The 59,592-nt window shown below is 34.4% G+C and overlaps 4 protein-coding genes across 6 annotated transcripts; 1 reads left to right on the top strand and 3 right to left on the bottom strand.

Moving 5' to 3' along the window:
- The first annotated feature begins 15,987 nt into the window (after nt 1–15,987).
- Nucleotides 15,988–24,247, top strand: LOC145579292 (uncharacterized). Of its 3 annotated transcripts, XR_014099107.1 has the most exons (9): nt 15,989–16,608; nt 16,872–16,938; nt 17,543–17,781; nt 18,656–18,857; nt 19,972–20,100; nt 20,522–20,616; nt 20,704–20,819; nt 23,581–23,885; nt 23,981–24,247. XR_014099107.1 is itself a non-coding variant. In XM_081636544.1 (8 exons), exons 1-8 carry the CDS (start codon nt 16,213–16,215, stop codon nt 22,800–22,802), a joined length of 1,257 nt encoding a protein of 418 aa, XP_081492670.1. In that variant the 5' UTR covers nt 15,988–16,212; the 3' UTR covers nt 22,803–23,561. The 3 variants fall into 3 exon arrangements, 2 of the variants coding, with proteins under 2 accessions (XP_081492670.1, XP_081492669.1); XM_081636544.1 differs by lacking the exons at nt 23,581–23,885; nt 23,981–24,247 and adding an exon at nt 22,790–23,561 and having other exon boundaries at nt 15,988–16,608; XM_081636543.1 differs by having other exon boundaries at nt 23,581–24,247.
- Nucleotides 24,248–30,559: 6,312 nt separating this feature from the next.
- On the bottom strand, nt 30,560–37,019 carry LOC145579293 (calmodulin-binding receptor kinase CaMRLK-like). The gene is made up of 2 exons (XM_081636545.1): nt 35,368–37,019; nt 30,560–31,688 (listed from the first exon to the last, which is right to left on the bottom strand). Exons 1-2 carry the CDS (start codon nt 36,839–36,841, stop codon nt 31,063–31,065), a joined length of 2,100 nt encoding a protein of 699 aa, XP_081492671.1. The 5' UTR covers nt 36,842–37,019; the 3' UTR covers nt 30,560–31,062.
- Nucleotides 37,020–45,562: 8,543 nt separating this feature from the next.
- Nucleotides 45,563–47,041, bottom strand: LOC145578115 (CBL-interacting serine/threonine-protein kinase 20-like). The gene is made up of 2 exons (XM_081635505.1): nt 46,179–47,041; nt 45,563–46,100 (listed from the first exon to the last, which is right to left on the bottom strand). The coding sequence occupies exons 1-2, from the start codon at nt 46,991–46,993 to the stop codon at nt 45,563–45,565; spliced, it is 1,353 nt and encodes a 450-aa protein (XP_081491631.1). The 5' UTR covers nt 46,994–47,041.
- Nucleotides 47,042–52,134: 5,093 nt separating this feature from the next.
- On the bottom strand, nt 52,135–53,005 carry LOC145578116 (protein DOG1-like 4). The gene has a single exon (XM_081635506.1). The coding sequence runs from the start codon at nt 52,975–52,977 to the stop codon at nt 52,135–52,137; it is 843 nt and encodes a 280-aa protein (XP_081491632.1). The 5' UTR covers nt 52,978–53,005.
- Between the last annotated feature and the right edge of the window lie 6,587 nt (nt 53,006–59,592).

A 59,592-nucleotide genomic window follows, 5' to 3' on the forward strand; every position in this document is an offset into this window, starting at 1 on the left:
AAGTCCAACTGTATTGAAGGCTCTGAGTGAAAGTTCAAAATTGGCTAGCAGGATGTCGGACGCCTCTACGGCGTCGAAGAGTGGCGTGCCACTCGATGCTGCAACCGGCATTGCAACGACTGCGATTGAGGGACCTCCCAGCCAAAAAACCAAGGTATGGATGACTGTCTTGAACTCCCATGGCCGCTTGACTATTTGCGAGTCAAAACTCAAGCCACCCTATAGGGAGATTCATCTGGCAGCTGGCACAATATTGGTGCCACTAATGCTTCTTTCTCACCACATACTTCTTATGGTGCAAATGCCTCTCCGAGCCGACCTGACCTCCAACAGTACTCCAAACGGATGCTAAGGACTCTCACGAGGTCAAAAAAGGACCATGTGCCTGGACTGCAGTCGGTCAACTTTGACCACATCCAAGCCCTGCTGGCAGAGGTAACTTAGAGTTTATTCTCAAGTATTTGATTTTTAAAGTACATCATCTAACCTTTCTTTTACCATCTGCATTTTACAGGCGATGCTGAGGGTAGACGGGCTCAAGACCTCGTTTAGGAAGAATCAGGAGGAGGTAAATAACTCTAATAAGAGGGCCTTGAATGCTCTCAACTCTGCTCAATATCAAAATACAATGAGTGAAATTGAAATTAAAGCTCAGGAGTTGAAACAGGAGGAGTTGGTCAAGAAGCTGACGATTGTAGTGGAGGCGACTAACAACAAAGCCAGTAACCTTGAGTTGGAGCTAAAGAATGCCAACTCCGACTTGAAGGCTCTAGAGGAGGCGAACAAGGTGAACACCCAGCTAAGGGCAGATAACAGCTGGCTAAAAAATGAGATCGTGCAGCTGTAGAGCGATCACAAAGATGAGCTTTCTAAAGAACAAGACTAGTTGGTCGCTGAGAATAAGAAGGACCGTAAGGCCTGGATGAAGATGGCTTGGGATCTTGTCTATTTGGGTGGCGACTTTAAATACTTCCTTCTGAGGTATGACTATGCCACTGCGGTATATGATGCCCAGGTTCTAAGCTTGGAGGCACCGCCTCCTTTTAAAGTGGGCCAATATTACCTTAGATGAAGAGGAAGAGGAGGTGGAGGAAGAGGAGCAAAACAATCAGGCGGCCCCAGTTGACTTTAACCAAGTTCACCTGAGCAAACTGAAGCCCATCTCCCGCCCGGCCAAGACCAGACGGAGCCTCCAACTCAGTAGTTTTAGCTTTTTAGCTTGTTTTATGCCACTTGTATTTTCGGCCTGTGAGCCGAGTATTTTCTGTAGTTTTACCAACAATCTTCTTTCTTTTCGGATGTAAATCTGGTTCACAATCACGCTCCCGACCTTTTAGTCGGGTTTATTTTATGAATGACATCGATTAGGTCGGTTTTGCTTTAATTTGTCTCAATTTTTGTAATTTTAAACCTATCTTGATTTCTGCATATTTGTTTGAGTTTTTGCTTAACTTTGTTAATTGCATGCGGCAACTAACAAACCGGTTGATCTTTTGCCCGTGGGCGGCTTTGTGGTTGATTTCAGACCTTGATTGATTGACTTGGGAACTTTTGATACTTTAAAGATTATGACATGTTCCTAAGTCAATCAATCACAGTAGTGAATGCCCCAAACCAAGTACGCAACCAACCAAGTTACAGGCGGTAGGCCGTTGGTCCAGGCGGTTTGAATAGTTTTAGTGAACTATTTTTCCTACCGTCTGGGGTTTTTGTAATCTAATTATATACTCAATTGTTGGACTTAATAATTTTGATGATGACACAACCTCACTTACTTACAGACTAATAAGTGCTTGATTGTTTAAGTGTGTGATCAGTTGCAAAGACCCGGAGAACTAAGAGTCTTGTAAAGATACCATGAGGAACAAGAAGGCCAGAAGCAAAGCTATCCAAAAAGAAGAGTTCCTTTGCAGGAATTGGTGCTTCAGAAATGAAGACTTGAGAAGAGAAGGTTCCCCTCAAGGAACAGAAGCTTCAGAGCAGAAGCTTAACCAGAGAAGAGAAATTCCCCTTGAGGAACAGAAGCCTCGAAGTAGAAGCTTCATCAGAGAAAATGAAGACTAAATATATTTTTATATTTTAGGATTTATGTAAGTATAAGGATAGAATTATACTCGAAAATTGCTGTGTGGAATTGGTCTAAATAGTGCTAGCATGTTTTTAGGAAAACAGTTTTTCAACGTTTATCTTTTCTAACAAAAAGGATTTTATTTTATTCTGATTTTCAAAAATATCTTTGTAACAAATAAAATCTGATTTTATGTTTTCCAAAACTTGCGGCCTACTCCCATGATCTTCTTCATGTCATGGCCAAGCACATTGAGGAGTTTATGTTTCCTTGAATTTAGTTTATGATCTTCTTAGTGGGTTGGAGTAATGGCGTTATGGATTTGCTGCACAAAGAGGTTTTTCCTAAATGAATTTTGGTCTATAAATAGTTGTTGATTTCAGTTGGAAAAACTTACCCTTGCTCAAATAAGATTTCAACCTTTGTTTTCTTTAATTGAGTCAAGAGTCAATTCCACACTTGTGAAAAAGAGTGTTCTAATGTCCTTATACTAGAGTTAATCTTTTCGAGTTGTATTTTGGGGAATCGGGAAGTTTGAGTGAACTTCTATTTGTGAGAAAGAGAAGGGGAAGAGAAGAGAAAGAGAAAAGAATAAGAAGAGAAAGAGAAGTGAGAAGAGAGAAAGAGAAGAGAAAGAGAAGAGAAGAGTAACAAGTTGAGTGACTTATTCCTCGGGGCTTTGAGTTTGTTGAGGAACTTGAAGTTAGAGTCTTTAGTTTGTAATAGGACCATTTGCCCTATTCTAGTGAAGATTATTTTCCTAAAATCCCAAGTGGTCGTGGTTTTTCTCTTTGTTAGGGCCAAGGAGTTTTCCACATAAAAATCTCTCTTGCACTTTTTAGTTCCTTTAGCTTATCTTTCTGTTCCTCTAGCTTACTTAGTTTAAATTTCGCAAAAAGTTTGACTATTCGGTCATACTACAATTCAACCCCCCCCCCTTCTTGTGGTATTCATTGACACAACATCAATGTCCTTCTGCCCCATTGGCAAGACTTTTTGGGGTTACATAATTTCAGGTTATAATCTAAGTTAGAACGTAGCTTGAACACCGGATGTTGTGTCTAGGCACACGATTCATATAACCCCGGTTGTGTTATTTTTAGATTACTTAGCTCAGACGGCAATGAGTTGGCCAATTAGGTCAATCAATTTTGGCCGTCTGTATATGTTTATAGAGCAATGTACCACCCAAATGGGAGATGCTCTCTACGACTAATTCACCCGCATGGGCGTCGTCGGATATCGTACTCGTGTTGGAGCAGACGTTTTGCAATTGATATCATCTGGCCATTAGCCTCATTAGGTCTTTTTAAGACGAACGTTTAGCTACTAAGTTTTTTTACTTAGCTTATATTTGTTACATGAGATTGGGCCGTCTGTACATTGCATAGACAGTGTTTTCAACATAAGACACATGTATTGAAAGCAATAAATAACAAAATTGAAAATAAAAAGCAACTCTTCATTGATAGGCTTTCCATTTACAAAAATTTATAAGTCTTAGAAGTAGTACTTTTTTAAGTTGTCTACATTCCATGTTCTGGCTAGGTGCCTGCCGTCTGGGGTTTCCAGCCGGTAGGTATCACCTCTTACTTCATCACGGATCCGGTAGGGGCCTTCTCAATTGGGTGTCAGCTTGCCTTGTTCATTGGCCCTACTGGTTGCCTCCATTTTCCATAACACAAAGTCCCCCACTTTCAAGGGCCGTTTGTGTACTCTTTTGTTGTAGGCTCTTGTCATTCTCAGACGGTAAATCTCATGACCCAAGACGGTATTGCCCCTGCGCTCTGGAAGTGAGTCCAACGTTAACCGCATGGCCTTCCAGTTTGCCTCTTCATCATATAGCATTACTCTAAGGGTTGGTTCATAGTGCTCAATAGGCAAGACGACCTCTGCACCATACACCATGAGAAATGGGGTTTCTCCAGTTGCTCCCCTTTCAGTTGTTCTGATGGCCCACAAGACATGAGTTAACTCTTCTGCCCATAGACCGCCAACTCGTTCAATTTTTTTCTTGATGCCGTCTGAGATTAGCTTGTTGAAGGCTTCAACTTGGCCATTTGCTTGGGGTTAGCCGACTGATGCAAAGCAATGTGAGATCCCTTGATCTCCCAACCAATTTTTGAGCTGAGGCGTCTTAAACTGTGGGCCGTTGTCAAAAACCATAGACATAGGTACCCCAAACCGGGTGATGACATTCTTCCAAATGAAGGAGATGACATCCTTTGTCTTGATATTTTTGACTGCCTCTACCTCCATCCATTTGGTGTAATCAATAGCAACGAGGATATATCGCCTCTCGCTTGGAGCAGGCGTATATGGACCCAATATGTCTATGCCCCATTTTGCAAACGGAACCATGCTATGGATAACCGTCAGGTCAATGGCTAGACGATGGATTAACTTGTCAAACCTTTGGCACTTGTCACATTTTTTCACCATCTCCATAGCGTCTGACTCAAGAGTAGGCCGAAATATCCTTGCCGCCTATCCCTGACTGCTAGCGACCTATCGCCTATATGGGAGGCGCAATATCCCGCGTGCAATTCTTCGAGAACTTCTTGCCACTTTTCTAGGATAATACACTTCAATAGAGGCTTTAAGAAACCCGTCTTGAAGAGCTCTCTATTTCGAATCTCGAAGTTTGCAGCACGTTTCTTCATAACGGCTGCTTCTTGAGCTGAATCAGGCAGCGTGCCGTCTAGCAAGTATGTCGGATACCATCCATCCAGGTCGAGCTTCGGTATAAGATTCTAATAGGGTCTTCTTCAATACTTTGTTTTTCCATGACTTCCCAAAAGACCGACCGAGGCGTATCACAGGAGGCGAATGACGCTAACTTTGATAGGGCATCCGCCTGATTGTTCTTAGACCTGGGCACTTGACTTAAGTGAAATTCTTCAAGTGTCCCAGCTTCAGTTTTGAACGCCTGATGGTATTTGATCATTACCATATGGGTGGCCTCATAGTCACCATGGTATTGGCTAACGACCAACTGTGAGTCATGATGAATCACTTTATATAGGATTTATAGGCACGTTTATGCTAGTTTTATAGTTGCATTTAGGGTCTTTTGTTGTTTTTTAGGTCGCAAATGCATAAGTTATTTGTTTTGTACTATGTTACACTCCTTTTGTGTTTTTCTTAATGTTTCAAGTGATTTCATAGTCATTTGGACGCTTTCGAAGTGTTTGGAGTTAATTCGGATGATATTTGGATGGAAGCCGATGGATCGAGTTTATTAAGCAAAGATCCAATGTTCATGGATGTTGATTTTGATTATTGTGAGCATGAAAATCTACATAGCATTCACAAGGGTCGTTATGCCCTTTTCGGAAATGAATTTGAGTTGGAAACAAAGAAAAATGATATTTTACAAAGTGGCAAAACTGACCTTTGTCCACTCTTTTGATCATAACTTGAGTTCTACATATCATATTGAACCGATTCAAATTATGTTGGAAAAATAGACTTGAAGATCTTTCCATTGATAGGTCATACGCCTCAAGACCCTTCCTAGAACAGAAGTTATAGGCATTTGAATCCAAGAAATGCAGTCAGCCACCCGCGGGATGTTGCTGCGCCCCTGTCCCGCGACCACTCGACACTAGCCGCAGCTACTGCCAGCTTGTAGGTTGTGCTTGCGCCCGCAGGTTCTTACAAGCAGCCAAAGCAGCCCACAAAGCATCATCGCTGCACATATAGCTCGTGTCCTTCGACCTCGCTTACGGGTTTTATGCCATGTCATCATCTATCGCCCAATAGTAATACAACTTATCTAATTTATTTCTTATTTATTTTCTTTAATTATTTTTGGATTAGAATTTAGGTTTTATAAATACTCATGGGATATTATTTTTCCCTTATGCTTTTATATCTCTTATTATTTTACGTTCTTTTTAGTTTTCTCTCTAGCCCTACTTTCTCATGGACAATTCCATGGATTCCTCCATGGTTTTGTTCTTGAGTTTGTTACTTTAATTTATAGAGGCAATTTTATTTCTTTATATTAATTATGTTTTCTTTATTAGATTTAGTTTTAGGGCCTGTTTTGATGGACTAAACTGAGCTGAATTGAACTGAACTTATTGGAGCTGAACTGAACTGAATATTTTATGAGAGAAGGAAATTAAGAACTGAACTGAACTGAACTGAGCTAAACTTATTGGAGTTGAACTGAACTGAACTGAACTGAAAATAATCTAAAGAGAACAGGCCCTTAATTATTTATTTCATGCTTGAGTAGTTTATTTCTAGGGTTTGGGAATCCATGTTTATATAATGAATCTTGATTGAAATTTTTGATATTTTAATTGTTGATTTCTCTAATTGATAGTGTTTTGTTGTTAATCTTGCAACCTGATCAATTATATGATTAATTCATGTTAATAAGAGTTTGAATTGAAAGATCTTACTCTTAGAGGCTTCCCCACAATTAGCAATTCTGAATATGTTAGCGACCGTACTGCATATGTTGAATTGAGAGCGTTAAGACCCGACCGTAGGCTTTGCAATTTCTCTAGATAATTAATTGATTGAATTGTTATTGATATTTGATAGATTTAGAACTATAAACATGGTGAACCATAACCCTAGATCTTTTTATTAATTGTTTTATTCTTATTTTTAATTTAGACTATCTTTTTATCCGAATTCCGTGATATAGTTTAGTTTCACCAAATTCTTAGAAGTTAGATTAAATAGTCATCTCTCTACGGATTCGACCCTACTTACCCTACTATATTGTTACTTGGTTATGTTAGGAATTTATTTTTGACAGGTGTACGACAACCTATCAAGTCAGAGCATGCATCAATTTTTGTTGCCCCTGCCGCCTTACACATGCGGATGCCGGCTAGCAGGGCTTCATACTCCACCTCATTATTCGAGGCTTGAAATTTAAACCGTAGTGCATATTCAAACTTGTCCCCTTCAAGAGACTGATATATAATTCTTGCACCATAGCCGTTCATGGTAGAGCTCCCGTCTACATACACCTTCCAAACCTGATCAGTATTTTCCGGCGCAACCGGCCTTGTCATTTCGACAATGAAGTCGGCGAACGCCTGAACCTTCACTGCCTTTCTTAGTTCAAAAGTGATTTCAAGACTTTGCATTTCAATAGCCCATTTGAGCATTCTACCGGATGAATCTAAGGTTGTCATTGGTCACTTGAGAGGCTGGTGTGTGTAGACCACAACCGGATGTGCCAGGAAGTAAGGTTTCAACTTCTTGACAGCCATGAAAAGAGAAAGGCCAAATTTTTCAACCATTGGGTACTGTAGGGAATATTTCAAGCCATTAACCCCAAGCTTGAACCCCACTGTGATCATACACTTAAGCATGGTGGCGTCCAAAGGGAAGGAAGCTAGAGCAAAAGAGTCGCCAAAAAGTTTTAGGAACTTGTAAACCGTTCACAAGGTGAAGATTACACCCCTTAACGATCCAGGAGACCGTCAACTCCAAAAGGTCTTAAACCAAATAGGGTTCGGGGATGAAGGTACAAATCCAACCTAAAAGAGATTGAACCTGCCCTAAATAGGCCTCTACTTCATTCTTCTCGTATTCATGTGCGCTTTCTGACTAACATGCAATCAATAGGTTAACCCTAAACCTGTTTATCTATGTTGGTTGAATTAAATGCACAAATAAATCTATTATTGGCGATCACTTGAATTATAATCATATTAGCCTAAAAAAGATTATTAATTATCTTATTAAGCGTGATTACAAGTACAAATTCCCTTTAAACATGCATAAAAGGCGTGATCAAGCAAAAACAATAAATAAGCATCAAGCAACATAATAATCATCATAATTATTATAATCATGTTAAAGCATAATAATAGCAAGATCCTAGGCATGATACTAACAAGATTAATAACAAACCCTAGCATGTCACTAAACAATAAAAATCAAAGCTTTAGCCCTAACATGATACTAACATGCTATTAGGAAAGAAAATAGGAAGCATCCTAGAAATCATAATTGATATAAGCAAATCACCCTAAATATCATACTAAGGAAAGCATCCTAACATGATACTAGGAACCAAAATAACAATCTTAACATGATTTCTATATCATAAGACCAATTAAACAATTAAAGTACTTACTTCGATGCCTCGTATCTCTTTCTAATACAAAATACACACGTTAGTAACTTCAAGGAAAAGTATAAAACAAACAATTAAATTAATTAATTGAAAGAGAGATTTGGGACCAAACCCTCAGAAATTATAACCTTTCACGTCTAGGGCGAAGGCAACTTCGAACTTGGCTAGGTGTTTCTAGATCTCGTGTATGCGGAATTTTGTTTGTGAAAAGCTAGAGAGATGAGAGCATAGAGAGAATTTAGATGATTGTAGAGAATTGATGATGGTGAATTGTAGATGAATAAAAACGGAGGTTCAGGACCCTATTTATAAGAAAACAATCCGGAAATAGGTAGAATTTGATAAGGAATAAAACTCCAAGCTGTTGCCGCAAAACCAAACTTGTCGCTTGGCGACAAGGCTTGTCGCGTGGCGACAGGCCTATTGTTTGGCGACAGCCTGGATTCCTACGCGCTTTCAAACACGGAGTCCACTTATCAATTAAAACTGACTTGTAAAGTCCGTATGAAAACTGAAATCGTATTTTTCATAAAATAATATTTTATTCCAAATAAAACTTATCAAAATATCTAATTATTAATTCTAATTCTATTAGGACTTAAGAGAACCTTCTAGAGAATTCTAGAAGACTATAATTAATTCTAATAACTTTAGGAATAATAATTAACATTGGGCCCTCCCCTAGATCATTGGGCCGCATGTAAAGATCAAACCGCGCCCAGTTTAGTATTTTGGCCATAACTTCCTCATTATTCATCGGAATTGGGCTTATAATATATCGTTGGAAAGCTCTTTGCAAGCCCCATCCAACTACACTATTATTGGACCCTTGTCGTGGACCAAACTAAACTGGATTGGCTGTTTTAATAAAATAGAGTTATTTTCGAAAACAGAAAGAAAGAATTTTAATAAAAACTAACCGCAACACTTGACCTTTCACACTTTCACCTCGTTCGATTATCATTCGACGCAAAAGGTATTCGTCACTGGGTTTGGTTTTGGGGAGACACAAATGGGTGTCTACAGGTACCAAAGTTCAGCATTCCGAAGAACATGGCTAATGAAATAGATCGGGAGCTGATTGACGTCTCTCTCAGCAAGGAGAACAGTACTGAGGGTATGATCTGAAACGCCTAGGTACATGTAAAGCTTCTCTTTTGGTAAAGGGCTAACATGCCTTGGCAAAGAGTGTAGATGTTCTTTCAGTTTCTAAAAGGCCGCCTCAGCATCATCCCTTCATTCAAACCTTGTCTTCTTTCTGATCGCTTGGAAGAAATAAAGGCACTTGTCACCTGACCGACTAAAGAATCTCCCTAATGCCGCCAAACAACCTGTTAGCTTTTGTACTTCTTTGATAGTGCGAGGTGACTTCATAGCAATAACTGCTTGTGTCTTCTTAGGATTGTCCTTTATCCCCCTTTGATCAATCAGGAATCCGAGAAACTTCCTAGACTCAACACCAAATACACACTTCTTGGGATTGAGCATAACCTTATGCCGCCTGAGCGTGGTGAAGGTTTCTCGGAGATCAGCAAGGTGTTCCCTCTGTTGCTTGGATTTGACTATCATGTCATCAATGTATGCTTCTACATTCCTCCTAATCTGATTAATGAAGACTGTATTAATCATGCGTTGGAAAGTAGCAGGCGCATTCTTCAAGCCAAACGGCATCACAATATAACAGAATAGCCCTTGATCAGTGATGAAAGCCATCTTCCCTTGATCTTTTTTCCACAGGGGAATCTGATGAATGCCTAAGTAGGCATCCATAAAGCTCATCAAGGCATGCCCAGCTGTAGAGTCGACCAGACTGTCGATCTTTGGAAGTGAGTAACTGTCCTTTGGACATGCCTTGTTCAAGTCAGTGTAATCAACACACATGCACCAGGTACCATTTTGTCTTCTTTATGAGCACAACGTTCGCAACCCAATCAGGGAAGTTACATGGCCGAATGAACCCAATGTCTAAAAACTTTTTTACCTCAGCGGCTGTCGCCTGACTTCTCTCCTCGCCGTGATTTCTTTTCTTTTGCCTAATAGGCTTCTTTTTTGGATCCACGGCGAGTTTGTGGACAACGAGATCCTGGATGATGCTTGGCATCTCTTCCACTTCAAAGGCAAAAATGTCTTTGAATTCCTTCAGGTGGTGCAAGTCGGCACCAAGCTTTGCAAAAGCAACTGTCCCTACCTTAGCAATTCGCTATGGACGACTATCATCCAGAACAATATCAATGTGCTCACCAGCCGGCTAGGGACGGGGTTTGTTTGACCATTCCTCGGTCAATGGTTGCTATTGCTTCTCCTTCTTCACCGCCACCAGCTGATCAGCTTTCCTCTTTTTTCTGGCTGTTGGTGGGGCAGGCTCGAGATCCTTAACGATGTCAAGGTCTATTGGCTCCTTTCCCTGGCCAGCTACTGCAGCCGTGGGCTTGACATCTGAGAGGTAGCATTCTCTAGCCGTCTTTTGATCCCCATTCAGGGAGACAACAGAACCATCATCCCTTTCAAACTTCATCAGCATAAGGGAAGAGATTATGACGGCCTTGGACTCGTTTAGAGTTGGACGGCCCAAGATGAGGTTGTAGGCGGTCAGCTCCTCCACAACCATGAACCATACGACCATGTGGCGTCCTTTTCCCTTCTCTCTTAGTCGAATTGGCAAGTCAATCCGTTCAACTGGGTGTACGACTCCTTCCCCAAAGCCAACCAGGGGGTGGGAAACGTTACGCATGCTGTGTGGCTTGTACTTCAGCCTGGACAAGCACTTGTAGCTGATGATGTCAAACGAGCTAACAGTGTCTATAAGGATCCGGCCAACCAGCTGATTAGCCACCTTGCATTCAATAACCACAGGGTCATCATGCGACCGGTTGTCTTTGCCCCAGTCCTTCTCTGTGATGATGACCTCAGGGAAGGTGCTGGTAGACGCCTGACCTTCGTCAACAGTGTTGACATCCATCTTCCTCAGATGGTCCTTAGTACCCCGAATGGTAGGGCCCCTCCAGCAAAGCTGCCTACTATTATGTAGATCGGCTCTTTGTCAGTGTCCGAACTACTAGCAGGCTGGGCAGTCTTTTTGGAAGACTGCCCTAGATTTATCTTCAGGGTGACCTTAGACTTTAGGATGTAAAACTTCAACACTCCCTGATCAGCCAGATAGTCCAACGGCCACTTGAGGCAATAGCAGTCGTTGGTGTCATGACCAATGTCCTCATGGAAATGGCAGTACTTGTTTTTGTTCCGATTTTTGGCGGAACATTTCATTATAGCCGGCTTCTCAATGGTCAGCCGGTCCTTGATCTCCATGAGGATGGAGTAGCAGTCCTTATTAAACTCGTACTTGGGGACGTACAGTTTAAATTCTTTCTTTTTCTTCTAGGACGACTGATCAGAATCGTCAATCGCCTAGATCCCTTTTCTTTTCTGGGAGCAGGTCAACTCTCCTTTTGTTTGCCAGACTTCTTTGAGTCTGACTGATTGCTAGGCGAACAAAGGTCGGTTTCCTGTATATAGGCTTCCGCCTCCATCAGGGCCTTTTGGAGAGTAAAGATTCTCTTTCTAACGAGGTCAAACTTAAAAGTTGACTCGTCCTTCAGACCCTTGAAGAAGTCTGTGTATGCAACATCGTCAGACAGTCCTTGAATCTAGATTCTCACCAGATTGAACCGCCTAACGTAAGAGCGAAGTCCTTCTCTCTCACCCTGTCGGATGGTGCTCAAGTCGAGACTTGTTTTCTTGGCAGGGATGTTCATTGAGAAGTTGGAAGCAAACAAGAAGGCAAGCCTCTTGAAGCTGTCAATACATCCGGCTGGCAGGTTGCCAAACCATTGTTGGGCGATGCCCTTTAATGTAGCCGGGAAGCATCTGCACCAAGTGGCATCATCCAACCCCTGTAGGTACATGAGGTTGGTGTTAGCCATGAGGTGATCTTAAAGATTGGTGGTACCACCATAGGTACCCACCAAGACATTCTTAACCTTGGCCGGTTGTGCCACCTTAGTTATCTCCTGGGTAAACGCCGAGGGTTGTTCACCAAGTTTTAGCATACGAAGCTTCCAATCCAAAGGTTGGACGTTGTATGCCGCTTGACCTCCAAAGAGGGCCTGCTGCATATAAGGTTGGGCATATTGTCCGTATGGCATCTGAGGCACATATGGGACTGATCTAATCATATGAGGGCATGTATGGACAGACTTGTCGCCTGACCGACTCTCACGTAATGACTAGGAAAACCTTGTCGAGGTGTTCTTGAAGCTGTCAGGTAAGCTCGACGTAGAAGCCGACTTAGATAGCTGCTGGTTTCTCTTCTGCTCGATGATATGTCGAGCATTAGAGAATGATTTCTTGCTGCCGTCCAGCTGAACTTGCCGGATGACTTTCCTCGTACCCGTTTGGGGTAGGAGAACCTTGGACCAGTCAATCAAGGTCCCGACCTTCTCCTTTGGGTGTGGAGTAGGCTACCGGTCCCTGACTGACTTTCTCCTCTCAGTATGAGGAGATTTTTTGGTCGACTGACCCTTGCTAGAGCCACCCGTCCTCTTGTTGATGAGGTCTTTGATCTCTCCCTTGAAACTAGTCATGAATTTCATGAGTTCATCTCTAGTGACAGGAGCTTGCCTTCTTACCGCCTGAGTTTCCCAGCCGGTTGTCCCGAGCCTTTGCTCGGACTTGTCTAGCTATTGCCTCGTTCCATGTTGTCTCTAGGACGAATGCGCCTGGTTCTGAGTAACCCATTAGAGCCCATATATGTTTCGACTTCAACGTTGTTATTAGTGTCATGGTCTGAATAGACCTCTACCTCAACCCGAGGTTGATTCTCGTTAGGAGGCGGTACAGACTCTTGAACCATCTTAGAGGTACTTTCCCCACAGACAGCGCCAAATGTTTCGGGGCTTTTCTGGTCCCTCGGGAGAGTTACGTCCTTAAGTCTAGCATCTTCTGTCTGTACTTGCAAAACAACGGAGATTCCGGGTGGTTGGAGTTCCGCCTCCGACGATCAAGTAAGTACGTGTACGGAGAATGTAAAAAGGTGCGAAAAAGGTAAAAGTGAGATCTTCTCGGATTCCGAGATCAGGTGTTTTTCTCTGATGTGAGAGAATTCAGGTGTTTGTAATAAATGAGCGTGTCCCAGAAAATGGGGTAAATCTCCCTATTTATAGGGTTATTGAATATGTGCCCCTTAGGTCATTCTGCCCTAATGGGCTACGTCGTGTTGCGGCTTTCTCGGGAATTGGGCCCCGAAAGTCTCCATTCCCTTTGCTGATTAAGGTGCCACGTGTCAAGATATGAGTGGCCCATGTTGGACTTGTCCTGAGTTGACACATGTCTCTTTCTGATTAGGCCACGTAGCAAAGGTATTTTTACCCAAAACAATCACTATATGCCGAAATTTACAAATCTATACCAAATTTTATCATAGTGAGTAACCAGGTTTCCCTAGTCCCAATAGGTTAAGCACGACTATCTCCAATGGTAGGACTCATTGGAGTTTTTTTAGGAGAAAGTATTTTTTGTAAAGGATATCAATAAGTTGGTATCTAAACTACTCAAAAAGAAAGGTGCAAATTTAGATACTCAACTTTGAGTCTCAATGGACAAAAATGTGACTCCTTATCAATTTTATAATAATTTTTTTTGAAGATTTTTTTATAATAATTTTGTTATTTATTTAATTTTTCATCACAAAAATCTTTCACAAAAAAAATAAAATAAATATAATGACCATTATGGAAAGTAATGTTAATATACTTAGTGGAGTCTTTGTGAAAAACAACTCATTTTTTTTTATTTCATTTATGGTCTCTAGCCATAATGGAGTATGGAGTAGTAAGGAGTCGAGGAGTAAGGACTAAGGACTTGTTCTCTTCAACTTGTTTAGATATTTATTACTCATTTCTTAATAAATTCAGATAGATCAGACTAAACCAGAAACATTCAGATAAGATCATATCAAAACTTTTAATTATAATTTACTTATTGCTAAACATCGTTAATTGTGTATTAATTTTTTTTATGAAAACAACCCGCCTTGTGTGTAGCTGGCCACATTGCGTGACCACTTATTAAAGAACCATGTAACCTTTATAACACTGACCAAGTAACCTCTGTAATATTAACCGAGTAATTCCTGTAACACTAACCGAGTAACCCTTTAACACTGATTAAGTAACCCCCATAACACTACCAAAGTAACCCCTATGATGTCTGACTACATCGTGCGGCACGCCACATATAAGAATTTGTGTTATGCAAATTACATACTAGTATTTAAAAAAGTTCATAATGAGACGAATCTAATACAATCCATTTTGATAATATTTTTCTTTAGAGATTAATAATAAAATGCAATTAAAATTTAGTCAAATTATTAAATCAAATAGACCTGACCAAATAATAAAAATTCAGATCGGACCCTAAAAAATCAATCAGACTAGATCTCCTTATTTTAGGCGAAGAGATATAAGGAGTGTGTGGAAATTATTACTATTGTTAAAAAAAAAAAAATATTACTCTGTATCATATAACTAATATAAAAAGCTAAACTTTTAGTCAGGCCACGAGAAATCGACACTTAGCGTTTCAACTATTCGTCAAGTGTCGTGCCACGTAGACAATAATTAAATATTAGTATGACACTTTGGATTTATCTAGATATATTTTTTATGAATAAAAAAAGTTGTTTTTTTTAATATGATAAAAAAGTTAGGTTAAGAGTTTTATTTTCAATAAAGTTTTGATAGATTTATAGGATAAAATTATTGGTCTAGAGTTTATTTCCAATAAATTACCTATATTTCATAGGTACAAAATATATTATAAGTTTAGCTAAGACAGTGACACTTGACATTTTAACTTTTCACCAAATGTCGCGCCACGTTAACGACAATTAAATAATTTATCATATAAATTTATTTTTATATCATAATTTTTTTTTTTTGGAGCGAAGGAAGTAATTCAATTCAAAACGTACAACATTCATTTATAATATATCTTAATCGATTGAAATAAAATACTTTACAATCTAAAATGATTTTATTACTTTATGTAAAAATGTCAACCGGATTGGGTCACGGGTTGAGTCACTTTAGGTCACAGGTCAAGAAATGTTCACACAAGCCCAAAGTTTCAGGTTCGGATCAACCAACGTGCTTATTACAATTTTTTTTGTGTACTTTATTTTTTTTGCTAATTTTTAGAAATTTCTACTATTTCAAGCTTACTTGCAATTTTTTGTTAATAGTTTTTTAAATCAAACATTTTCACCAATATTATTATTAGTCATTACATGTCTACTATATAATTTAAATCGTCACAAAATAACATCAGAGGGTGTTTGTTTGTAGGGATTGTAGGAGGGATATAAGCCCTTGTTTGTTTAATGAGAATTGTTCTATCCCATATGAAAGAGATAAGGATAAAAAATAGAGTTATCCCTCTATTTTTGTAACAAGGGGGGCAGACATAAGGTGTAGGGATTAATTTTAAAATGTAAAAGACAGTTTTACCCTTAATGAAAGGGAAGGAAGAGGGGAGAGGAGAAATGTTAGTAAGGATAGTTATGTAATTTTACTACTTATCCCAATTTAATTCCCAAATCTTACCAAACAATGGATAACATAATTTTTATCCTTATTCCACCTATTAATTCCTATCCTTATCCTACATTTTTATCCTTATTATCCCTATCTCTGTTGCCAAATACCTCGTCAATTTCTAACTAGTTTTGTAATATATTGTAAAACTTGATAGGATAAAGATTTATTTTAAAATTCAATAATCAATCCGGACAATCGCATGGGCACCGGCGCCAAACTAGTAACTGTATTAGGTCTGCGAATATCAGGCAGTCCTCTAATTCAATCGTCTCCGAACTTGTCTTGATTTCAGATTTTTAGTAGAATCATTCAAATTCAACATCTTTCTCTTTCAATTCATCTACCTAAATTTCCCATTCACTCTCCTTAAACCCTAATTTCTCCCCTAATTCACAACTCCAAATTCGATTCTCTGAAACCCTAGAATTTCTCAAATGGCATCGAAGAAGAAAGAACCTGAGGTTTTCAATTTGCTGAATTTATACCAAGATGACGACGACGAAGATGAAGATGAAGACATGGAGGATGTTGAAAAGGAGACAGAATCTGAATCTCAACGAAGCGAAGAATTACGAGGTTCGAACAACAATGAAGACGAAGGTATGAAGCTGAATGATGAAGTTGGCGCGTCTAATGCAGTTTCTACTACTACTACGACCTCTACCACTACACGATTCACCTCTAATTCGACTATGAAATGGAGCAGTTCAAAGCCGCCAACGCCGGTGCAGGCTCAGAGCTCTGTGCCGGATTCGGATGTGTCGCGGCAGAGGAGAGAGAAGCCGACAATTGTTGATTATGCTCATGATGATGTTGCTATGTCTCCCGAGGTATGATATAGTTCTATATTTTTGTTTTGAATTTAGTTGTGAATTTTGTTTATGATGTTAATTTGGTGGGAGTTAGGATTATTCAATCGACTGCAATTCGAATAGCGAGGCCGGTGATGAGGAAAGTGTTAGTTAGTTTATTAGTATTATAGTTGAAGTAAGAAGTGAGGATGATTTGGTGCATAAGATTCTAATTATTATGAATGTTTGATTCTTATGTTGTTATGGTTAATGAATGAGTTGCAGTGGTTTTTTTATTTCAGGATGGAGAGATATTGGGCACGAGTGCTGGTCGAGTCATGTACGGTGAAGAGCTCACGATTACTCATGGTATGGAGTGTGTATTTGGCAAGTTTAGTAACCTAACTTAGCCTTATAGTTGTTTCCTGCTTAAAATTTGTTAGGTTGAAACTAAAATGCTAAAATAGTCTTTTTAATGAACAAGAAATATTACAGATTTTCATTCTAAATCATGTATGGTTGGAGTGTTTTTTGATTGGTAATAGATTCAAATAAACCATTACCGTTACCAAGTGTTTGGTTGGAAGGTTTGGGTAACAATTACCATTACTCAAGGTAATAGTTCCACCCATTTGTTACCTCTCTAAACCTAAGGTAGCAATTACCCTTACTCTCCTCAAACAAAAATAAAGGAAGATAGGTTTATGCAATTCCTTTCCATGATCAAACCAAACAAATGGAATGGTAAGAGTTAAATGATTCCTTTCTTCCAACTTATTTGTTTCCTTTCCACTCCATTTCCATTAGTCATACCAAACGCCCCCTTAATTTGTTTATTTTTCTTTACAAATAATAACATGATGATAATTGTAATTGAAATGTGAAGGGATGGAGTGTGTATGGTTTGTTTATTATAAAATCATGTACGATGTATCCAAATAATTAACTCCATATGTTTTGTGCTTTGGTGCAGATATTCAACAGAGGACAACTGTAACTAATGTACAGATCACGACATCAAATAATCCGGTTGACTCTCCTCAGTTGTCTGCTCAAGTAGATGTTTTGCAACTTGATCATAGTGTGACAAAAGAATCAGAAGCTATGGTTGGGGAAGCTGTCAATCTCACTGGGGAAGACGGAATTGGTTCTGACCCACTACAAAAATTTCTGCGACCACCACCAGAAGATATGTGTTCAGATGAGTTACAGGTCAGTATCTGCTTCTACTAGGCCCCATAACATGGTTAATCACTCACGTGTAAGTTGTATTTTTTGCTTTTTAAAAAACTATTCATCATATATGAGTCTTGACAAAATAACTGGGTTGCAAACACTATTGTTGGGTCCAATTTGGCAGCTTGAAATTGTACTTCCAAGCATTAAAAGATTCCTGATTAACTTAAATAGATTGTCTCCAATGTAACTTTTCTTAGAGAGGTAAGGTGAGGCCTGAAGGGAGTACGAGTACGTGGTAATGGCCCTAATGGGTAGGGAGGATACTCCATTGATCAGGGTGAGAATTGAGCAGCATTCTTGCTTGTGATGGATTTGAGAAGCATTGGCTGTGCTCTTTGATTCTCATTTCTCTAAATCAATTATAAAATTTGTTGAGATGGGCCTTTTGGAAATTATAATTGATAAATTAATTTGACATGGGTTTATGGATCATATCTGATCCTTAAACAAAAGCACTAATCCGGCTTGTCTGCTTACATGGTCCAAGAAGCTCAAAGCTTCAAACAAAAGAACAGTAAATTCTAATTGCATTTGGCTATACTTTGGAAAAATGTTTTCCTGTGGGTCTTTTGAAAACAGTGCGAGTCTGATGCTTGTTTATTTTCATTCATCCATAGTTGGGTCTAACTTTTCGTAATTTAATTTAGATACGCTCTATGTCTCTACAACGTCAACCCAGTCACTAAGAAGTTGAAAATTCCTATCATAATCTGCTATTTTTGGGTTAGGTTCGGGTCGGGTTAACTTTTCCCAAGTCTAATTGTAAATATCTCTAATGTGCTCAAGTGTTAGCCAAGGATCCTGTTCTGCTTTTCAAAGGTTTATATTAAGTCATTTGTTTTTGCAGGAGAAGATCAATAGGTTTCTTGCACTGAAGAGGCAAGGAAAAAGCTTCAACGTAGAGGTTCGCAATAGAAAAGACTACCGAAACCCTGATTTCTTACGCCATGCTGTGAGGTATCAAGATATCGATGAGATAGGGTCATGCTTTAGTAGAGATGTATTTGACCCACATGGCTATGACGAGAGAGACTACTTCGATGCAATAGGTCGTTAACAATCTCTTAAGAGCATATCTTTTTGCATCTATCTTTTTTTTTTTTTTTTTTTTTTTTTTTTTTTTTGTGGCATTTTCTTGATGATATATGTGCTGAAATTTCAGATGCAAGCCAGGCAACTTCTCTGTTTTGGCAATATTGAACATATACTTCTAATGTAACTTTTCAAGGATTCAAGTTTCAGATGATGTGTATCTGGGTTCAGTGATCCATCTGTGTTATATACATATGTATAAAATTGTACATGATATCTTGGGTGCTGTATTTTTTTGGTGATATGCCTTATAGCCCTCCTTTTGGGCATTAATGATACTTTGTTTTGGAATTATTAATTGCACTTGCTTGTCACTTATCAAAAGGGAATTCAAAGGCTTAAACCAAATTCTGATACTGTAAGAAATGCTAATATCGAAGTTTAGGGATATTTCTAGGTCTCTTTTTTTGTCATATCAGCTGGATAAGATTAGCTCCTTTTAGATTCTGATATACTATGTGTTAGCGTCAATGTTTTTAATCTCTTCCAACTCTAGAAAAACTCATTTTTGAAATTGTTTTTTTTGCTATTAATTTTGGATGATATCTATGCTTGAAATGCTGTAAAACTGGGTTTTATCATTTTGGAATATGTTTTTGTGAAATGTTTCTTAACTGAAATTGTTTTGTTAAGATTGCTGTGCAGTTAGAGTCAAGTCCTTTGTTTTTGGCAGTACTTGTTTCCGCTATTGGTAGATAAGCTATACAGTACATGATATCTTGAGAGCTTTATTTTATTTTATTTTTTTTAAGGTAGGGTGCTCTGGCCTTCCTGTTGAGTGGTACTTCCCTGGTTTTTATTTAAAAAATCCTCATATCATCGAAAAAGCCCAAACATTGATTAAAATGTTGTTCCTGTTTGTAATTCTCATTTCAAAGTAAGGAAAATTTGCAAGTTTCCTTTGTTATTTAGTTTTTAGTCAGCTAAATACATTGTAGCTTCTTTGTAGAATGATGTGATATGCGATGGTTATAAATCTTCCCTTTCTCCCAACTTTACAAGCCTGCATTTACTACCTATGCTGCCATGTCCATAATGCCTGTGTGCTTATTCCCTATTTTCTGACAACAGAAGCTGATATGAAGCGTGAGATGGAAAGAAAGGAGCAAGAGAGGAAGAAAAATCAGAAAATGGACTTTGTTTCTGGGGGAACACAAGCTGGAATGGTTTCTACCTCACAAAAAGTTATGCCTAGTCCAGGTGCTCATTTAGTGCGTTATAACAAATCTGTTAGCTTATACTTTATTTCTGAATACATGCATCATTCTCTTTTTACCCTATACATATGCTAAACTAGACCACATTTCAGTATTAATATATGAATAACTGTTGTTATTTTAATTGTTGTGGGTTTATCTTAATTTACATTTTCAAATTATCAGTCTATTTATAGATTTTTATTTATTTTTTTTATTTTTTTCTCTTCCCCGAATATTTTATTGAATTATTGATGGTCAACGTTGTGTGTTGGCATGCATGAAAATCAAAGTTATGTAAGTATTGAGAAATAGATGAAGTCTAATACTTGATCTGTTCGCCAATATGTTTAATGAAATATATAATTGTTTCTTGTATTTTTAAGCTGGATTGACTTTGTGTCCTTGCTAATGGTGGTCTCCAGGAGTTACCAATCTGCCTTCTTCAGGATCGCAGTCAGGTTCAGCTGACACGTTGATACGGGAGGGTCGACAAAACAAGAAATCAAAATGGGATAAGGTTTCATGCGATCTATAGTCTATAATTTAGTAGATACTTCTGTCTGGAAGTTTACTGAGTTGTTCTTAAATGGTTGTTTGGTTTTAGGTGGATGGCGATAGAAGGAATGTGACGGGCAGTGGGCAGGAGTCTTTATCTGCGGTTGGAGCACATGCAGCACTCCTTTCTGCTGCTAACGCTGGAGCTGGATATGCTGCTTTTGCGTGAGTTTGCCTGCACTGCTTGTCATTCATTCACTGGTCTGCATGGTTCAGCGTTTCTAGATTTTTTAGGCCTCATAGTGCATCATAGATTTGTGCTTCAACTGATTTCAAAAATCGAATCTCTTAGAACCTGATATCAATATAGTAGTTTGGCTGTTTAGAGACTTTAAACATCTTTGTCATGATAGAGGTACTCACAAAGTAGGATCTTGAATATATCTTCAAGGCTTTGAGTTCCAAGGAGGTGAGTGAGACGCTAGGTTAGGCCAATGAAGGTGAGGAAATCTAAATGTGTTTACATGTCCAATATGACTATGACATGGATATAAAGTACCTCTTATTTGTAAGAAAGAGGCATAATATGCCTGACACGATAGGTTATATCAAGTTATGACAAGGTTTTTTGCAAATTTCCAACAAAGTGTTTTGCTATACAGAGTTACAGACTATCAAACTATGTAGGGTTGAAAATATTTTGGTTGCTGGAACAGGGAAACAATTATAGAAGTAGCAATTAAACATTAATTATTCTTCCTGCAATTTTTAGTGATTATATCATTTGCATGTGATGCTTAACAATGCACAGACAGTTTGATTTTTTAGTTTTCTTTTAGCAAAACTATAAAAGATTTCACAAATTATGGTTAAGGGAGAGTTGGCGGCTAATTTAGAAGTTAAATTGAGGCAACTGATAAAGATTGAAGAAGGAAACTTTAATTCTTTCAACAAAAATTATGATTTATTATTGTCAATGAATCTTGAATCTTGTTTTTGGAAGAAATATCACTAATACTACCCGGGTCTTACTGATTTTTTCCATTTTTTATTTTGGTTTTTTTAAAACTTGTTCATATATCGCTGGGTTAGTTGGTGATATTCATACAATCCCTTTTACTTGTACTTTCTTACCACCCAAAAAAAAAAGGGTTTAAATTTGACTCTTGTAAGCACACTTTTTAATATTTGTGAAAAGTCAATGTGGACAAATAGTGGGATTGAGGAACTATGAGTATATGAAGAAAAAGTATACTCTACCTGTTTCTGGGCTGTTAGTTTCTGAAACGTTTTGAAAAAAATAAAATAAAAATCAGGCTTTAAAGTGTTTCTAAGCTTCATAGAGTGTCAATACTATCTAAGAGGTGTTTGAACTTTGACGTTCAAGAATTATTTTGCTATTTCAGGTGAGTTATAATGTTATATTCCATTGACTGGAAAATGATGCAGTGTCATTGTGGAGGGACTCAGACACCTATGAACCTATTATGGTTTATTGGTGGTCCATACCCTCCTGGGAATACAGATCCCTATATTTTCTATATCTTAACATCACAACGTAGTTTCTACTATTTATCATGGATAATGAAAATTCTATATTTCTATCAATAATGGCATATCAAACAAGGTATTATTAGTGTGCTTAGTATTATGCTTGTGTTGAGAAATCAAGTTTTTTTGAAAGCTGTTGAGAAATCAAGTTTTTTTTAATAGCTGTTGAGAAATCAAGTATATGCAGAACAATTTCTAATTTAGTGGCACATGTCTGGGTCCATGATCAACAGAACAATCCCTAATTTAGTGGCACTGGCACATGTCTGGGTCCATGATCATCTCTCTCTCACATCAAATGATTGAAGTGATAATTTTGTTAATGATTGAAGTGATAATTTTGTTAAGGTATTACTGCAATCTGCTGGTAGTGGCACATTTCTTTAACTTAGGAGATTGAACAAGAATGAGAATGTATCCTGTGATGTGCTGTATAGGCTTTTGAGACTGATTGATAAAGGCTTCCCAAATCCCATTTAAGTGAGTGTGGTAGGTATCAATATGGATGCGGATTGGGTATTAAAATGGCTGTGTTAGTCTCTGGCTGTCTGTTTGACGCTTATGAGATTAAGTTATAATAAGGTATACTTTTAGGTCTCTGAAGTGTGATAGTTACCTAAATTTGTGTTAAAATTTTTATGTAGGTATGGCTCTTGATAGTCCTTGTGGCTCTTGCTGTGATGATTGTATCATAGAGTATAGCTGTGTAAAGCGATAGAATATTGATCCTTTGTCACAGCCTCACAGGTTCTGAATTCTGGCTCTTTTTGGAATTCCAACTTCCATCTGATCCATGGTAGGAAAACACATGTGATATTTAGTATTTACCTATTAAGGGTTTTTGTTGAAGCCTGGTAAATGAAATCTCCAAGAGGTTTTGTCATTAATCATCTATAGCATGCTGATCATCTTTTTCTTCGGGGTCATTTCTGGCAGTCCCAGAAAAGTAGGATAAAGTGCTGGGCTTAATTCACAATGCATGACTGCACTTATAAACTCTTCTGGATGGAATATCTCTGCTCTAGTGCTTTGTGGACCCTCTTTAGTCTACTCCCCTAAAAGGATCAAAGTTAAAAATAGGTCTTAAGAGTATAATTTGATATTGCACTGTTCAAATGTTCATGTGACTTAATCAATATTTTTCTTAAAGCTATGCATTTGTTATAGCAGTATAGCACTGTGTTTTACACTTTTACCATTAGTCAAATAATTATTATATCAAGGCTTCTTGTCGAATAACAGTAGAATATTGAAGTACTTGTGTTCACCTGATATGAAGAGACTGAATTTTATGCCAGCTGTACCTTTGAAGATGGTTTTCGTCTAGTATGTTAACAGTGATTTGCTTGGCTGACCATGGTTTAACTGTATTCTTTGTTTACTGACATTGACTTCTGGTACCTTGGGCTAATATCTCACCCTCGTAAAATTTCAGGCAGCAAAAACGGCGGGAAGCAGAGGAGAGAAGATCAAGTGATGGGAAGGCAGAGAGGAGAACATGAATCCTTTGTTTTGCTGGCTATAATTTTAGCGACTAACAAGACCAATCACAAAGGAGCAAGGAGATTGTTTGCAATCCATTGTTATGAATCTGTCAACTGTTGTGCATCGGTGAAAACTCAGCATGATGGTAATGTCGATAAGCTTCTAGCTGTCTAGCACTCTAGCATTGTTGCTTATCATGGTACCGAGGAGGCTTACAAGAATATCTCGCTAAGGTTGAACTACCTGAAACTATTGGTAATTTTACTTCCAGAATCTGAAATTCATTGGTTTGTGTGAATCATGGAAAGCGAATTACTTAGAAAATGGCCAAATTATAAATTGTTTTGTAGGTTATCCTTGATATGATTTATTTGGCAAGAAGAAATGAGGTATATTAAGCCAATGTGCTTTTTTTCTTTTTCTTCCCGGGAAGCATGTGTTTCTGAACTGCTTGTATATACCAATTGTGTATTTGCGGTTTGAATTTATGAGACTGGGGCAATGCCCCTTATAACTTTATGTATGCAATTAACTGTAATATGAATGATTGAGCAATGCTTAGTGGATGAAACACATTACATATGAAAGCACATTGGCAATAGAATGCCATTTCTTTATCTTGTAGCATCATGGACAAATTAGAACAGGAGACAAGTAGACCAGGACTCTCAGATTCAATGGGTATTGTGAGATCCGTGCTACACTCCTTGGTTACCATGTTTCATCATCTTCCAAAATAAATTCTCGAAAGTTACTTCGTGACCCTCAACACCCTTGTAAATTTAAGTCTGGAATAATTTCTTATGGAAGACTCGTCGAAAGTGCGACTAAATGGACAACATTTGGGGCTTGCTGCTTAATTATGGAGGGTGGCTCTATATTAACAACAGGGCTTGAATAGTTTGCAACTTTGTTAAGCCTATGGTAATACATGATATTATGAATTTATGATAACGACCCTATCTGGATACTGTACTGTTTGGGCTTAAATCGTTTTTTTTTTTTTTTTTTTTTTTTTTTTTGATATTAGAAGTCAAGTTCCCCAATTGAATGTCTGATGTGCGTAGTGTGGAAAATTAATTACTATACTTTATACATTTATACTTACAAAAAATTTCTAATATATTTAGGAAAATTGACAAAAATAATCCTAATTATTTTGATTTCAAACAAAATACTGTGTATAAATAAATAAATAAATAAAATTACGTCCAAGCTATAGGGGGGTGAATTGGTCATTTTAAAAATATTATGTGGTTTTTACTTTTAAGGAACTAATTTAGCAAGTCATTAATTAATTTATTCGTTGATATAGTACCTTCGTTTTATATTTTTTGCAACTTTAGTGTACTATTAATGAGATATAAAATATTCTAAAGTTGTAAAAAATATGAAGGGTAATATAAAAAGGGCGGTGATAATGCCAAGGCAAAAAAGCCACTTTCAAGGCAAATTATCTACCCGCAGCCTGTAATCTTTAAGAATCTAAATATGTCAAATTTATTAAATCAATAAAATGCTTTGTAATATTTGGTTGCCTTTAATATTAGTCGCTAAATATTTCATTCCCTAAATAAAATTAAAGTAGCTAAATATTCCAATTAAAATCTTATTAATTCAACTCCAAATACATTTGATATATATATATATATATATATATATATATATATATATATATTTGAGTTCTTCACGAGTGATACTGTGTACTAAACACAACTAACATGCACATTATTATATGATTATCAATAATCTGCCAAGCTAAAGAGATAAATAATTAAGATACAATATTTAAAAACCTTTGTCTACTTAAAAAAAAAAAAAAAGAAAAGAAAATTGAAACCAATTCTTAAGAACGTCCAACAACTAGTGCTATTTCTTATACCCAAAAAAAAAAAAAAAACATTAATGTAAATTTTCTTACATCTAAAAAAGTAAATATGAAATTTGTTTCAATAGCAAATTTAATAATAAAGGTACGTAGAACATCAATATGTTTTAAGTTGACATGAAAACACCTTTACAAACTAATTAAGGGCTTGATAAATAAATTAAATTTATTAATAAAACAAATGTAGAGGTAGCTAGTACTTGTAAAGCTTTGATGATGGTGTCTCTTCCAATAAAATGTAAATTTTAGTTATTGTAAGAGGATTATACGGATGAGTCTATGATGGTGAATAATTTAATTAATTGCATATTTTGACGAGAATAATTAGTAGTTGGAGTTGGAAAGATTTTAATTAGAATATTTAACTGCTTTATAGGCAACAAAATATTACAAAGTATTTTATTGAATTAATAAGTTTGATTTACTTAGATACTCAAAGATTACGGGCAGAGGGTAGATAATTTGCCTTAGCATTGACATTTTTGTCTTGGTAATATCAACGCCCTATAAAAATCCCTCCCATCAGTCATCAACAATATAAAATAAAATTCGTTTGCAAATACCTTCATGAAATTCAAAATCGGATCTAAGTAGTCTAAACTGAAAACAACTTTTTGGTATAATACGTAGATTTGAACCTACATGTTAAGGTATTTAGTTAGTAGTGTTTGAATGAGAATAGCAAACTTAACATTTTGTCAAATGTAATTGATGAGAATTACTATAAAACTTATGGATTTGTCAAATATGTACAAATTATAATGGAAATTTTCTTCCTAGAGTTGACTATCGATTGATACTTCTAATTTTCTATGACTTAATAAATAATGAATTTTTATTTGACTATAAGTGGGTGGCGGTCGTCTACTCGTCTGGTCCTGAATTGCTTAGAAGCTCTGACTTTGACAAGTTTGATTATTTTATTTTTTTATTTTTTGGGCACTTAAGAACAACTTTAATGGTTGTAACTAGGGACTTACTTGCAATTTTAAATAGTCCCTACCTACAAGCTTGACCATTGGAGCAAAAATATGTAATTAGCTTAGTCACCAAGCTAATTTGCTTAAAAATACTTGCCAAAAAGAAAATGCTAAAAGTCAATTAGTAGTTAAGATAAAAATAATAAATTGATAGTTTAAATAGTAAGCTAATAGCTAGTCATTGGGGATCAAACTAGCTGCAAACATGTGGCATGACAAGCTAATTTGACAATTAGCTTGCCATTGGAGTTGTTCTAAGGAGAAGACGTCATACCCTTTACCATGCTGGTATCTCACAGAAGTTAAAATTTCTTGAATTAACAAGTCTTTTTGAGAGTAGGGCAATACTTGTTCAGTTGTCCATGTCGGGTGTATTAAACTTTGGGAGTAAGGAAATGGTAAGGAAATACACGTTCCTAAAGTTTCTCTAGTAAGCGATTGATCCTACAATATCAAAAATCTCAAAATTAGACACTTACTTAGTGACGTGAAACATCAATCGTAGTTAAGATTAATTTTGTCATTTTTTTTATGAAGTACATGAATTACAAGTATTCATAAAAATATTTGAAAAAAAATGAATATTATAATATAATATGAATGGTTGTTGGTTGGTTAAATTGTTTATCTGATTTAGGGTTTAAGGTTGAGCTATATTTGAATATAAGCCCAGTGAATATCTTGGCTTGGCTCATTATCATCTTAGTCATTGTCAAGGTATTTGGAGCCCTCTATGCCAACCACTCCACCACTCTCCACCCTTTGTTTGGCAACTACTACAACATTCAAGGCTTCAAGCTCCCTTTAAGAGTTGTTCCAAGGCAACCAAGTGTTCAAGGCTAATTCTTAGTTGCGAGTATTTTAAAATAGAAGATGTGATAAATTAATTTTTTTTCTATAACTTTCTTCGATTTTTAATTGTAACATTGAACTTTCATGCTTGTCATTATACATTTTATGTCATTATAGTATATGATTATTCTTAAACCCATTTATATTACTTTCAAAGGTGGTAAAATAAAAAAATTCCAATGTTATATACACCCTTTTGGCCTATTTTTCCCCAAGCGCTTGAATAGACATGAACAAATAAGACAATTATTTTTTATCTAAAAAAAAATTTTGTGGAATAGAAGATAGTCTAATTCATCCCTTTCGTCATTTCTATAGTAATTAAGAAAATCGATTGAAAGCAAAGGGAGTACCAAATAGTAATTTGAGCTGTGATATTTTAGCAAACGAGTAGTTCTTAAGAAAAGTATATGAATGAATGAATTATTGGTTGCGACTAATTTTGATTCATTCATTTTATAATAGTTCAATTGATTCTTATAGTTTATTTGTTATACTATTCATATTTAGGATCCATTTTATATGTGATATTATCCTTTAACAAAGAATTTATCTTCTCTATATAAATGTAGTTTAAATCTAACTTTGCCTACAATTCAATTTCTTTTCTAGCTAGTAATAATTGATATATTTTTCATTTAACAATAAGACTATATAGCTAGTTATATAGCTAGGAACTAGGGCCTAGCAAATTAAAGGTTTATTTTTTTTTTTAAAAAAAAAATTATAAGGAAATTAAAGGTTGTTATATTACTTATATATACCTTCAAGTGCATGGTATATCTAAGGCATTTTTGCTTAATTTGATAATTAAAAGCAATCATCAAATGAGCAAAAAATAACCTTAGGTGTGTCTTGTACCCGGGTGGCCGGGTGTATATAAAAAATTTCAAGGGTGTTGAAGGCACATGCGATGTGATGCATACATCTTAACGACATAACCCTTGTATCAACCTAATTATATAAATATATAATGCCCTACCGCATGAAGTAATCTACTTATCTACATAGTACATATCAACTAAACAATGACACATACCACGGTTGGATATTATTTATTTTTAGAAATAATCTTTTCTTTTTGGCATTAAATATAATCTTTCATAAATCATTAATTGTATTGAATGAATAGGGTGCAAAATTATCAGAAATCCATGGGACAAATAGCATACCAACAAGGCTATTAGTTAGATTTTGAATCAGCGAATTCTAAAACCTAATGCTTACCAAAAGCTTAGAGCCAATACAACAATTCAAGTTGGCCTACCTCATCTAAAATTGGCATCATAATCTTGGAAAGAAACCATAAAGTAAATATCCAAACGGTCCCAATTCCCTAACAACAATATTCTCTTCGAAGTTCAGTTAAAAACTGAAATAATAGACAAGAGATCTAAAGTGGTCTTCTTTTGAACATAAGGAAGACTAAAGTTTTAACAATTCCATTTAAAGAAAAAGAAAAAGAATTTGAAAAAAATGAAAAGAAATTCCGTATTATTTTGATAAAGTTGGTTCATTTAGTTGTTACTCCATAGTTTTTACTATTGTTATAATTCTTTGGGTGTTTTATGATTTCTTTTTTACTTTTTTCTTTTTCTTTTTGTTTTCATGCTTTCTTTATATGTTAAGGGTAAACTTTAGCTCTTTAAACATATTCACTTTTTCAAATTTCTCTAATTTTGTCTCACAATATTTAGGTATATTAACCTTGTCATCAATAGTGGAAATAACTATGTAAATAGGGCTCTTTTTAATTATAAACTTATTGTTTATATGCCTAAATTATGATTTGTTGATGGACTTGCTTATGAGATTTGAATTAATATAGAGTTCTTATGCGTAATACATTATGTAAAATACATCCTTCATATATAGTTCTTATTCATAGTATATTATACTACGTATAATATTGTATTGTATAGATCCAACCCATCTAGGGTGAGAGTTGCTCTACCATAGTCATAGTAGATTCCATTGATCCATCCCTACTTAAATATTAAAATTTTGGAGATTTTGTTATAAAGTATGAGCTTTTAATTTTCATATATAATTGACTAATTTCCCTACCTTATAAAAAGTACAAGCTTACTCTTATGAATAGTGCTATACCAATTTTACCCTTCAAAATGTGTATTTACATTTATACCCTCATTTATATACACAAGTTTTGTAAATGAATAGTGTTTGGACAATTATACCATCTAATTAAATGTTTATTTATTTATTTGCCTTTATTAATGATAATTACCACTTTATTTTAACTCATAAGAATAATATGTGGACATTTATACCCCTAAATTTATTTCTCTCATTATTATTTTTATTTCTTATAAAAAGTACAAGCTTACTCTTATGAATAGTGTTATCCATCAAAATTTGTATTTACATATATATCCTCATTAATATATACAAGTTTTATAAATGAATAGTGTTTAATTTGGACAATTTATACCATCTAAAATGTTTATTTATTTATTAACTTTATTAATGATAATTACCACTTTATTTTAACTCTTAAAAATAATGTGTGGACATTTATACCCCTAAATATATTTCTTTATATTTATCTCATTATGCTGTCAATAACAAAATTTGTGACGTAAGGCGAAACCGAAAGAGATTCCGGATATAACTAGCTATGATGCGCGCACCGTGCGCGTTGGCTACCCTAGTTTGTTATAAAAATTAAGGGCATGTTCAAATTTACAGAACTGAGCTGAACTGAACTGAATAATTATTGAGAGAAGAAAATTAGAAATTGAACTAAACTAAACTGAAATTAAGTTGAAGAGAACAAATCCTAACTACGAGTACTTGACCTACTTAATTAAACTTAAACTCTGATCTTTTTTTTTTTTTGGAAACTCCATACTTTTATTTTGACCTCTCTATGTACAATTTCAAAATTGCCATAATAAATTCATTTGTGAGGTACAAAAGAAATATATATGAATGATTATTACACTCAATCGCTTTTAAGAGATAAATTATTTAGACCCAAAAGCGGGAAAAAAATCCAACTTTTTACTTATTAAATTTCATAATTATGATATTAAAAATTGCAAGTGTCCTATCACTTCCAATCATTCAAGAATGTAACTTTTTTTTATTCATAATTGAAATTTCTTAAAGGTGGTTCTACGAATAAATCAAGCCAAAAGAAACAAAAGGAAACTGAGAAAGACAAAAAGCCAAAAAAGACGCTAATTTTAAAATGGCACAAAATGAGAAAAAGGAATTAATCATTGAAAATTCTTTTACTCATACAAACTTCAAAAAGACAAACAATTAGTGGGATTCCTTCCTTATCTTACCTTGCTCCCACTCTTTTTTGTCCACATTTTTTTTTACTAATTTTTACATTCTCCTCGATTTGTTCTATACATACAATTAATTAATTAATTAATCAATATAAAATAATAAAAACCCATAATTAAGCAAAAATGAAGGATACAATATTAATATAACAATGTCCTAAAACTTGGATTATGAAATTAACAGTAATGCGCGCCACACGGGTGTTGAGGCGCGTGCAAAGTCACCTGAAGAATAATCACCTTGTTTTAAGAAAGATGATGTGGGGGCAAAAGAGTAATTCTCTTCGGGACCGTAAGCAAAAGAGTAAAATTACTAATTTTGGTCCCCTCAATTTCTATGTACTCTCACGCGCTTTTGCATTACGTGTATCTCAAACGATGTGAATAGAACAAAGCTAACGTGGTTGTATATCCTTGAGTAAACCCACAACTTGTTGCATTGTAGGCCTTTTACTAGTGTTCTCTGCCGTGCACAAGTACCCCACTCGTAGGCACTCGACCGCTCCCTTGGCCGAGTCATTGTCTAGTCTGAGTCTTGGGTCTAAGAGTCTGGATCCATTGCCATCCTTGACTGATCTTCTCACTTTATTTACTGTCTCTAAATCAATTGTTTGACCAGTCATTAACTCGATCACAATTAGTCCAAACCCATATACATCATCCTCGGCGGACCCAGCATTTTCTATTCGATGCATGCTAAAGTCCGCAACACGAGGCTCTAGGTCATCAGTGAGGAGGATATTCGAGGGCACGAGGTGGCCGTGGACCACGGGCTTAGATTGTGCATGGTGAAGGTAGGCAAGGCCACGAGCCACCCCAAGCGCGATTCTATGGCGCATGAGCCAATTAATTTTCTCCGGTGACGCGGTGTTAATATCCGGAGTCGCTTCGGGGTCATTTTGGAGCTCCCACGTGTCGGTACTCCAATCGTCGACATTAGGCCTACCAGGTGGGAGCTCATGTAGCCAAGAATGCAAGTCACCATTAGACATGTACTCATACAATGCTAGCTTCTCCTTCCCTGGCAAAATTATTATTAAAATATGAGAAAAGATAGAAAAAAATTACAGCATTAATGAAGTAACAATTATGAGTTGATAAAACAAGAAAAAATTGCATTGATGAGAGCTGACAATTATTGGATGGAAAAGGAACAATGAAATCAAGGCCGTAGTAGTGTTGGTACTATAGGGTAGGAAAAAAAATTTAATGTAATGTCTTCAAGTTCACTCAACTAACATATACAAGTCCATTTTCAAATTTAATTTCACTGCCTCCCCAACCATCTTAGATTCTTCACTACCAGTGTCATTTAAGGCTACAAGCTCGCTCATAGATCTTTACAACATTTCTAGTACATTACTCCCTTCGTTTTTAAATAAACTTTACGTCCGTCAGAGTGTGATTGTCATACTCTCTTTAGCTAATAGCTATTACGAAGTAATGATGTATTTTTAGGGTCTGTTCTCTTACGTTGAAATTCAGTTCAGTTCAGTTCAGTTCAGTTCAGCTGAGTTCAGTTCAGTTCAGCTCAATTCAGTTCAGTTCAGTTCAATTCAGCTCCTAATTTCCTTCTCTTATAAAATATTCATTTCAGTTCAGTTCAGTTCAGTTCAGTTCAGTTCAGTTCAGTCAATGAGAACAGACCCTTAGTTTGGTACGAAAAAAATTACAAATAGTTTATTTGCATATGATAATACATGACAGAATAAATTAACAAGATTTTACATGATATTATTGTATGTTTTTCTTACATTTTATTAGGGACCAAGATAATAAACTTCTACAAGTAAACATTATTTAGGTCCTGTTTGGCAAAAATAGCGGTAGTGGGTAGCTTTTAGCTGTCGAGTAGCGGGTAACTGTTACATTAGCGAGTAGCGTTCAATTAGTAGTGAGTAGAGGTTAGCTGTCAAAGTAACGGTTGATAGTACGAGTGTTTGGCAAAAGTAGCGGTTGCAATATTAAAATATATCAAAATTCATATAAACACTGTTTAAAAATTAATAAAAATTTTCCAAATGCTACCCGCTACTTCTAAACGCTACTATTTTTAATGTTTGAAAAAACCTACCTAAACGCTACCTTTATCGCTAACCGCTACTCGAACCACTACCTTGCCAAACACTCTCAATTTTTTTCTAGTAGTGTTTTGACTGGTCAAAACGCTAAACGCTACCACCAAACAGGGCCTTAAAGTAGTTGATAGAACACCTCGTTGAACTGCTAAAGATTCTATGTTGTAGTTTTAACTCTAAAGAATAAAAAAGTCTTTGTCACTAGACAATAACCTGTTTTGTTTAACAAATTAAAGATCTTTTATCGACTCATTAAACAAGTGAAAATGACTTGTATCAACCAAATTGTTTTAAGGTGACAAAGAGACGTATTTTAATGTTATAACTATAACCACATTTTTATACAAAAACAAAACTGTCACTATATTGCTAGACACTTGAAATATATATACTCTTTCTATCCGTAATTAGACATCAATGTTGACACTTGAAAAATACTAATGTGATAAATGTTTAATGTAGCAACTAACCTAAATGAGAATAGTATGTAAAGACATCAACAGAAATAATCTTGATATTAGTTATAGATTTATAGTAGAAAAATCTCTTCAAAGTTAAAGACTACAATCTATTTGGTCAGTAGCTATACCATGCCTGTCACAAAGTCACAAGTCTCAGGCTACGTTTCCTTGGCGCTCCCCCACTTCATCAAAGATGAAAGCCTCGTCAAACAAATCCAAGTTCATGACCAAGGAAAACGGTCATGACACAGCCCCTCCTTAGCGGATTTGCTTCCAGGGGTGCCGCAAAGTCTGGTTAGAATGCAGGATCAATGGGGACATTTATTTATGAAAATATAAGTCTTTTTTTTTTAGGATCCCCTCCCGAAACTTAACTCAGACTACATCCGGATTCGACCCGGGTAGCACACCTGGATAATGGTGGATGAGTCTCCCAATAAGAGTTTCTGCATACGATGAGACTCGAACCCAAAACCTCCCTTAAGCGACATCAAGTTGTTTACCAATTGAGCCAACTTTTGTTGGTATGAAAATATAAGTCATTAAACATGTTCTTTGAGGACTTCTTTCAATTTTATCAATGGCAATTGACAAGGGAAATTGAATTGGTCATTTTTTATTCACAAAATTAAATAAATACCTAAACATTATTTTTTGATAATGAAGGAAAGATATAAAGGGAAAAAGGAAAAAGATTGATGACCAAAAGACATTTAGTCATCACCAAGACCCTATCTAAATTATTCTTCATTCCTCTCCCTCCACTAATTTCTAAAAGAAACTTTGCTTTTTTAATTTATGAATAAAGAATGACTAATTGCCTTAATTAGTGATGATAATGAGAATAAACTCAACACATACACCTTTGACATACCCTAGCTATATATATAAATAAATAAAAATACCAAAAGTTAAGATCTTGCTATCAAATTCTAAAGTTCCTAGACAAGATATGTAATTAAAGGAAAAATTGCATGTAAAGCTCATGAATTATATATATTTCTAATAAACCTATGTAAAGTATACTTGTATATATTATCTCCAATACAAAGTACTTGTGTAAGCAACTAAGCATGAAACAAACTAAACACCGAAACACAATCAAAACCTTATTATATTGTAACACCCCGTCATGATCTTATAATAAGTTATTCCAAGTCCGCCTTACTATAAACACGTAAGGTTTTTTCTAAGGTATACGGAGTTTACTCATCTGATTTCCCTACACATACTACAACTCCGTTTTGTAATCTAATGCACAATTGCACATCGCAGTCACAAAGGTTTTGCCTAAGTTATACGTATGTAGTATGTTGATCATAATCAATTTCCAAATAAATATACTACTCACCGTTGTAATTTAGCGCGCATCACAGTCACAGACCTTGACTTTGTTATCACATGTACAAAGAAGTTAGGGAAGGAGGTATGCCCAAAAAACAAAAAATAAAACGAAATTCAACTAATACGACACATATTTCGAAGTGTAATGATGGCACTGCATGTATTTACTATCCTTACGTAACGTGATTTATGCAACCATGCAATAAATCTATATAGTAAGACAATTTTCAGAGGTAGTACAACACAGTATTTCTCCGTGAGCTCATTTAATGTACGCTACGCAAGTCCAAATTTTGAAAGTTCATAAACAACACTAGAATAACACAACAATGCAAATCTCAATCAATCTATTAAATGACGGGTATAATTTAGATTGTGAACTATCACTGAAATGCAATTATGCATAGTTGTTAGATTTTAAGAGATACATATGAAGTAGGGACTTGTACAATTGTACCTTCGTTGTAACTAATACTCTGTACAATTTTAAATAATACTTATATGTGTAATATAAAAGGACAGAGATAAAAAGTGAAATAATTAAATACTTCTCTTGAATTAAAATATCAATAGCATAGGCCAATAACACATAACTTTGTCACATATTTACACATAATTTTCATTCAGTATTAATTGACACGTTTTAACTTTTTAGCAAGAGCAGGTCATTAAAAAATCAATCTTAAGACTAAACACTTGATCGCGCCCCAAATATCGTAATGCAATACACGCAATGCATACAAGTTTTCACCAATTTGACTATATTAAGACAAGTATAAACATAGAAAGAGGTCAAAAGAAGAAACAACAAACTAACCTGCAATGCAGTAACCAGAAATAGGCAACAAGTTAGGATGCTTAAGCTTTGACAAATCTTCAAACATAGCAATAGCTTCATCACAGTCAACTCCTCTAGCATTTTCCAACACCTTAATTGCCACGTGTAGCTCACCTGGCAAAACAGCCCTATAAAGGGGCCCACACCTTCCTTCTGCCAGCTGTGACTCCCTCCCAAAGTGACACGTGGCAGCAATCAAATCCTTGAAACTCAAACTCATCAAAGGCTTCTCAAACATCACAACAGGAGCAGATGAAGCCTCTTTAATCTCAACCATCCATTGTGATCCTGATTCTGTCTCGAAATTGAACGGCCCTGATTTATCCATTTTAAATGGAGTTTGAATTGGCTTTGAAATTACCCACTTTTTTTTACTCTTCCCCACTATTCTTCTCCTGTGGATGAGATACAGACAAGCAGAGATCAAAACGACAATTGCTCCTGAACCAAACGACACTCCTATGATCAACTTTAACCCCATTTTTCTTGATTTTTTTGCTCTGTTTTTCCCCTGTTTTATTTTCATGGGTTTCTCTCTTTTCGCCATTTTATGATGTGGGGTTTTCGAATTTGTTACCAAATTGTTGGAAAAATTGAAACTCCCAGCTCTTAAAAATGCGGATTTACCAAATTTATGGTAATATTTACTCTCCTTTGAGAAATTTCCGCTGAAATTGTTAACCGAAATGTTAAGATACTCGAGCTTCTCCAATGGCGGAAAATCTAAAGGAAATTTACCCTTTAAATTGTTGTTTGAAACATCGAGATATTTCAAATTTCTCAAATTTTTGATAATGGGTGTTAATTTCCCAGAAAAATTACAGTGAGAAATATCCAAAGTTTCCAACTTTGTCGAATTTCTTAAAAACCCAGATTCCAAAATCCTCAAATCATTGTGAGAAACATCAAGAGAAGTCAAATTGAAAAACCCAGAAAAATTAGCCAACTTAGTAAACCTATTATGAGAAAGATTAACAGCTTGAAGCTCTGAAAATGGCGAATGTGGAATGACAATACTACCCCCGAACTGGTTGGAAGAGAGGTTGACTTTTCGGAGAGAAGAGTGGGACCAAACCCAATTAGGGACAGACCCTTTAAGGTAATTATGAGAGAGATCTAGGGTTTGTAAATTGGAAAGGTTTTTAAGGAATTTCCAAGAAATGGCGCCACTTAAATTGTGAAATGAGAGGTTAAGTTGAGTTATTATTATTGGTGGAAGTGAACATTTTTTATTAGTTCTAGTGGTTGTATTTTTGGTGAATGTGTAGCTGTATTGGTGGCGAAAGTGGGTGGAGTTGAACCCTGAGACGGAACTGAAGGCTTTAAGGACGAGTTCGACGTCGGCGGGAGAAGTGGAGGTGGTGTTTGTGGTGCAAGTGGAGTTAACGGCGTTGACGAGTGAGAAGAGAATGAGGAGGAGGAGGAGGGCAAGGAGGTGATGGCATTCCTCCATTGGTGGCGTTTTTGGGGTAAGTGAGAAGAGAGGAGAAGAGATGAGAGGGAATGAATGTAATGTATGTTAAATGGAATAGTCTGTTTTGGAGTGAGTAAAAGCTAGGTAGTGTGTTAGGTTTGATTTTTTAATTTTTTGTGTTTTTCAAGTGTTGAAACTTGAAAGTGGTTTTGTTCAATTTTCTTTTGTTGTTTTGGTGGGAGGGAAGTGGGAACAAGATGATTCCTTTTATATACTGTCTCTGTTAACAGTTATTTGTAACATTTATCAAAAAAGGGTGCTACTTATTATTTGCAACAAACTATTTCTTTTTTAATATAATAACTTTTTTGGTAAAATGACCAAAATACCCTCATTTAAAAATTATTAACCCATAATATTACACATAATTACAAATTATTATAATCCTAATCTAACTTAATCATCTAAGCTTTTTTCCCCAAAAAATCAAATTAATCCTAATTTCATCTCCCCACCATCTCTCTCCTCCATCTTCATCTCTATTTCATCATCATTATCTCTAGTTCATCATCATCATCTCTCATCTTCTTCGACCTTCTGATCAGACCTTCATCTCTTATCTCTCATCTTCTTCCTTCTTTATCTCTCATCTTCTTCTTCATCGTCATCTCTCATCTCAGTTTGTGGGTGGATGTTGGTGGTTTGTGGGTGGGTTCGGTAGATCTGGTGGTAGTTGTTGTTTGTGGGTGGTTTTTGTGGTTTGTGGGTAGGTTTCGGTGATTCTTGGGTGGATTTTGGTGGTTTGTGGGTGGCGTGGGTGATGGTTCGTCGTTTCTGGTTGGAGTTGTTGGGTTTTGGCTGGGTTCGGTGGTGGTTTTCTGGGTTTTGGCTGGGTTTGTGGTGGTTTACTGGGTTTGGTTGGGTTTCGGTGGTTTTGGCTGGGTTCATGGGTGGTTTGTTGGGTTTGTGCTCGGGTTTCGGTGGTTTTGGCTAGGGTTCGTGGTCGGATTTCAGTGGTGGTTTAGGTTCAAATTAAAGTGTCGGTGGGTTTGGTTATTCTAGTGGTTGTCGGTGGTTTTGGGTTTAGTGGTTCTTGGTGTCGGTGGTTATGGGTTTTTGTTTAATTTTTTTTTCAAGTAGGATTAATACTTAACCAAGTGCTCTTATTTTTCAATAATCATACTTTAAAAGTTTTGCCTAGGAGTCCGTGCTACCCCCTTTGTTGCAAATAATTGTTAACGGAGGTAGTACTTCATTTTATACGGAGTAAAAAAGCTAGTGTGTTATGCTTATGAAAAAACAAAAATGATTTCTTTTGTCAAGAAATATATAGAAATTAGAGGATTAAGAACATGTTCACTTCAGCTTAATTTCAGTTTTATTCAGCTTCAATTCAGTTCAGCTCCAATCAGTTCAGTTCAGCTCTTAATTTTCCTCTCTCATAAAATATGTATTTCAGCTCTATTTAGTTCAGTTCAGTTCAGTTCAGCTCCAATTAGTTCAGTTCAGTTCAGCTCAGCTCACTTCAGTAAATGTGAACAAGTCCTAAGAGAATAAGGTTAGAGATGTAGAACAATAGAATTGCAACTTGTGTATATTACTCTAATGTAATATTTGTGTGTATCATATAAGTAAATTTACATGGCTATTTATAGTACGGAGTGCAAATTACTATTACAACACTATAACATTAGGGGTTGGCAATAAGGTTAATTGCAATGAAAAACTAAAGTATGGACATTCATATGCACTATATTGAAAATATTAACTCTTAACATCATTTAATTTTTATGCATCTATTCGTTAATTTTACATAAGAAATTTCTTTCTATAGAAAATGACAATATTGCAGCTTTTATGCTAAGGATGAAATAATTTGTATTTTTACAAATTTGTACAAGTAAAAGTACTTCCTTTGTTCTTTTTTTCTTGACTTGTTGCTTTTATCACGCTTGTCAATGTAAAAATTCAATGATCAATAACTTTAATTCCCCATAAGTAAAAATCATAAAAGTTATATATTATGATAGTGCTTATTCAAATGAATTCAAAAAGATCCAACATGAATATGTTTTTCCTTGCATATTATTCACAAAAGACGGTCAAAGGAGTGGTGGTGAATAGTGTAAAAGTCAAAGTGGGTCAAGTAAAAAAGAACGGAAGAAGTAAATAAATATACTAAAGCAGTTTTTATATATGTAGTATTAAAGATTTTTTCAAGGTTAAGCAAGATTTGATTGAGTTCTGATCGATCGTGAACAAGCTTATAGATGAAATTTAAACGACTAGTTCATGTTCATTATTGAGTCAAACACGATGTTCAAGCTGAATTTATTTATTTGACAAGCTTAAGATCATTGTTCAAGCTTGTTTGTTACTTATGAAACAAGTTTTGATAGAGCTTGTTCGTGAATAGTTCGCGAACATATAAACTCATTTACACTTTTAATGCAAGATATAATCATGTGTCAATTAATTAATCTTATTAAAAATTAATTATACACCCTCCTGTCCTATTATTAAGTGCACATTTATCATATTTTACAAATTTCAATGTAAATGAAGAAAGTATAACAAGCATGTGTGAAGTACATCAAGATTTGAGAATAACTATAAAGAGTAAAAAAAAAAAATTCTTTCTAATGGTGACAATATTGAAAAACCATGTGTGAAGTATATGTGGGCACCAATTTTAAAGAGTATTTTACTACTCTGTATGTTATAAGGTATAAAGTGGAAGTATGTAGGTAATTAATAATAAGATGGAGGAGTGATAATCTATATATTTAACTAAAGTAATGACAGCTAACATCATCACTATACAAGTATCAACTTCTCATAAAAAATAAAAAATAAAAAATAAAAAAATAAAAAATAAAAATAATTCCCTCCAAACCTTTTGGTAACACCAATTTTTTTCGAGATAAATAAAGGTTTGGAATTAGTAGATTAATTGCATATTTTCTAAAATATTTTATGATATCCTTATGCTCGTTTCACTCGTTAGCTTCAGTAATAGGAGTTTGATCGAGGTCGGATTTAGGAATAGCAACGGAAGATAGCTGGTTTTGTTTCATTAGTTTTGATAAAATCTGTATTTAACGACACTAACTTACACTAAGAACATAGTTGCTCCTTACTTTCTTTATACTAAACACATATGTGTCCCTTTCAAGAGATCCCTTACTCCAATCAAGCATATCGTTAATTGGGGTTTGCTAGGGTCGATCAAGGATCTCCTTTATCCGGTTCAATGAAAATAAGAAGGTTTAACCCTAAGGTAAGAAACGGTCGAGTATTGACCTATCTTAAACCTACTAAAAAACATCTTTCTCTCGGAACAATTAAAGGATATTGCTCTCCTAGAGAGTGTTTAAACTAATGTTAAAGAGATATCATATATCAGAATACCCGATACTTTTAAAAGGCAGATATTCCCTCGAACAATTCAAAGGCATTGATCTTCCTCGTTCCTTATTGTTTGAGATCTTATCATTCGAATTAATTCCAACTCTCTGCCATACTGCTAGCCCTTATTCTTTTTTATCTTTAGACTCCCACGAATAAGGGACTCTTTTTTAGTTCGAATTGGTTTATATGACGACTTCTAAATGTGGATCATTGGATCATTCAATCGATGTCTTATTTCACACTCTCCGTTACTTTTAACGTATATATAACATTCTTTCATAAAAGGAACAGGAAACGAATCCCTTAAAAGAAGCGTCGTAAATGGTTTTGGTAACAAGTACTTTTTAAGACAATAGACTAATTAGACAAATTTTCCATGGATTAAAAATAAATTAAAAATTAGTGGTTAGACTGTTTCATTTTCTAGAAACTTTTATCTCCTCCTACTCTATATGTTAATAGTATTGTACTATTGTATGTTTTTGGGGTTTCAATTCATTATTAGTTCTTAAATAATAATAATAATAATTAATGAAAGATAAACCAGTAAATTAATGCTAGCATCTTAGAAATAAGGTTTAAATTTTATTTAAATTACGAATTATATTGTATAATACATGATTATAATATTCCGTATTTAACATTAAATCTTTTCTTATAACTCAATTAACTAATGAGTAGGCACACAAATCATTTTTTTTTTAAGGTAAGAAGAAGGACCCTAATAAGGCGGCACCTCTTATAGATTTAGTCAACCCAGCTCCGCAGGTCATCGTTTGAGAGTAAAGGGGGGAGGTAAGGGAATCCCCCTACTCCCAAACCTTTTGTAGTTGGTGGGGCTCAAACTCGTGACCTCAAAGTTACAAGGTGAGTTCCCCACCAACTCCACCAAACTTTGCTGGGTAACTAAACTAGTACAATAATACTATCATATTTTAGTAATATTACTCGGTGGGAATCTGAGCTAGTAATAATAAGAAGAGAAAGTGTATACTGTACGTTGGCTTAGTGCTATTGATGGGTTGGGGTCTTGGGTATGAAAGATTTATGCTTAGTATATTGGGCTTTTTTAGCCAGATGTATCAAGGTTCCAGAGCAAATATCATGTGTGCGTTATGAATTCTTTTTCTTTTCTTTTTGGTGCAAATGAATATGTTACCCCTCCGTTTTATATTATTTGTAATTTTAGAGTATTATTTGTGAAAATATTCAAGGTTACAAATAATATGAAATGAAAGTAGTATATTAGACTGAGTTAGCTTAGGTCCCGTATGACGCACGAATTTTACAAAATTTTATGCTCTCTCCGTTAGAAGATAATTGACAAGCTTTACTTTTTTTTTTTTTTAAATTCAACTTTGACCATATTATTTTGCTATTACATAAAATAAAATGTTAATAAGTAAGTTGTTGGATATATTGTTAAGTTTTATTGGAATATCAAGTTTTTATTAAAATATGATTTTATATAAGAGCAATAGAAGATGATCAAAGCTGATTAAAAAAAGTCAAGAGTCTCAATTATTCTAGGACGGAGGGAGTAGTGAATAGCAACCTTTAGTTAGTTTTGCAAACTTACATACAAGGGAAAATAAAACCTACCTTTGTTTCATATCATGTGCAAAATATGAATTTGCACGGATTCTATTACAAAATTTGTTTGTAAGTGTTGAATGAAGAGAAAAATTAAGTTGAGTTAGAAAGAAAATATTTGTTGTACATATTGTGTAACAGTTGTTTTTAAGTAAATGTTGCCCCCCCTTCGGTTGGATATTGTAAGCTTAATTTATATGGCACTGCTACTCAACTGGAGTTGTGCTTAGGGATTATTATTTTTATGGATTGCTACACATACTTTTAGTCAGACCATGAGACAACTTGACTTTTCGGATTATTTTGACATATATGAGGCTAATTAAGCAAATTCGATTTATTTACTTAGGATTAAAAAAAGTTATTGTTTTAATTTCGATAAGTAATAACAAAAATATATCAAATCAAATAATAATTGATTTCATACTTCCACAAGAATGAAAATTCCAAATAAACAATCGTCTTTAAAAATTAAAAAAAAAAAATGATTATACATGGAACGCCAATACTTTGGTTAAAAATGTGTTTGGTTCCTAAGCAGTAATATGAACCCTTTAATTTGCTATCAATATTATTTTATTCTTTGAAAATAAAATCATAGGAAGTAGACAATTTTCATGGCTTTTACCATAATTCATTTTATAGAATTTAGGAAATCACAAACTTTTATATGTGGCTGGTCACACCATATAGCTAACCATATTTTTTTTTTTGAAAAAATGACCGAGGTTACTTGGTCAGCCAGAAGTTACTTGGTCAGAGGTTACTTGATCAGGGATTACTTGGTAGGTCATGGGTTACTTGATCGGTCATTAGGGATTACTTGGTATTAGGGGTTATCTGATCAGGGACCGGGTAGTTAATCGTGTGTTAGCTAGCCACACGGTATGACCAGTCACACACAAAAGTTTATGTCTCAAAATTTATACATATTATATAAAAATACAACAGAAAGACTTGCGTGGACCTGGTCCACAACAATATTATTGTGGACCCGATATTTATACACACGCAACTGACATTATATTGAACATAGTGACCCTTATTTTTAACATAGTAACCTTTATTAAAACTTGTATAACATTTAATATTATTGTGAACTTGAATACAACGTTATAACCCTAATTTTAACATAGTGGCCTTTATTTTTCATATTGACCAGTATATAAAATATTTCATTAAAAAAATTTAACCTCTTATAGCCTATATATTATCAAAATGACTTTTATTTCAACATAATGACCTTATTTTTATAATAGTGACTTTTTTTTTTACTAATAAAACAATCATAGTTTCTCTAATATTAGTAGTCCACAATAAATTAGTATAAACCAGGTTCATTTAAGAATTTGTGAAAATATAAATTATTCCACATTCACTGCAAAAATTAGGCTCATTAACGACAATGTATTAATGACGGGTTAAAATCCCGTCCTATATGTAAGGTTTTTAATAATATGATAGTTGACCCGTCAAAACCCCCAATTTAAACCCCCAACCCAATATATCACAAAATAAGAGTTTAGTTTTTTATTTATTTTTTATTTTTTATATTTTTATATTTTTATATTTTTATTTTATTTATTTATTTATTTATTTTAATTAAAAAAAATCCAACTTTGAGTTCATTGATTCTGTAACATCTAAAATTAGATGGCTAACATTCAAATTGAGTTAAAATATTAAGATATTATATATATTTTTTCACCAGGATATATGCTTTCTATAAGAATAACTCCAGTTATTATCAATATCAATACTATATACTAAAAGACACATCAGCAATAACACGTGTTATCTCCTAGTGTGTCCTTAGTTATTTTTTTTTATTTATTAAAAAAATTACAAAGTATTAATTAAGGAAACCAATCATTTACAAAATATAATATTATTTTTATACATATTTTATATTAATGTAGTAATTACTATATCCAAAATAAAAAGATTTTACAAATCTTTCTAAAATTCTTAAAAAAATTTGGGCAACCATAAACAAAAAATTATATTCTTAAAATAATTTGTGACCTGTTTTACAATAAGAAAAAAAAATTGCTCAGATTTTTTGCCTACTTTTATTTAAGACTGTTAGTTGTATGTTAGATGCTACAATTAAAAAAAAAAATGCAAATACTAAATTAACATATCACATAATATATTATTCTTCGACTAATTTATTATAATACTTATCAATCAATAATCTATAAGTATATACTTCTTCCGTTCTTTTTTACTTGACCCGCTTTGACTTTTACACTATTCACCACCCCTTCTTTGACCGTCTTTTGTGAATAGTATGTAAGAAAAAACATATTTATGTGAGATCTTTTTGAATTCGTCTCAGTAAGTACTATCATTATATATAACTTTTGTAATTTTTACTTATGGAGAATTAAAGTTATTGATCGTTAAAGTTTTGCATTGGCAAACATGATAAAAGAAACATGTCAAGTAAAAAAGAACAGAGGAAGTATATAACTATAGACCACCGTGCATAGCACGGGATCTAACCTAGTATATTTTTAAAACAATAAATCTTCTTATTTCGTGATACCCTATTGTGATACCCTATATAACAGAACGAGGAAAATAGGTTTACATTGTATAAAATGATCTTCTTAATTGCATCTTTTTTTAAAGTAGTAAGTTGAATGTTTTAATTTTTTGTTTCAAATATTTTCAAATATTACATCATCAGAGATATTTTGATACCAAATTACTGTATATTTCAATCTTTCAATCTTTACCTGGTATGATCGATGTGTAATTTTAGCTTACTTTATTACTTAAAAAATATTACTAGCTTATTTTATCATAATTTATTTAAATTTACTTCGTTCTTTATTTAAACATAATTTGCATATATTGTCTTACCAAACTATTATTACTAAAGAGTAGATATGAGAATAATATGAATGTGTCAATTTAACATGTCTAATAATTTCCCATTCCTCTGTAATTTGGCTCCACAAATGAACCAATGTTAGCTATATAAGCAACAAAATTAGCAACAAAATTGTATGGGATGATATGTGAAATGGGCCGACATCTTAATAAATATGGATATGAACCCAACGTAACTATTGAATAGGCTGATATGTTCCATAAAGCAGACATATCGATTTGTCGGTACTCGGCACGTGGCAGCAATAGCTTGACACTTGGCAAGAAAAGCTTTGCATGCTTTGTAGCCACCTGTCATGAGGTTTATTATAAATAGTAGGTTAAGCTTCATTAATGGTAGGCATTTATTACTCTCTCTCTCTCTCCTTTCTCTCTCTTGCTTATCTTCTTTTTCTTAAACACATTCTAACTATACCATCGGAGTGGTTATCCCCGGATCACCCCGGGATTAGCTAACTTCTATCCATTGTGTAGGTTCTCAGCTTGCCGATAGGAGTATCAGGATCTCAGGCTCGGACTCTCGGGTAATCGGATCCAGACAGAAACAAAAATAACACAAGTGGAAAATTTATGTGCACTTACATCAATTACACATTGTTTTTAATTATTTTGTGTATGTACACAATTACACATTGTGGGCTTAGCTTCTAGTAATGAGGTATTTTCTTTTTCTTACATATACAAAAACCATTCAATTCAACCATCATAAACTCTGGAAGAAATCATAGAAACATGTAAGGGACTTAAACAACTTATCAAAAGCTTCAAAATTGATTCAATCAGCTGCCAAGTACCCGAGTTTAGCCGTGTATGGGAAAGACTTCAATGTCGAAATTAAAGCCTCACAAAACTCCCTTAAACAGCTTGTTCTAGCTGCTGTTGCACTTGTTCCTGAGCAATGTATGGTGGTGCATTGCTTTCTTGCCAACCCCAAACTATATCCCTTAAAGCAGGCCTTAAATCGCGGTCACAAAACTCGTTGTACTCGATTGTGTCACCACTTGTTTTCTTGATCTCTAGTACATGTAACATAGGTGCTACCTCAAATATCTCAGCATCAATTTTAAGTAGCCCTTTTCTCCCTTCTTTGTTACTCTCCAAATGCATTATTCCATCCTTCTTATGGATCTTAAACTTTTTATTTACATGAGCAAGTTGTTCGAATATTGAGACTATCATAGAGGGGGGCTTGGAGGTAGTGAATCGAGCCTCCGGTTGGTGCTTGTTTTGGTCCTTCTTGAAAAGGCCGGATAGATCAAAACCCGGTGAAAGGGAGATAATGTCAAAAGCATTTAAACATGTAGGCTTCATAGGACTTACATTTTTGGTATCTTCTACATTTTCATCTTCTTTCTTAGGAGAATTGCTTGTACTAGTGCTTCCAAAATCAATGCTATTAAAAACATTGCTTACATTCTTAGGAGTTATAGGAGAAACTTCTAGTTCATTAGGTCCATTCATATGTTTGAACCCTTTTAAAAACCAAGAATTCTCCATCAACTTGGAAACCGTTATCCTCGTGCAAGGATCCGGATCAAGTATCTTGGATAGGAGTTTCCGGGCCTCGGATGGGAACCAATTCGGGAACCTATAGTCCCCTCTACTAACCTTCCGGTATAAGTCCATAATATTTGTTTCATGAAATGGTAAAAACCCGGCTAGTAAAACATATAACACGACCCCACATGACCATATATCGGCCTTAGCCCCATCATACCCTTGCTTATTGATCACCTCTGGCGCGACATAGGCTGGAGTACCACACGTCGTGTGTAGTAGCCCATCTTGCCTCCTTGACTCTAACAACGCACTTAAGCCAAAATCAGATATCTTGAGATTACCATTCTCATCTAAAAGAAGATTTTCAGGCTTCAAATCGCGGTGGTACACCCCACGACTATGACAAAAATCAATAGCACTAACAAGTTGTTGGAAGTAATTCCTTGCCTGATCTTCCTGTAACCTTCCTTTCGAAACCGTGTTAAAAAGCTCACCACCCTTGACATATTCCATGGCAAAATAGATTTTAGTTTTGCTTGCCATGACTTCATAGAGTTGCACAATGTTAGGGTGTTGAACGAGCCTCATAACCGAAATTTCTCGTTTGATTTGGTTGATCATTCCAACCCTTGAGACTTTTTCTTTGTCCACAATTTTGATGGCTACGCTTTGGCCCGAGACAATGTGCCTAGCATAGTAAACTTTTGCGAAATTCCCTTGCCCTAGCAACCGCCCTAACTCGTATTTATGGAACAAAATTGTCCCTTTCTTCTCCATTTCTTTCATAGGATGTTATGATCAAACTCCTTTAGAAATTTTTTTCTTTTTTTTTTTTTTTTTTTTTTGGTAGGGTGTGATTGTCAAAGGGAGTTATGATTGTTGGACGTAATTTGGAAATCGAATTCATCCATTTTGTCCATGATTGTAGGAGAAGAGATAAAGAGAACGCGATAAGCTAAGAAGGCAAGGGAAGGGCAATGAAGAAAGGAAATTCAATCAAATTTTGCCCTACAAGAGAGAAAGAGTTGTAACTTGTGTTTGTTTATCACAAAAAAGATTTCTAAATTAGTGGATGGTTTTTTTTTTTTTTTTTTTTTTTTTTTTTTGACAAGAGCAATTATTGATGGTAAAAGCGCGGATTATAGTCAAAATAAGACCGTTCTTTTTGTGTATTGTTACTTGGATAATACTCTATTTATGGTAGTAATTTGTGGCTATTAATTAGGATGTTTTAATTGGAATATTATATTGATTGCTTTGTAATTTTAATCTTTTTTCTTAAAAACTTTTGATAAGAAATGTGATGCTAGTTCTATTTTTTTTTATTTTTTTTTTATTTGATCAAATTATTAGTTCAATTCTTTGGTTACTCTCCAATTTTTATTTATTGATTTTTTTTTCTTTAACTTTATTATTTACCCTCCAAGAATTTTGGGGAATATTCTGCTAAAGTTTTGTAGAAAATGCAAACTTTGAATAAAAAACGCTATAAGCTTATTATAACTTATGGTTTGGTCTTATTGAATGTTGATTGAGTGGACTAATCTAAGGAAGAATGGAAGGAGATCGTGCTTCGTGCATAATGGTTAACATGATTCTGGAAAAATAATGTTTTGTGATGTTGCATTAAAATTAACTATCGAAATTTATTTACTTGAAAACTCGATTATCTTATATGAAGAATTATTGTGTGTACTACATCCGAATGACACGACGATCCATTTCATAACTGCTTGCTCAAGAATGAAGAAAAAATTAAGTTTGTGAACTGGTGGATGGTGTAATGAATAGTAAGAGTGAGAGTGTAAAAATATGCAAAGGCAGGTAACTTTTACACCGTGTTTGGATAAAGAAAGGGGAAGAAAAAGAAGGGGAGGGAGGAGAAGAGGAGGGGAGGGAAGAATTGTGAGTTTTCCTTCCGAATCTCTCTATTGTAGGAGGGATCATTTTCCTAAAATTTAATCCCTCCATTTTTCTCCCCTCCAATTCTTTTCCTTCCTCATTTGTTATCCAAATGAAAGATACCTCATCTCTCCATTTTCCTTCCTTTCCCTCCATTTCCTTCAATCCAAATACACCGTTAATTTATAATGACTTTAATTGTATTTTAATGTGTAATTTTTAATAAATACATGCTATAAAGACTAATATGATTAATTTAATACATTATTAGTGTTTTTTAAGGTTAACTTTTATGTTAAGAAAATGGTATATAAGGTAATAATTTCTAGGGTAACTTAATTAACCCCGTGACCTTAATGAAAGACCGCCTTAGTCAAGAATTTGTGAAAAAATGATGCGTGGGCTATAGGTTTACTAAAAAAGTATTAACCCATGCTTTGCACGGGATACATTATATGCAAAAGAAAACTATTTAAAGTGAAATGTTGATGGTTACTGGTATCCCTTGAAAAAAAAAAAATTAAAAAATAGTGGGATGGGTAAGGTAGTTACTGGTGTTTTAAAAAAAAATTAAAATATATATATATATATATATATATATATATATATATATATATATATATATATATATATATATATTTTAAAATGTGATCAATAGTATTTGGAGAATTGTGGATTTGGGAGATTGTGGTTAACTGACTCTGCAATTATATAAAAGAAGTATTAACACTTACAAAAATAGGAGATAAAATTAAAGTTATTAAAAAAAATTATGAATTAACTACTTAATAGCAGCATATTTGTAATAAAAATTCCATTTAAAATTAAAATTTAGATTGATAAGTTGTAGTGCATTATTAGTTCTATGCTTATAAGTGATAGAACATGAGATTTTTGTAGGCCAGACTTCAACTATAAGTCTTTAAGGCCATGAGAATTTTGTAGGCTGACTTCTATTATAAGCCATATAAGTCTATAAGGCCATGTTTGGTACATGACATTGTTTCTAAGAGCTCATCTATATAAGATTGCTTGGTAGCCAATAACGTAACTTGTAGTTATTTTGTTACTTTAGCATGTAAAATGAATAAAGACATAAGTATTAGATTTGTTGAGGATGCAAATTATAGCAACTTTAATATAAGTACAAAAATATCATAGGGTTAAAATTTCTCAATCAACTAATCTAATTGGTTCTATATTTGAAATTAGTGGATTTTAACTCAAATAGCTCAGTAAAAGTATTCTTTTACCAAACAACCAAAATAGTTGTTTTATATAGTCAACTATCTAATTCGGTCAAATAAGTTTAATTTTTATCGAAACTCTCTTTCTCTAATTTAACAAGGTCGTCGTCTTTTGTTTCATTTTAGTTGTTACGTTTTTGTAACAATGTTTGCCAATACATGATTTTAAAATCAATTATTTTAATTATTATTAAGAAAATGTTACTGCACAATTTTTTTACTCCCTCATCTCATAGTCTCACATACACCTAATTTGTTTATATACATGAAATATACGTGCAATATATGTGCAATATATATAGATACATTATTCAATTATCAAATAAAAAGTCTATACAAAAAAAGTTTATATTTTAAAAATAAAATTGTAAAAAATCTAACAAGATACATGACTAATTTATGTTTCTAGGTATAAAGTACAAATTAAATATGTTTCTAGGTATAAAGCACAAATTAAATAAATTTTTAAAAATTATTGATTGTTCACAAATTAAAATGTTTAGACTAATATAATATAAAAGAAATATATTACTTCCGTTTTTTATTATATGTAACAAAAAAATATTTAATTTATCTCACAAATAATACCCTTATATTGCACATAATAAAAAAAACAAATATATTATAAAACCTTGTTAGGTTATACTGTCTGGTAATTAAAGCGGTCTGATTTTTACGAGTAAGTCCTAACCGCTTGAAGGGCATGCAACATGATATTTATTTTTTCCAGCTACATCTTAGTTGGCAAATGACATAATTTACTGATAAAATGTTACAAGTAACCTGACTTTAGTGGGTTTCATACTTCATCAGTTGCAACTTGTGAGATAGAAACTTTCTTGGTAAGACCACATATGAAAAAAAAATTATTTTCCTATTTAAAAAATTTGTTTTTTTAATACTTTGTGCAATTTACCAACTCTACATGCATTCTCTGACTATTTCTGATGATTACCAATTAAGAATAATTTATCATGTGAAAAGTTATTATAAGATTAGATTATTATACAATATAATAATTTGATATATAATGTCCTTTTAAAATTTTTAAATAAGCCAAAAATATCACCTCAAATGAAAAACAATAAAATCACACATGTAAACATACATCTCTGTGTACCAAAATGCATATATGAATATGTCTATAACTATCTCCTCCCTATATACATAAACATTGTATTTTAAACATTAAATTAATAATTAAAATCTAGACAAATAAGTTATTATATATTTTGTAAAAAATTGTAATATGAGAGAGGTGATTTTATTAAATAAAATGGATTATTCGACACATACGATCAAGGGATTATTAATTTATAAAATAAAAGAGATACATTCTATAGTTGGGATGCTAGATTATAACAAAAAATCATAGTCAATTTGGGTCTTGTTAAATTTATCTGGACAAATATATATTTTAAATACAAATTCTTAAAAAGACTCAATTCACATTAATTTATTTTAGACCACTTATATTAGGAATATTATGGTCATTTTATTAATAAAAAAATTTAATATGTTATAACAAAGGTTAATATGTTAAAATGAAATTCATTATTATTATCATCATAAAGGTCATAAAGGAATTTTTTTTAATTTAAAAGTTTTGATATACTACTCATCAATATATAATAAACGTTGCTATATTAAACTTAGGATCACTATATTCAATGTAACGTCAGCTGACATGTATGTAATTTAGGTTCACAATAATATATATTTAAGGTCACACATGCAAGCTTTAATTAAGGTCGTTGTGTTAAAATTAGGGTTATTATGCTCAACATAACGACAATTGCATGCATATGAACATCAAGTTCGCAGCAATATATATTATTGTAAACTAGGTCTGCACATGCAAATCTTTTCCATTTTTAAAGTATTGACTTTTGATTATGATTATTCTATTACACAACTAAAAATATTAATGGTGAACATGTTTATAGGATAGTGGTGTAGATGAGAGTAATTCTTCGTACGTAGTAGTTAGCAAGAGTAAAAACACTTGGCAAATTTGAGAACCTTTTTCATAGTTTCTCACTTTTCATGCATGAAACAATTTCACTTCTCATGCATGAAATAGTGGAGTGCGGCGGAGATATAAAATAAACAAGGGCCTAAGTGGTTTTGACTATAGTATATTACAGAGTATTTGGTATAATACATAAAGTGTTTTGATTATTGTTTTTTGTACCATTCATGTCTTTAACAATGTTTAAACAAAAATAATCAATATTAAGATACAGTAAGACTAATCCATTTTTTAAGCAACATTATTTGTCTTTATAATAAGATAAAAAAAATGATAAAACCCTGGTTGAAAGTTAGCGTATATATGTAGTTAAACCAAAAGGCTAAATAAATATGGACTTGAAATAAAGAGAGAGTAAAAGTAATACAAATTCAAACTAGATACTTATATAACACTAATTTTATTTAGAGTTTATTCCAACACTAATATCACAAGGACCGGAGATAGCATTACATTCAACGAGAAACTTAGCTTCTAGCTGATTTTGCTTATTATGATCCAAATTTAAGGACCAATACTTAACTAGATGAAAATTAGTACTAGCTAGAACATTAAAACTAGATTAACCTGATTCTTAATTAATTAGTTCAACTTAAAAATTCTTATACACGCCCAAGTACAAAAGCACACTCAAGGTTATTTTTTTGCTCATTTGATGATTAAATGGAGCGATAATCATCAAACTGATCAAAAAAATATCATTGATGAATGCACCTTGCACCAGAGTATGTATAAGAACTCCTCAGTTAAACGAGAGCAATAAGGTTAACATTTTCAATATTATCAATAGTACTAGTAGTATCACCATTATTATTAGCAGTAGCAGTAGCAGTATCATTACTAGTTTTATCATTAGCAGCCTTCTGTTTGCCCCATTTCCTAATTTGAATTTGAAGCATAGCAAAAACAGCCAAAAAATCAACCCTTTGCCTTGGAGTAAGAACATCCAAAATCCCCTTCAAAGTCTTAAGCCTAACATAATCAGCCATCTTCAGAACCTTCTCCATCCCATCCATCAACCCTTTCATAGCCACACCCACCATATCCTCGACTCGGCTCGACTCGTTAACATCCTTCCGGCTCGACATCTTCGCCAACCCCACCATCTTCAAATCACAAATAGCCATCTGCAGCCTCTCCAAATCCATCTCCACCTTCTGCTCCTCATGCTTAATCCTGGTCCCGAGCGCCGCAACACTGCTAGCCTGCTCATCAGTGAGCAGGCTCAGGCTAGTGAGCGGTGCCCGGGTCTTACGGAGTGACTCGACAAGGCGAAACGCAGTCGAGGGTTTCCACCCGGTAACCCAGGTGAAAGCCGCCTCGAGTGGGCTAGCCCACTGAGGCGAAAAGAAAGACAACACATCATCCCTAGCTGCGGCCCACTTGGCCGCATAGAACTCTTTGTGGTGAGTTATCAAGGTCGCCACCACGACGTCGTAATTCGGGTGGCGGCCTAAAACAAGCTGCTGAAGATGAAGTTCGAGTTGCTTAAGCCAACTCTCATAATAAGCACAGAATTTCTCTTCTACTATAGAAGTAGTAGAAGTAGCAGCAGGATATTTCAATGGCAAAATTAAATTAGTATTCATTATATAATATATGATATTTTTATTTGATGTTGATTTTGTGGGTAATTTGGAGTGAGAAAAAAACAAGGGGTATAAATAGGAGGTAGGAGGTGAGAGTACTGTAGTGCATGGCTTACGCGCAGCATGCTGTGAGCCGTCTGGTTTTAAAGGGTGACAGGTGGCTTCTTCTGTGTCGTAATTTGCACCAATTATAAAAATACTTGTACTAAACTATTCACTTATGTAATTGTATCCGGAGTTGTTACATATTCAAAACTAACCAATAAATTAAAGTATTGACTCGCTTAGTAAGGTTTTTACCTTAGATTTTAGAGTTTTGAGGTTTGAATCTTACCAAGTGATGGTATTTGGGATAGAGATTCTCTTACCCTCCACTCTAATTTTAAGTGTCTGATTTACAAATATTAAATCAAAAAAATCGTGATAATTAAGATTTAATCAGGGTCCTACTCATTGTACCAATTAAAAAAAAAAATATATTCAAAACTCATGTTTCTTCTACTTGTATTAGGACATTTAGGAGTTGTAACATATTCAAAACTCATGTTTGGTTCCACACTCAACCACCCAATTTTTATAATGTAATTCATTCCATTCTTTCTTAATCACAACCTTTTTCTAATTACTCCCGCCGTCCCAAAATAATTGACATATTGAGCATTTTTTCATTAGCTATTTAAATATTAAGATTGACTATAGTTTTGTACTTCCTCTGTTAAATATCAATTGCAACAAAGAGGTATTATTTGTGAGACATAAAATATTCCTTTGTTGCAATTATATTTAACGGAGGAACTATTAACATAATAACAACCTATTCTATCATAAAACATGTAAAAATAAAGTTTCACAACATAATTTTTAGTAAATTAAGGTCAAAATAGGGCATCATCATGTGTGCGAAGTTTGACTGTGTCAGTTATTACATCAAGGAGTATATATGCTCTTTTTTCATTCTTTCTTATCACAAAATATTGCAATATTTGACATTTTACAATATTTAAATTGATTTTTTTTTTTTGTGATTTTATACATTAAAAAAAACACACACACACAACAGATCTTATTATTAAATTCATTATAATATATACTTGTACTAAAAGATGTATTAATGGTATGGAGTATTAAATATCACAAAGTAATGGGTGAATCAATTTCATAATGTTTCACAATAAGTCTACCTATCCAAAAAATTAATTAAAAAAAAAAAAAAAAGCTGGTATGTAAAATAACTTATAAAAAAATTTCAAAGTTTTGTATGAAATGTTAAAATCTTAATCTAAACTTCAAAAGTCGGTATGTTTAAAAACTTGTATTAGATGACTAATAACTTAATTATATGTAATGTTCATTTCACCTTATTCAGATCAAATAATAATCGGTAAAAAAATAATTTCATTTGTAAAAATAAGTTAAGAGTAGAAAAAAAAAGTACAAGTTTAATTTAATAAAATAAGTTTTAATCAACGTAGCAAAAATCAGTAACATTAAACTATAGAACAGATATATAGAGAGCCTGTAAAAATAAGTTTAATCCAAAAATTATTTCAGTTTAGTAAATTAATATACGTTAAGAAAAAAAGATAATTTAATCTCAATAAATATAATTTCAGTTTAAAAATAATTTTAATTTAGCAAAAATAAGGTGAAAAGAACATGACCTAAATAGTAGATGAATTTATTAACACTCTTTCGGTGTTAAAGTTATTATATTTATTTTTTATTTAAACTTTTTTTCTTATATGGAATTGAATATTAACTTATTACAATTCATTTACCGATTTATTTAAAAATTATTTATTAAATTAAACTTGCACTGATAAGTGATAACATCATATGAAACACACATACTGGTAAATTCGTAAAAATCAATTTCAATCATTAACATTAAATTTTAAATAGTGAAAAATAGTTATAACCAATAAAACCTAATTTGAATTCAATAAAGAATTATCGGGTGAAATGATTAAGCTTAATTTTGTAAATGAAGTATGAAAAAATAGTCTTTTAATTTAAAATAAACTTTAAAAATATGAAAATACAACCTTACAATAACAAAAAAAAACCTAAATTTTCATCGCTATTTGACATATTTATATGGTTACCAGTAGTTGAAAATAAACTGACACACCTATCTCGCCCTCTCTTTGAAACCGTTCCCATAAGGTAGGGGATCAAAATTAGGAGAAGATGCATTAAGTTACGTTGGATTTTGGTGGTTTATAACAAATGGACAACATTCTTTTGTAATTCACTTGACAATATTATTAATACATAATTCTGTTACCAGTAGTTAAAATTAAACTGACACACCATCCAAACCCTCCTTGAAACTATTCCCATAGGTGGAGGATTGTGATTGTGAGAATATTATTGATGCATCAAATTGAACTTTGGTGATTTACCACAACCCGACAATATTCTTATGTAATTCTGTTAGATAAAATCTTAATGACTCTTCTATCTTCCCGAACCGTTCCTGTAAGGTAGGGATCGGATAATAATGTGGTGATATTAATTACAATTTAACTTTCTACTCCCTCCATTCATTGTTATTTGTCACGTTTGAAATATGTTTGTGGCCTATTATTGTAAAAATTATATTATAAAAGAATAAATCTATATTAGGTTATAATCTTTAAAAACAAACTAGCATTTTGGCCCGTTCGATGCACGGGTTGTTGCTTAGATTATTATTATACGTAGGTATGCTTTTCAATAATTGAAACTTTTGATATAATATACGAAGTAATTGTTTCGTGACCAATGAGGTGAATGAAGTCCACTGTTGAAACTTAAAACAAAGAGATAATGAGTGCGGAATTGTGGAAAAAGAGGAAGGAATTTAGTTAGGCATATATACATGGACATTGTTAGATATGAAATGACATATTGGTTTAAGTTACTCCCTCCGTCTCTTTTTTACATTCATGATTTCCTTTTTGGGTATTCCAAAATTACATTCCTACTTTTATTTTTTAGTAAGTAAATTTTTACCAAATATTCCATATTATCCCTATTTTTCTGTTTTGTAATTAATGCTTTATCTATTTTCTCACTCTTATTTTTTAATTCTCACTCTTTATTTTCAGAATCCATGTGCATCAATTTAGATTAATATGATTGGTCCTTTTTTTTTCCACCAAAAAAATGTTATTGGTCCTTTTTTCTTTTCAAAGGATTGATGACATGTGCAGCATTAAATATTATTTTATCTTTGTTTTACTCAAAGACATCAATTAATGTCTTGTAATTCCCATTGTACTTTTTTTTTTTATTATTCTTTGTTTTACCCCAAGTTCCTTAATTCCCGTGTAATTTTACAAATAGGAATGTAAAAAAGGGACGGAGGGAGTATATTTTAAGTTTAGGAGATGAAAAGACTATTTTTATTGTAATTCATATGTTGTTTATTAACGTGTACTAATTAATCAACTATATTTTATTATGGTGGAAATGAAACACTTTATGTTTTTACTTAAATTTGCAAGTTAAGGAATGCATAAAGAGTTTAACATTCCTTATTTTAAGTTTGATATTAAAAAGGGTTTTTAAAAAGAAAGGTTAAGAGGGTGACATGTGGCATATGGGTGATTTGTAGTGACATGTGGCATAGGAGTGATTTGTGGTTTGTGTTTTTCAATACTAAGTATAGATATAGATGTTATAATCTTAAAAGAAACTTTTTCCAAAAAAAAAACTAACCTAGTTATGGTTCAATCTACCTTTTTTAGTAAATTTTCTTTTAAAAATTTATTTAAGGCAAAATTGGTTGTAACACCCTGAAATGTGGCTTAGGTGCACTGAGCACTCTGAACTTTTCGTAGTAACCAAAATACCACCAACTATGGTGTAAGGTGCGATGCGTGCCTTAAATGAAAAGTTCCGGCCACTTATTTCATCAGATTAGGTGAATCTTCACTCTCCAAAACAGTTTAAAGAAATGGTGAACAATTCCCATCCACTTGGCAAGCTCGGATTCACCTCCTTCGATGAAATAAGTGGTCGGAAATTTTTATTTAAGGCACGCGTCGCACCTTACATCATACTTCGTGGTGTTTTGGCAAAGTTCAGGGTGCTCAGTGCACCTAAGCCATATTTCAAGGTGTTGTGGCCAATTTTGCCAAAATTTAATATCAATTTCTTATTTAATGTTTTGGCAAACTTTTAATTGGGTTTTTAAAATTTTAGGAGCATACTTAAAAAGAAAACAAAAAAGTCAAGCTCAAGCTAAGTTTTATTCAATTATGGATTCAAAATTTTGAGTTGAAGGTAAAACATTCTCCAATACTACATTTGCTTCACTTTACTTGCCTGAACCGGTGCCTGCATCCCTCCCTTAAACCACCATACCCCTCCCTCTTCACTTAAAACACCTTCCCTACTAAACTTTCCACCTTTGCCGAAAGGAAAAATTGCCACCATTAATCCCAACTTTGCTCCGTCCGCTGTTATTAATCCCAACTTCCGTTTATTTTCTATCACTCCAAACTAACCCTATTAATTTTTATCACCCCAAAGTGACTTGAAACCGGTTAAAGAGGTAAACCTTGCTGACTTGGGATTACTTATACACATGTCGTAACCTAATTGGTTAAAAAGTAAAAAAAAATTAAAAACCCTAAAACTAACCCAGCTACCCCACCATCGGCAGCACAGCGCAGCCCCTATCCCACTTCCACGCACGGAGCACCCTTTACCTAATACCTCACGACTACCGAGAACCTACCCAGCCCTAAACGACTGTTCCCCCACCCAAAAAAAAAACAACTGCCACTCCCCAAAAACGACCACCAAAATTGGCCACAAACAGCCGAAATTGGCCGGATTTGGGGCTGAATGGTTGATTTCAACCCTAAATCGGCCGATTACAACCGTTAATGGCCACTTTCATGGCCGTTTTATGGAAAAGGGTATTGTTTTGGGTTGCGGTGTTCGTGGCTAGGAATGGGTTACGATGTTCGTGGCTGGGGAGAGGGGATGGGTTATCACCACCACTAGAGGCAACAGCAATCGCTGCAGCAACCGCGACATCAAATCCAGCAGCTAGCATCAACAGCAGTGGCTGCAATAGTCGCCACCACTACCGGCAGCAGAAGGAGTGGGCAAGTGGTGGTCACAAATGGAGAGGGGAGGAGGAAGAGAAAGGGGATGGAGAAGGCAGGGGCTGCCACCTAATGGGCAGGGATTACGATTTTAATTTTTTTTAAAATTTTTTTTAGGAATTTTTGCAAAAAACCATCTTTTATAAGCAATTTTTTGCAAGAAACCACCTTATAATTTTTTTTTTTTGCAATGACACACCTTAATCAAATTTTTTTTTGCAAATCAATACCTTTATGCCGGAAAATGAGGTTTGACCCCATTTTTCGGCGTTGACTACCCCAATCCACCCACAGAACCACCTCCCTCCCCAACTCCACCCACAAAACCATCCTTTCATGGCATTGACCACCCTAAACACATCCCTTTAACGACGTTGACCACCCTAAACACACCCCTTTAACGACGTTAACCACCCTAAACCCTCCTCTATAGCCCTAGCCACCCTTTTCCCCTCCATTGTCAGCGTCGGCACCCCTAGCCGCACTCCCTCAACCCTAAATTAACACTCGAACCACCCTAAATCCAGATTTCGCGAGGTGGTGGAAAGAAGGGAGTTTGATTTCGTTGGTGGGGATGAGGAGGGGAGGCGGTTTCGTGGGTGGAGCGAAGGAGGGGGTTATTTCGTGAATTGGGCTGGGGAGAGGGAGGTTTCATGGGTGGGGTTGGGGTAGTCAACGTCGGAAAATAGGGTTTCACCTAGAGCTGGGCATGGGCTGGGTCAGCACGCGGGCGGCCCGGGCACGGCACGAGGATGGCCCGGCACGGCACGGCCCGACGGCAGGCCCGGCCCGGCACGACGGCACGCCCCTCGTGCCTCGTGCGGGCAACGTTTAAAAAAAACCCAAAAATGGCCCGGCACGGCACGAGCCCGTGAAATGGCCCGTGGCACGGCCCGCGTGCATGGCCCGCAGGCACGGCCCGCAGGCACGGCCCGCGGGCTAACGACTATAAACGGCTGCACTTGTTTTTTCCCTCCAACGGCTATAAACGGCTATAAACGGCTCTATTTTCACCTATAAATACCACCCTCAACTTCCAATTCTTTCCACAACTCATCTTCTCATCTCATTCTCTTACTCTCTTATTCTCATATATTATAATTTATAAATTATAATCTCTTAATATTTCTTAATCTCTTATTCTCTTATAAATTTTACATTTTTAATATTATTAGTTTACTACCAAAAAAAAAAAAATTGTTATATTTACATTCGGGAAATTATAATTTCGGGAAATTATAAATTCGAGAAATTATAAATTTGGGAAAGCATTGAAGCGTCATTGTAAGATCTAACTCAACTTTATTTTAATTTGTTATTGTTATTGTTATTGTTATTATTATTGTTATTATTATTATTATTATTATTATTATTATTATTATTATTATTATTATTATTATTATTATTATTATTATTATTATTATTATTATTATTGTATACTTGGAACTACTTAATTACATAAAAACTACTTTCTATTTTAATTGTGGGTTATTTGGATTGTTGAAATATG

Source organism: Chenopodium album, chromosome 14 (genome assembly GCF_948465745.1).
Source record: "Chenopodium album chromosome 14, dcCheAlbu1.1, whole genome shotgun sequence".
Taxonomy (NCBI): domain Eukaryota; kingdom Viridiplantae; phylum Streptophyta; class Magnoliopsida; order Caryophyllales; family Amaranthaceae; genus Chenopodium; species Chenopodium album.

Bases quoted from the DNA above. Each gene is read 5' to 3' on its own strand.
- LOC145579292 (XM_081636543.1), top strand. From the start codon at position 16,213: ATGGCATCGAAGAAGAAAGAACCTGAGGTTTTCAATTTGCTGAATTTA. The intron at 16,609-16,871 runs GTATGATATAGT...TTTTTATTTCAG, and splicing joins ATGTTGCTATGTCTCCCGAG to GATGGAGAGATATTGGGCAC. The intron at 16,939-17,542 runs GTATGGAGTGTG...GCTTTGGTGCAG, and splicing joins AGAGCTCACGATTACTCATG to ATATTCAACAGAGGACAACT.
- LOC145579293 (XM_081636545.1), bottom strand. From the start codon at position 36,841: ATGGAGGAATGCCATCACCTCCTTGCCCTCCTCCTCCTCCTCATTCTC. The intron at 31,689-35,367 runs GTTAGTTTGTTG...TAATTTTGCCAG, and splicing joins TTCTGGTTACTGCATTGCAG to GGAAGGAGAAGCTAGCATTG.
- LOC145578115 (XM_081635505.1), bottom strand. From the start codon at position 46,993: ATGAAAGAAATGGAGAAGAAAGGGACAATTTTGTTCCATAAATACGAG. The intron at 46,101-46,178 runs GTTCAAACATAT...TGTTTTTAATAG, and splicing joins AATTCTTGGTTTTTAAAAGG to CATTGATTTTGGAAGCACTA.
- LOC145578116 (XM_081635506.1), bottom strand. From the start codon at position 52,977: ATGAATACTAATTTAATTTTGCCATTGAAATATCCTGCTGCTACTTCT.